At 50.1% G+C, this 70,414-nt stretch overlaps 4 long non-coding RNA genes across 9 annotated transcripts; 2 read left to right on the top strand and 2 right to left on the bottom strand.

Annotated features, from left to right (window-relative positions):
• The first annotated feature begins 4,889 nt into the window (after positions 1 to 4,889).
• LOC144281538 (uncharacterized) lies at positions 4,890 to 7,571 on the top strand. The gene is made up of 3 exons (XR_013350010.1): positions 4,890 to 5,155; positions 6,696 to 6,897; positions 7,174 to 7,571. It is a non-coding gene; the product is annotated as an uncharacterized LOC144281538 (long non-coding RNA).
• Positions 7,572 to 27,780: 20,209 nt separating this feature from the next.
• On the top strand, positions 27,781 to 42,574 carry LOC144281869 (uncharacterized). Of its 5 annotated transcripts, none has more exons than XR_013350278.1 (4): positions 30,895 to 31,721; positions 38,656 to 39,459; positions 39,793 to 39,917; positions 40,098 to 42,574. It is a non-coding gene; the product is annotated as an uncharacterized LOC144281869 (long non-coding RNA). The 5 variants fall into 5 exon arrangements; XR_013350277.1 differs by having other exon boundaries at positions 30,896 to 31,721; positions 38,656 to 39,917; positions 40,098 to 40,351; positions 42,266 to 42,574; XR_013350276.1 differs by lacking the exon at positions 30,895 to 31,721 and adding an exon at positions 27,781 to 27,862 and having other exon boundaries at positions 38,656 to 39,917.
• On the bottom strand, positions 28,177 to 38,126 carry LOC144281870 (uncharacterized). 2 transcript variants are annotated; one of them, XR_013350280.1, is made up of 5 exons: positions 37,831 to 38,126; positions 37,427 to 37,641; positions 35,419 to 35,603; positions 30,244 to 31,383; positions 28,177 to 28,514 (listed from the first exon to the last, which is right to left on the bottom strand). It is a non-coding gene; the product is annotated as an uncharacterized LOC144281870 (long non-coding RNA). The 2 variants fall into 2 exon arrangements; XR_013350279.1 differs by having other exon boundaries at positions 37,427 to 38,126.
• Positions 42,575 to 50,479: 7,905 nt separating the features above from the next.
• Positions 50,480 to 52,253, bottom strand: LOC144281539 (uncharacterized). Its single transcript, XR_013350011.1, has 3 exons — positions 52,113 to 52,253; positions 51,612 to 51,829; positions 50,480 to 50,776 (listed from the first exon to the last, which is right to left on the bottom strand). It is a non-coding gene; the product is annotated as an uncharacterized LOC144281539 (long non-coding RNA).
• Between the last annotated feature and the right edge of the window lie 18,161 nt (positions 52,254 to 70,414).

The raw sequence follows: 70,414 nt of genomic DNA on the forward strand, positions 1-70,414 counted from the left end.
TCGCGGCCTTTTGTCCCCCCAGGGGCCCTTCTGGCTGGGTTGGGACCCTGCTTGCCAGATGGGGCCAGGGCGGCTCAGGACAGGCAAGTCCTGAGGCTCCCCGTGAGGCCCAGAGCCTCTCTGAGCTCCGCACCCCCTTCCTCCAGGGCCCCTGCCAGCCTGCCCACCCCGTGCTGACAATCCTGGGGCCCCAGCTGTGCAAGGCACCTAGATCCTGCCCCTGAACTCGCCCCTCTGGCTTCTTCCCTCTAATGCCAGCGGCTGCCCCCCACTCTGTGCAAGGAGCTGGCGGGGTCTGAGGCTCCTGCCCTGCGTCTTTTTGGGGCCGGGGCTCCGGTGTCCCAGATCCGCGGGCTCCATCCCTGGACTCCTGCTCACGCTCCTTGGAGCCTGAGGGCCCCATGAGGGCCAAGTCTCCAGCACCACTGGGCATTTCCAGGATTACATCACTCACTTGTGACCCGTCCTGACCCTCGGGCCATGCTCACCACTGGTGGCATCAGGGAGGACCCCACTGACCCACTGTCACAGTGTCCCTGGAACTTGGTATCATGCGCCCATTTTTCAGATGAGGAAACTGAGGGTGCAGAGGGTGAGTGCCTTGCCTGCGGTCAGAAGCAGGGCTGACCTCCTGGGATCCAGGGTCAATACCCTAGAGAGAGGAAGCTGTGGGTGTCCCAGGGCCCCTCAGCCCCCCACCCCCCCTCAGTCCCAGAGGTTGGCTGAAAGCCCAGCACAGGGCATCTGCTTGGACGGAGGGGTCCTCCTGGTGAAGCTCATGTGGGGGGCACAGGGGAGCTCTGGTCTGGAGCCCGAGCCTGGGTGGCTGCTGCGGGGCAAGGTGAGGGAGGGGAGAGGGGATATTTCGGATAAACCGAGTCAGAGGCCAGGCACACGAGGCCCGGGCTGGGTCAGGACTATGAGTAGAGGCCAAAGGGCGGGGCGCTGGGGGTTGTCCAGCACGAGCAGTGGGGCTCGGACTCTGGTCCGTTTTGCCAGAGAGCCCTCCCCTCCCCGGTGGCAGGGCTGATGGGGTGGAGGGGACGGCCACAGCGGCTCCTGGCCTTGTCCTGTCTCCTCCCACTTGCACGTGGGAGCGGAAGGCAGGGGACAGAGGTAGCCCGTGAAGTGCCAGAGGCAGTGAGTCAAGAAGAGCAACCCGGGTGCCCCGGCCCCCCTGAAGCCCTAGAGGACATGCCGCCTCCCCAGAGGCAGCCGGGGCAGCCAGCCCAGCCCGGGGCCCGGAGGACTGCTGCTGCGGGTGGTGCTCGGCGGGGTGCTGCTCAGGACGGCTGGCCCTCCGCTACCCCCTACAGCGCCCCGTCCCCCCCCCATAACTCACACACACACACACACACACACACACACACACACACACACACGAGCACGGATGTCACAAGTCAGATGTGCACGATCACACAGGCGCATGCATTCGTGCCCCTGGCGCTCACCAGTCACCCCAGGTCCTCACGTGCCATCCTCTATACACAGCGCGCGCTCTCACACTCACGCACACGCACAGCACGCGCAGGTGAGCAGGGGCCAGGCACCTGGAGTTCTGTTCCTGTGTAGTCCTTGCTCTGTGACCTTGAGCAGCTCGCCCTTATTCCCATGATTTCAAAGCCTCTCCTGGTAGTCCCCCCAGCGCCCAGCGCCCCACAGGCCCCCACAGGCCCCCCACAGGCAGCAGGTCAGCACCCAGGCTCCTCCCCACGCCGCTCTGTGCAGGCCACAGGGGCCTTCCACTCTCGTCAGGCCTCGATTCCTCCTCCGACCCTCCCGCCCACTGCTGCTCACTGAGGCTCTTCTTAAAATGTACATTCTGAATTGCAGGTCTGGGGGCTGAGGGTCTCCATTTCCAACAAGCTCCTGGGCCATACGATGCGGGGACACGCTCTGTGCTGCAAAGCTCCTGCCTCCAGGCTGACCCTTAGCCATCTGCACCCTCCCGCCATGGTGTCACCCCATCCCCATCCCTCCCCCTAAGGATAAGATTGTCACCACCCAGAGGGCAAGATTCCTTCTCCGGGCAGACCCTGGAACTCAAACCCTCCTCCCCTCACCAAGGTGGGCTCTGTCTCCAGGCAGGCTTCAGGGATGACAAACAGAAGTCGAGGTCTTCTGGATTACTCCCCCCCTTAACAGCTTGGCCCTGGTTCCTCCAGCAGGCCTGGGGCTGTTTCCTTGGACATCCAAAAGTTGTAAGGTCTTCCTAATGTGTGGGTGTGCAAGGCTGCAGGGAGGCCCGGCCGGAGCAGGTGCGGGCAGCCAATCACCTCCCTTCACCTATAAATCATACTTCCATTGACGAAGCCAAAAGATTAATTAAATTTCTTCAACAGCTGCCTCATCCTGCAGGCTCCTGTGTGCCTTGTGGTCACCCAGGGACGCCAGAGCTTCGCCGTCACACCGGCTCCCATCATAGAACTGTCCTGCTGGGTGGCAGTTGTGCTACACGGCAGTCTTGAGGCTTGAGCGGGGACTGCTTCCTCCCTCCTGACCATCTCCCAACTCCGAGACCTGAGCAGTTGCCTTGTTGGCTGGCCCACTGGTGTGTTCTCTCCGGCGGGCTTGGCGCTCCCTCCGTAGTTTGGTCCCCCTCTTTCCCTCCACCCCGGCGCGGTTCCGGGACCCCCACTCCCCCTGCCCTCAAACCCACTTGCTTCCTTGTCTCTCTTGTATTTCGGGAACCAGCTACTGCAGGACACAGTCTACATCAGGGAGCCTGATGCGGATGCTGACCCACCTTTTCCCTGAGGAGCCACTTCAGCCCCTGGGCCTTGCAAACCCCGCATGTGCCATATGCAGGGGACGAGGTGCTCCTTGCGTGGATAATTTGTCTGACTCAAAGCCCTATAGGAAAAAGGGCAGGAGGAGGTGGAGTCAATCAGAACACTTCATTCATTCATGCATGCATGCATCATCCATCCATCCACCCAGGACGTCTGTATTGAGCACCTGCCCCGGCCAGGCACTGCTGTGAGCGCCGGGGACACGGGACAGAGTAAGATAGAAGAAGCTTCCATAGTCGGGAACTAATGACATTCAACTGGGGTGACAGACAAGATAACTGAATAAAGATAGAAGGGGGCAGCCGGCGGGGACAGGGAGGAAGGAAGCCACTTCGGTCAGGAACGGCGTCCCTGGGCTACCTGGGCTCGCACCCTCCCCCTCCCTGTGTGGTCCTTGATGAGCTCCATCCTCCACTTGCTGACCCTTAGGTGGTTATAAAGTGCCTGGTGTTGTGCCCGGTTCCTCGCCAGTGCCTCTCATTACATGGGGTGCTCGAAGAAGGTTTTTTTTTTTTTTTAAGATTTTATTTATTCATGAGAGACACACAGAGAGAGGCAGAGACCCAGGCAGAGGGAGAAGCAGGCTCTATGCAGGGAGCCCAATGCGGGACTTGATCCCGGGACCCCGGGGTCATCCCCTGAGCTGAAGACAGACGCTTACCCCCTGAGCCACCCAGGCGCCCCAGTAGGTTTCTCTGAAAACGTGATATTTAAGGTTGAATAGGAGCCAGGCACAGACAGGTCACGAGAACGAGGAACAGCAAGTGCAAAGGCCTTGAGGCAGGAACGAGTTTGGCTTGTTTGGGGGGCTTGACAGCGGGCCCACGTGCTTGGAGAGGATGAGCAAAGGGAGAGATCAGATTCAAGAGGTGCCAGGCAGGTGGTCTGGTGCGGAGGTCTCCGTGGCCGGTTGGGTTACAAACAAGGCCCACGGGGCATCAGTGAAGGATTCTGAATTTCTGGACCAGACTGAGTGTGCTGTGGCCTGGGGGATGTCTGCAGGGAGCTGGCGAGGGCGGGGGGCGGTGAGGGCCACAGGGCAGGGCTCTGAGCCAAGCCCATAAACCCAGCGGGGCGGGGGGGGGGGGGGGGGGGCTTGTTCCAATAAGGTTGGTGAGAGAAGTGCATCCCCACTGTTCCAGAATCTTCTTAATCCAGGAGGGCCTTGAAGGGAGAAGCAGAGAGGCCCGGAGGGGAGCTTTTGAGGGATGTTATTTTGCATCTTAATTGCATGCTAAGCAGGCCCGTGGGCAGGGCCAGCTGCAAAGCATTAGCTGCCACCAGACTCTGGGTGACTCAGGCCACAGAGCCTTAAAATATTTATTTTTTGCTGCATTTGGAATTCAGTGCCTGCAAGGGGGCCGCCGCTGGGGAGCAGGAAGTGGGAGCGGGTACCTGTTGGCAACCGCAATCTGGAAATGGTGCAGGGGTGCAGGGCTGCGTGGGGCCTGCCCCCCGGTGCAGGGGGCAGCACACGCGGGCACCCGGGGGTGCCCCTGGGCGTTGGTGGCAGGTGCCTGGCTTGCTCAGCTGGCTGGCCCTCCCAGGCCCCTCCGGGAGATCGCGGCTCCCTCCCTTACAAATTGATTTTCCGCTTTTATAGCCTGGGCGCCTGGTTCGCAGCCCATCTCACATTCCTTTTGGGACCATTTGAGGGAGAAAAAAAAAATCTAGCTTCGAGTCCTGGACACATGAGGGTGTGAGTGGGCGAATTCTGCAAATGTGTGTGGACAGCGGCCCTGACGCAGCGCCCTGACTGTCCCCAGGGATGCGTGGCGGGGGCGCAGGCGGCAGGGGAGCTGCGGTTCTTGGCTGCCGCTTGCGGGGGTCGCAACCTCGGCCACAGCACCTTAACCCACTGGCCTCCATCTGAAAAATGGGGCTAAGACCCCCACTCATTGGGCTGTCCTGAGGCTTCCGGGAGGTCACTAACTCCTGCAGAGCACTTGGCCCAAGGCCTGGCTTGGCTGCTCCTGATGTCTCTGCAAATGGTGGTTATTATTATTGGTGCCTTCTGCAGGGTGTGAGCTGGCTCAGGGAGGGGGGGCCCTCCAGGACCCGCGGGGAGGCTGCACACGGACTCTTGGACACACCCGGGTGTCCCAGGGAAGGGCCCAGGCTGGGGCGGACCTGGAGCCTCACTCCCTCCTCACAGGCCTGACTACTGGGGGGATGGGGCGGTGGGGGAGCTTCAATGTTTGATGACTCAGTTCCAGCTTTTTTATTTCGGAGAGTCTGCTGAGGCGGGGAGCGGGGCTGGATTACCATGAAGTGCTCCTAATTTGCACAGAGAGATAAGGAGCTCATCATCACGGAGAGAGGGGGACTGTTATTTCCAAGCAGCTGCTGCGAGCTGGTCCTAGGTGAGCCAGAGTCTCTGCGCAGCGGGTGGGGTGGCGGTGGGGGCGGGGTGCCTGGGCTCACTCTGCCTCAGTGGCTCTGCGCAGAGTGGTCTCATTCAGGCCACCACAGCAGGAGGTAGCCGGGGAGGGACAGACGCTCCGAAACAGGCACCTAGGAGACAGACCAGGATTCAGAGAAGCCTGAGCTCATATTTTGGAAAATTGGACAAGTTACTGAGTTTCGGAAGTGCTTGTCCTGCCCGAGGGATACAGGGCTGTATAGCCTGGGCTGCCAGGTATCTCTCCCCTCCCCCAGACCCCCTCCGGCCCCCCTGGCCCTGAGCGAGGGCCTGCCTGGAGGATGCTCCAGCGGCTTTTACTCACTAGGCTTGCTCAGCCTGCAGTCTGGGCTCCTGCTACTGATGGGCCAGAAGGCAGATTCTGGGAAGAACTTCCCAAGGAAGCAGCATCAAGAGGGGCCGGTGCCATTCTAGCCTCAGGTGGCCTTTTGGGCGAGACCTCTAGCTGATGCCCCCTTTCCTGGCTCGGAGCCCCAGCAGACACTGGCTTTGGGGGGGTGTCGTCTGGACCGGACAGGAGGGACAAGTTGCTGACCTTTCTCCGGCTTGGGAGGAGGTCGGGTGGGTAGCAGAGAGGTCTAGGGGACCTCGTTCTGGTAAGACAAGCCCCTCACATCGGAGCATGGACATCGTCTTGAGGGCTTCTCATGGTGGTCTCGAGAAGGAGGAGTCCTCAGCCCCATTCTCCATGGAATGAAACTGAGGCAAAGAGGGGCAATCTCAGGAGGCGTGCTCAGACCGCTGTGGAAGAGGAGGCACCCTGGGGTGGTCTTGGAGCCGAGTGATTGTGCAATGCGTAGGCTCATGGAGGGCCCCTCTGTGTCCGTCTGTCCTGCTACCCTGTGGGTGCTTTGGTGTGAGCTTCAGCGTGAGCAGCGTGGGCAGTGGCTGCCGCGTGGGAAGAGCACTGGACGGGAGTCCAGCCTCCATCCACTCCATAAACATTTATTGAGCGCCGTGGAGTTGCCCCATTCAATCCCACACCAGCTCTGCGAGGTGGACACTCGTTCTGTAGCGCATTGATTCATTGATTCTAAGATATAGACTTTTAAAAAAATTTTATTTATTTATTCATGAGAGACACACAGGCAGAGACACAGGCAGAGGGAGGAAAAGCAGGCTCCCTGCAGAGAGATTGATGTGGGACTCGATCCTGGGGCTCTGGGATCACACCCTGAGCAGAAGGCAGACACTCAACCACTGAGCCCCCCAGGCGTCGCTAAGATACAGTCTTAGACGTGGGAAACATGTTCGGGTTGGTGGGGTTACATCGGAGAGCGTGTGTCCCTCTCAGTGGTCTATGCAACAGGGGCACGTTTCACGCCGACGAGTAGTTAGTTCCATGAAATACAGAACTCTCCCAGTTTTACAAATAAGGAAATCATAATTATAATAGGGTTAGTACCCTTGTTGAGTGTTGAACCCATGCCAGGTCCTAGAGTAAGCACTTTATGATTGTTATTATTATTTCCATTTTGCAGATGAACAAACTGAGGCCCAAGAGGACTTGGGGGCACACAGAACAGGAATGGTTGAGCAGGGATTGGAAGCAAGTCTGGCTGACGGCGGCTCCCTGGCTCTGGACCACTGGGGATGCCCGTGGGTCTATCTGCTCTGGGGAAGAGCCGTGAGCAAGGGCAAATGTGCTGCTGGCCTGCTCAGACCTTCAGCAACCTGGGGCAGGTGAGGTGGCCCCGAGGGCTGAGGTGGCTTTGGGGGTTCCCGAGGAGCTGCCGATGAGGGTGGGGTCAGGAAGGAGGTGCGTCCAGTATTTTTGCTTTAAGTGTCTTTGCTGCTAGCGTTTTCGTCCCGTAACTAATTCGGCGTAAGGCAATTTTGCCCCGAAGGCTAAAAAACAAAATAACTGGTTGACAGTTTGGTTTCATTGACTGGTTGGCAGTTTGTTTTCATTTCTCCCACTGACACCATCCTCCCGTTTTTATATTATATAAATCTTAGTCCTCGTCACGGTCTGGACTGTGATGCCGAGTGTGAACTCATCACATCTCCCGGAGGACTTTGGAGAGACTCTCAACGGACAAGTGACAACGCCAAGAACCAACAACAGCAGAGGCGATTTTCATGTCACGACGCAAACATGCAGCCTAGATTCTGGAAACAGATACTCACGAAGGAAGAAATGTTAGTGAAGATTGAAGAAGTACGACGCTGGACAAGAAGGCGCATCCACGAGCAAAGAGAAATGTAGAATTCTATGGCCGAAGGACTCTGAAGACGAGTGCGAAGGTACAAGCCACAAGATAAAAACAGTTATTGGCACAGCATTGCTGTGAATCTGTATGTACCTTAAATGTGTTCAAATACTTTGCATTCTGCAATAAAGTCTTTTAAGAATTTTTATTTATTTATTTTAGGAAGAGAGAGAGAATGAGTGAGAGAGAGAGAGAGAGGGAGCAGTTGAGGGGGTGTTGTCAGAGGGAGATAGAGAATCGTAAGCAAAACAAAAAAAAAGAGAGAGAGAGAGAATCATAAGCAGACTCTGCACCCAGCACGGAGCCCCATTTGGGGCTCGTTCTCACCGCCCTGAGATCATGACCTGAGCTGAAATCAAGAGTCGGACGTCTAATTGAGTGGACCTTGCAAGCACCCCTACAAGAGTGTCTTAAATTATATTATTCATTATTCATGTTTCATTATGTCCTTCGTTAGGACACAATGTTCCTTATTTTTTTGTGGTGTTACACGTGATGGCAAGATTGCCTTAGGGCCGATTAGTTATGTGATGAAAAATACAGCAAAAATGTGTACAGCCAAGATGCTTCTGGCAAAGCTACCTAGACCCAGAAGGTGGGTGGTGTGAGTACAGTGCTCAGGAATGGGGGCTGGGGGTGCCGAGGAAAGTGACAGGGGCGCTTTACAAAGGACGTGGCCGTTGACTCTCCCACCTCCTTGCCATCACTTCCCTCCCCTCTGCTTCTTTGCCACTGTCTTGCACACCATCACCTTCTCCAAGCAGGGACAAAGTCAGTGCGCACATCCAAGGTGGCGCCAGAAGTCATGGGATCAAATGTGCCTCAACTGCTTCTCACCCAGAAGTGACTGAAACCTCAAAACCCAATAGAGCCACATCCCTGAATAGGAGGGCCAAGGACGGGTACATAAAGGCCGATGCAGAGCCTCATGACGTGTGACGGGAAGGCCAATTAGCTTTGGAGGGTCAGGCCCCAGAGAGGAGGCAGGGGTGCATGGTGGGCAAGAATGTGGACATCAAGGTCAGATAGACTTTGGTTCTAAGCTGGCCTCATCCACTGACTCCCTGTGTGGCCCCAGGCAAGCTTGGTGTTTGCTCTGAGCCTCAGTTTCCTCATCTATACCATAGGAATAATAGTGTTATTAGTTGCCTACGGCTGCATAACCCTACCCCCCAATTTAGCAGCTGAAAACCATTTACATTCATTATCTTGAGGTTTTTGTGCACCAGGAAGCCAGGCGAGGCTGAGCTGGGTCCTCCACTTGGGGTGTCTTACAGTCAGGTTGTCACCGGGCTGTGGTTTCATCTGAAGGCTGTGCTGGGGAAGGATCCACTTCCTAATGTATGCACGGGGTGTTGGCAGGGTTCAGTTCCACAAGGACTGTCAAACTGAGGGTTGCATTTCAGCACTGGTGTTTGGTTGGAAGCTGTCCTTTGTTTTCTTCCCATATGGGCCTTCCCAGCTTGCTTCATCACGGAAAGCCAGAGAGAGAGAGAGAGAGAGAGGGAGAGGGAGAGGGAGAGGGAGAGGGAGAGGGAGAGGGAGAGGGAGAGGGAGGGCAAATGAAGTCACAGTCCTGTATCACCTACTCTCAGAAGTGATGCACCATCACTTTTGCACTCTTCTATTATTATTCATGAGAAGCAAATCACCAGGGATGCCTGGGTGGCTCAGCGGTTGGGCGTCTGCCTTCGGCCCAGGGCATGATCCTGGAGTCTGGGGATGGAGTCCCACGTCGGGCTCCTTGCATGGAGCCTGCTTCTCCCTCTGCCTCTCTCTCTGTGTCTCTCATGAATAAATAAATAAAATCTTAAAAAAAAAAAGAGAAGCAAATCACCAGATCCAGCCTGCACTCAAGGCGGAGAGATTATTACACAAGATGCTATTATGTGAACGTCAAGAGACGGGGATCACTGGGCGTCATCTCAGAATACAATCACATCAGCTTTGTGGGAAAGTCATGAAGGTTAAATGCGGTTCGGCCTATCAGTAATTGGCACGGTACCTGGGATGTAGTATCTGCTCAATAAATTGACGATTGCTACTTGGTTGTTATTCTCAAAGCCAGGCTGGGCTGAGGCTGAGAGAGGATGGAACCCAACAACTAGCCCTAGTTCTCATCAGCCCAGCACCAAGGCCTACCTGCTAACCTACTCCATCTCCATGCAGTCAAATCCTGTGTTTGCCTGGACTTGTTCCACATGTTTCCGGAAGCTTTCCCCTGATCAGCTATGAACTGTACTTCCTTGGATGCCACCTCCTTGTTTGCAAAAAAGGGAGCACCCACCTCGGCTGGGCTGACGGTCATGAACACCCTCCTAGCATTGTGTATGTCCCAGACCTTAGGTGGCGGTGGAGGGTGGTGGTGGTGGTGGGGGGGTGTATGGCCACAATGTTTGAGGCTTACAGATTTCTTAGATATAACCGTGGAAGGGTTACTATTATTAATTTTTTTAATCTAGAAGTTAAAAATTGTGAGGTTTACATTATTGCCAAACAAAGAGAACTGTGACTTCTGTTTCACAATTGCTGTAGCTCCTTTATGTGCTTTTGGCAGTTCGAGCATATTACTGACAGCTACGAGATTTCCTCTCCCTCTGGAAAACTGGGGGAGGGGGTCCTGTGACCTCTTCCTGCTCTGAATGCCCTGCCCATTAAAGATGAGCGATTGGCCCAAGATCCCAACGAGGTAGAACCGGGATTTGAAGCCAGTGCTCTGGTTCCAAGCCCATGCGTGGTCTTTGGATTATATTCATTCATTCCCTTGTTCCGGAAACATTGCTTAGTCCCAGCTCTGTGCCAGGGTCTGTGCCAGGCATGGGGAACGAGATCTGAGCAATTTTTATTCCAACTCTAAAACGTTCTTAATGCTCCTCTTCTCCACTCCCCCAAATCACACTGGATTACAACTTTTCCAAATGGAGCCCCGCCCCCCCCCCCCCCCCCCCGGTTTCTCAGCACCTCTCCTCCCCCCCATCTATGACATGGTTTTGAATTTGGAGTGGGACTGTATTTAAGGGGGCTCTATCAGCCATTGGTGTGTGTGGCAATGTGGCAGGAGGTGGCTTCAGGGTCTCAAGAGAGAAGGATCTGAGCGGATATAGATTTGGATGGAAGGTCGTCAGAGGCCCCAGAGGGGAAAAAAACGAAGAATGAGGTCTACAGATTAGAGCAGCTGTTTGACTTCTAACAGCAGGCCCTTCTCTACGCCTTGATGGTCCCAGACCTCTCCCCTCTCCCGCCCGTGGCCCCTGAGGAGTTAAACCCAAGCCACTGCCTTCCTGCCCAGTGAGCCAGGTGATGGGATTGCAGTTAATGGCAATTTGAACAAGTCTGGTCAACTAGAAATACATAAGGAGATTGAAACATGAAAATGCCCTAGAAATTTATACAATTGATATATTGTCGCTCAGCCAGCTGTTAACTCCATGGTATGAAAGATGGCAGAAATAATTTGTAACCGGCCTCACATTTGTTTGCTGAACCTTTGCAAAGGAGGACATGGAGGAGTCAGCTGTGTCACCAGGAGCACCTCCCTCCACCCGCTCCCCGGGGGCCCCCATCAGGCCCCCAGGGCAGCCCCACCCAGGAGCACCTCCCTCCACCCCCACTTCCAGCCCCCATCAGGCCCCCAGAGCAGCCTCACCCAGGAGCACCTCCACCTCTTCCCCCAGCCCCCATGAGGCCCCCAGAGCAGCCCCACCCAGGAGCACCTCCACCTCCATCCCCAGCCCCCATCGGGCCCCATTTGGGGCCTGTAATTTTTCTTTCTTTCTTTTTCTTTTAAAGATTTTATTTATTCATGAGAGACACACAGAGAGAGGCAGAGACACAGAGACAGACAGAGAGAGGCAGAGACACAGGCGGAGGGAGAAGCAGGCTCCATGCAGGGAGCCCAACGTGGGACTCGTGGGACTCGATCAGGGCCTGTAATTCTCTAAACCTCATCCCCCATGGCAGGGGCAGCACAGGGCTGCCATTTCCATGTGGCAGGTGACGCTGAGGCTTCTTCAGCTCTCGGGCTTAGAGAAACCGGCACCGCACAGCACTGAGCTCCTGCTCCACCTCCATCCTACCCCCCACCCCCAGCATCCTGTGTACCCCGGTCCCCCGCCTCAAACCCACCAAGTCTGTCTCCTGTCTTCTGGCGGGGAGGGAAGGCCTGGCCTGGCAGCGGGTGGGTGTGGGTCTCTTTCCTGCCTCCCCACCGGCAGCCAGTGGACCTGCTGTTTCTGGCGTCAGTCCTGGGTGCGGGAGGCCGGCAGAGCAGCCCTTACTTGGGGCCCCAGAAGGAGCTTGGCAGTCAGAGCCCAGGTATGACCAGGCGGGGCTTTTAAGCTCTCTGGTCCTCAGTTTTCACATCTACACATGATATGTGTTCAAAACTTCCCCCCAACTAGTAGGGCTGTTGGTAGGAGTAAAGGGATGAGGGTGGGAAGCCCCTGCACAGGGCCTGGCCTGCACCAGGTGTTCACGGAATACTCACTCCATTCTCCCAAAATGCTGCCCCTGCTCCCAGCCAGAGGGGCTTGCGGTTCAGATCGAGTCTTCCAGGACCCACTTCTGTCCAGGAGAGTGGGCCCCGGGCTCCTCCTTCCTGGGGGCAGGCTCATGCTGCCTCTTGTGCCCCTGGAGCCGTGAATGTGCACAGCCAGGGCTGCCTCTGACCCTTGTGTACAGCTCTGGAGCATTGCTTCTGCCCCAAAACACCTGTCACACCACCTCCAACCCTGTGGGCCTCCCAGGGGTGTAGGAATCCCCGCCACGTGGGTGACCCTCCGTGTTCTTCTTTGAAGTTTCCGTCGACAAATGTGAGGTTGGTTGCAAATTATTTCCACCTCCCTGTGCCTCTCTCTGGTTGCTCTTCCTGGGTCTCCATTTCTAACACCGTCCACAGAGGGGCCAGAGCTCGGTCCAGACCCCGTCCCACCGGCTCACCCCATTCCCGATCTCGGCTGGCCCACCACCACAGGCCTCCAACGTGTGAGGACAAGCACTCCCCCCATCCACGTGTGTCCTGTCCTCTGCAGCAGCACGTGGTAAGTGCCATCCTGCACCACCTCCCCCCCCCCCAACCGCCCCGTGACATCTCTTACAGTGGTGGTTCTCGCACTTGGCTGTGCATTGGAATCACCTGGGAAGAGTCTAAAAACTACTGATGCCTGGATCCACCACAGGCCAACGGAATCCGAATTTCTGGGAAGGAGGCCTGGGCATTGGTATTTTCTAAAAGTTTCTCCTTAGGATTCTAAGAAGCAGCCAGCGCTGAGAACCAGGGCCTCTCCCCATCCACATTTCCCGGGAGCTACTTGCGATTTCCATAGGATTCAGTTTTCTGACCTCTCATTATTCTAGCCTCGGTCCACTTCTCGTCACTAGCCAATGTCCCTTGGGAAACACGACTTCCTATACTCAACTAGACCATCCAGGGCAAGGCCAAGACCTCCTTTGCTCATGATATTGTATCTCTATCAGTATGACCCTAAATCAAAGACGTCCTTTCTGTCTACCTCCCACTCTATGGCTTATTTAGGCTCACCCAGCCTCTTCCCTTTAACAGCTCTTCCACTTTTCTACTCTCCTTCTACCAACATAAGAATTCCTGTCCAAGTAGAGTGAAAAGTTGATGACACAAATACACACGATCAATTCCAGGGAAACCTTCCAGGACTTGACGCAACCTTCTGCAGGGTTCAGAGTGATTATTAGGTCTCCTGTTTCAACAGGTGCGTCCCGAGGTTAGCTCTATCCATCGCTTCTGATTTGGGATGCACAGAACAGGTATCTAACTCCCATACATTCGATATCTGCTCTTAAACTTAAATAACAGATTCCATTAAAAGAGCATTAGCATGGCAGTCCCGTAATTAATCTTCTCCGGAGAACTAATAGTTCAGAAGGCACGCAGTGGAGCAAGGGCATCATACATCACTAAGCTCATTTATCCTAATTGATTTATCTAAGAATTGCTGGGGCAGCCAACCTTGTGCCCGATGACCCGTGCTGGGGGCCCTGTGGGCGCCTGGGGTTGGGGGGAACGGAGGAGTGTGCATGCAGCTAAGGCTGGCAGGGGCTGGCTTTACCCTGATCACAAGGCGGCAAACAGCATAATGGGCCAGCCTCAGAGGCAGGCCGGCCCGGGAAGCTTTTAGAGTCTCTCAGCAGCCCTTGCCGTGCACCCAGATTACACACGGAGCTATTTCACATCATTAAACCCCCCAATTTTGTTCCTGAGTGCTGTACGCTCTCTGCATCAGGCTGGCTTCAAAGTAACTGCTTTGCCAAAGCAGGTGTAGCCACTGCGGCAGGCTGACCCCAGGGCACAGGGACACATTTGCTGGCTGTTTGTTTGCTCGCTGGCCTCCTGGCGCTGGAGCTGGGAATGATGTGCCGGGGACCTGTATCTGCTCAGCCTGCCTGTTTAGGTTCCTGCTGCCGTTGGTGCAGGGGGCTAGGGAGTGGGCATCGCTGAGGCTCCCAGAGCTGCCGGGGGCCACTGTAGTAATGATCTCCCTGCCCTCCTCATCCCCTCCAGCCTCAAACCCATAACTCCTCAGGCTGACCAACAGTAGGTGGGCAGTGGGAATGATCGCTTAGTACAGAACAAGCCTGAGCTCTGGATGATCCTGTATCTATTTTCCTTAAGAGGCAGGAAACAGGGATCCCTGGGTGGCGCAGCGGTTTGGCGCCTGCCTTTGGCTCAGGGCGTGGTCCTGGAGACCCGGGATCGAATCCCACATCGGGCTCCCGGTGCATGGAGCCTGCTTCTCCCTCTGCCTGTGTCTCTGCCTCTCTCTGTCTCTCTCTCTCTCTCTGTGACTATCATAAATAAATAAAATAAATAAATAAATAGATATTTAAAAAAAAAAAAAAGAGGCAGGAAACAGGGATACCTGGGTGGCTCAGTGGTTTGGCACCTGCCTTCGGCCCAAGGCGTGATCCTGAAGACCCGGGATCAGGTCCCATGTCGGGCTCCCTGTATGGAGCCTGCTTCTCTCTCTGCCTGTGTCTCTGCCTCTTTCTCTGTGTCTCTCATGAATAAATAAATAAACTCTTAAAACAAAAAAAAGAGGCAGGAAACAGGGCCTCAACAAGCAGAACAGAGCCTAAGGAGACCGCTGTGCCAGGTGACACTGTCTCTGGCCTCCTGGAGCTCTTCTGCATGGTGCTCCGTGCCAGTACCGACCCTTCCCCACATTCATCTGGTTTCCTCTCATAACCTTCTACCTGCAGCCCTTCTTGATGCCCAACCCACAGAGGGTATTTGCTTCTCCTTCTGTGTCCACTCCCCAGCTACCATCTGCATCCTGTTTTCCTTGCATCCAGGCTGCAGCCCATCCTGATCTCCATTCTTTGCAGGCTCCATCCTTCTCAGCTTCTCCCTCTGCAGGCACAAGCTGGACAGGCCCCCAGACTGCAGTCCTCATTGCCAGCCCCTGTGTTATTGCCTTGGTTTATGCCACCTTCTGCATTGATTTCCTGGTTGTGTCTCCCAGGTCCTAGCTGGAGACAGAGTCCTGCCCTGCATACCAGCCCATCTGTCTGGAGCACGAATGCACCTAGTCCCCATCCAGTTTTGTCCTCTCCCTGGGTCTGAATCCTGTTCTCTGTACCCCTGGACAAACTTGACAGGCCACAGGAACTCATGATGTTGCTATCCTCTGACCCATGTACCATTTTTGTATCATGCCCACTAGATACAACAGATTCTTGTATATTTGGCCAAAGTCACACCCTTGGAACCTGAAATTTCTGGGTTATGTTTTTGCCCCTTGCCCACTTTCCCTGCTACAGTCCTAACCTGCATGAAGGCTGCAGAAGGAGGGACATCTGTAGACTTAGTGGCTCATGCCTGTGTGATCTTGGGCAATTCCCTTTCTTTAAACTTTGGTTTCTTTATCTGTGAGATGAGAAGGTTGGAAATGGTGATTCCCAGGGGTTCTTTCACCTTTGAAATAAAATGGAAAACAAGAGACCCTGAAGACAAGGAGGGATTAATATGGTGGTCAAATCAAGCTGGGTCTACTCTCCCCTCTGCCTGGGGCTTCCAATCATGCAGAACCTGGCAGTGGATTTACAGAAGACTCTCAGCACAAGGGCCCTGGGCTCTCACCTTTGGAAAATGGTGCAATTTAATGGTAATGCAATTACAGATGTGCTGAGATTGAAACAGCCCATCTTATCTCAAACTCATCTTCCCCACCAAGTATCAGGGCAGGTGCTGATCCCTAATAGCTGCTGAAATGAATTCACCAGGCAGCTGGGGGCTCCTAGGGAGGAGATCTGTGTGCAGAGAAAGAGAGAATGGGAGGGGGATGAGAGATGGAGAGAGAGAGAGAGAGAGAGAGAGAGAAAAGAGGGAGGGAGCAAGGGAGTGAGGGAGAGAAACAACACACAAAGAAATGGGGAGATACAGAAGGGCGGACAGAGGCAAGGAAAGAGGGGGAAGAGGCAGGCAAAGGGAGAGCAAGAGACAAAGCAGGGAGAGAAGGGGGATCTTGGAAGAATCAGGGAGAGAAATAGAGAGGAAGGAAAAATAGTGAGAGAAGAAAAGAGAAGGAAAAAGAGAAAATGTAATGGAGAGAGACAAAGAGATGGAAAGGCTGGAAAAGACCATGAGAGAGACAGAAGCGGGAGAGGAGAAAGGGGAATAGAGAGATGGAACAGGCTGGGATTTCTGAGGAGAGAGGGAGGGAGATAAGAGAAGAGAGGGAGGCTGGAGGGAGGGAAAGAGAGATTGAGAGTGTCAAGGAGGAGGGAGGGGTGGAGTCAGGGGAAGAAGGAGAGAAACACAGGATGGGGAAGGAGCAAAGTGGGGGTGGTGATGATGAGACTAGAGAAATTGAGGGAGAGGAAGCTTGAGTAAAGGGCATAGAGATAGGCCTGTATTTCTAAAATATTAAGTTTCTCAGACCCACCAGAGGTTCCGTGTCATCCCAAAGAAGAACCCAGAGAAGAAAGGAAAGGAGAGAAAAACCACGAAATGACTAGTAGGGATGAGCTCCTCAGGACGGAGGCAGCCGCCGGAGAGAGCGAGCACGAGAGAAGGCACTCGAGGATTGGATCCAGAATTAGAGAGAGGATTGGGAGCTCTGGAAAGAAGGAAAATGTAATGATCCAAGACCCTGGAATAGGCACAGCTCCCCAGACGACCCGCCAGGCCCTCTAGCCGGGGCTCATTTCCACTTGGTGGCAATTCTGGGGCAGCTGAGCTTCAGCACCGCGGACAGCTCCAGCTGCCCTGGGTTGGGGGGGTCAGGATCCACACACTGGGGGAGTAGCCTGTACCCCCTCCCTCCTCGGCCCCTGGCTTCTCCTGGAAATGGCTCTTTGGGGTGGTTGGAATGCAGGCCTGTGAGCAGCTGAATAGATCAATTATTTTTCAGAACATGGTTTTGATCTCGATGTTACTTCGCTGGATCACTGAGTGGAAAGGGCTCGCAGAGAAAATGGCATTTTTTATAACCCTGGCAAAATGCGCCCGCGCTGATGAGATGAGCCACCCAGCGAGCGCGCGCGCGCACATATGATACATAACTAACCAGAAGCATAATCTTCTAAATTGAAAGCCATAATGTTTGCTGTTGGAGCTAAATATTAACAGGGCGTTGTCTCCCAATGACCCTCGGGAGGCAGCTGGCTTAGCGGGAGGCTGTCGTCATATTCAAGCAACTTGATTAAATTCCTTTCTGCCATCAGAATTAAGAAATGAATAGTTTTATGAGAGTCATGCCACAAAGGACAGGGAAATGGAATGCTCAGGAAAGAGGGTGGGGCCGGGTGCCCGACGGTACCTGCCTTCTACTTCTGGAGCCTTCCTGGGGCGGACTAAAGACTGCAGGCTGACTGCCTTCTGGGTGTGAGAGCTGCCCTGCCCTCCCCGCTGGCGTCTCTGCTGACCCAGCTTTGCAGTTTCCTCCACCCCTGCTCATCTGAGAGCGCAGTGGATACAAGCGACCTTCCCCCGGAGGCCTTTCCATTATTCATATTGGAGGCAGGGAAGTGTAGAGGCTTCAATCATGGCCTCTGGAGCTAAACGACCGGGGTCCAAATCCCAGCTCTGCCACTCACTAGCTGTGGGATCTAGGACAAATCATGTAACCTTTCTGTGTTGAACATTTTTAGCTATGAAATGAATTTATTGGGGGCGTCTGGGTGGTTCAGTCCATTGAGCTTCCGCCTCTTGATTTTGACTCAGGTTGTGATCTCAGGGTCATGGGATCGAGCCCCACACTGGGCTTCGAGGTCAGTGTGGAATCTGCTTCTCCCTCTTCCTCTCCCCCCACCCCATAAGTGAATAAATAAAATTTTGAAAGATGAATTTATTGTGCTACCTACCCTACAGGATTGTTGTAAGGATTTAATGAGTACTAAGATGCTTCAGAACAAGGCTTAGTACATAGTAAATACATACAAGCATTTGCTATTGTTATTTGATTTAGATTATTGAACTGCATAAAATTGTTATTTTGTAGATAAAATATCCAATATTGACAGCTAAATATGAAGTTTATACAGCAAGACTTTTTGTCTTCCATGGCCACTTGTTTTTGCCCCATGGCCCTGACAGCTTCTGCAACATTGCAAAGGTTCTATTACTTGAAGATATACTATCAAGGTGCTATTTTTGTACTCAGAAAAAGTACTTTTTTATTAGAAAAATACCAGTTAACCTCAGGCTCAGAAAATTTAATCTGTCTTTCTTCTGGGAGCAGGAATGTAAAGGGAATTACCTACCATTAACTGGCCACCTTACTAAGTAAGCATCGTGCACTGTGGTGACTGTATTGCATGTGTTACTTTTGTTTAATTGTCTCAATAATTCTGTGAGGTGGGCACTGGGACCTATTTTATAGATGAAGAAACTGAGGTTCAGGCAAGTCAAATGTTTTGTTGAAAACCACATGGCCAGGGGGGCAGAATGACAGTCCAGACCCATTGCATCACTCTGGATAGAGAGAGAGAGGGAGATGGAATGCATGTTTGATGAACCCTGGTTGACCTTATCCATCCTTTTCTTTGGATTTCTCCTTCTACTTTCCTCCCAGAAGATCCCTTATGTCTGTATCTCCAACACGGGCCTTTAACCTTTTCCCTTTTGTGAAGTGATGAAACTGTAAGATCAGTGAACATCCCCACTGCCTGTCTGGGAGAGCCCTTTAATCACCTGGTTTTAGGAAGAGCCATGTAGACATGGGTGGCCCAAAATTTCTGGGAGACCTGTTCCTGCAAATAAAGTCCTTTCCTTAGTAAATAGTTCAGAAAAAAAAGTGAGAGGGAGTGGGCATTAACAGAAATGGAATGAGTGGGCTGGTGAGAGGGGAACTTAGACACTATCCCCTGAAACATCATTTGTATTGGAAGACAGGTTCATGGGAGAACGGGAGGGAAGTAATGCAGGGAATCCTTTTTTTTTCTTACATTGAGTCCATTTTTTAGTCCCAGAGAAAAGCAGGGAGAGGGCATTCTGTTCTGACATTGCATAGATCAAATGAGCCTGACCTAGGGAACTATCTCTAGAGGTTCTTAGAAGGGTGAAGAAGGACAAGTGCCCTAGACAACCTTGTGTGTGTGTGTGTGTGTGTGTGTCTGTGTGGTGCCTAAGGGAGGGCTGGCTTCCAATTTAGAAGGAAGTTGAGCCCCACGTGTGCAGCTCCCAGCAGGAACTCAGCCCAGGAAGGCCTGACCCTAGCAAGGACTCTAGGGGCAGTTAGGGAATTAGATGTGTGAGGAGAGAGAGACAGGTGGTATCATTCATGTGCTCACATCATTAATGCTCATCACAACTCTGTAACATTGGTATTATTACCTCAACTATTCAGAAACAGCAAAAGTAGCAGTGAGGGTAGTCCTGGTGGCTGGAAAAGTAGCTATTGCAACTACTTACCATGCACCCAAGATGCTTCTGCAAGCACTTGTAGACCCGAGGGGACGTGGCCATAGACTCATGTTCCCTTCCGCTCCGGTCCTGTAGAGCTGTCGCTGGGAAGTGCCACCCAGCCAGAGACTGTTTCTACTTCGAGTCCTTCTTACATCTCAATGGGGCCCACGGCTTAGTCTCAATAATGGAATGGGAGGGGAGACGATGCATGTTCGTTCCGGGCCAACATGGATGAGAATCTGCTCTGTCTTCTCCAACCTCTCTTTCCTGTTGATTGGCTGGATGGGGAGGGCTCCATGGCTCTAGGTGAGGGCAAAGCCACCACATGGAAGTAGCCTGGACCCCCAAGTCTTCATATGAAGGAAAGGCCACCAACCAAACATGAACAATCTTATTCAACTATTATAGAAATGAAAACTACGCTTCTGTTGGGATAAACTTCTGAACTACCGGGGCCTATTTGTTACAGCAGCTACTGTTACTTTAACAAATATGTGTACATTACCTCGTTTAATCTTCAAAACCACCTACTGAAGGCAGGTATCAAGAACCCATCTTGAAGAAGACTTCTACGAGAAGTCTAAACTCGTAGGTTAAGTGATTTGTGCAAGGTTACCCAATTTCTAAGTGATTCAGCCAGGGTTCAAATCTAGATCTCCGTCCAGTTTTATAGTTTCTTCTTAAGGTGAGGAGAAAGTGCAGAAAGATCACGGGAACTGGGTAAGGAAGCCTGCCCGGGGCCAAAGAATTAGAACCAGTCTTGAGTGTGGATTTCGGAACAACTTTAGGACTAAGATAACGAATCAGAGAGAGAACCCTGTGGAGAACACACGTGTGCGTACGTCTAGGAAAAGGAGAAGCAGGGAAAAGAATGGCATTTTGGGGGACGCTGAACCCGAGCGTCCTGTGCTGGGCAAAGGGGCCTCCACGAGGCTAAGGTGAGGACTTGCAACCAAGAGCATGAGTGGGAGCTGTCCCCTCCAGGGTCCTTCTTCTGAGACGTGGAAAACAAGACAAGAACAACCATCCTAATAGTTACAATAGGAGAGGTATCGGTAGAAGTAGGGGGAACTGGTACTTACACAGCCTTTACTACATGCCGGGGACTCTTCCAAGCTTTACGTACATAAATTTAGTCCTGAAAGCAGCCTTACGAGGTAGGTGCTAAAACTATCCCCATTTACAGAGGAGGGAACTGAAACAGAGCTCTTCAGGCAGCTATTAGGAGAAGGAGCCGGGAGGTGAACCCAGGCAGTGACTCCACCCACAGTCCATGCTCTTCACCTCTGAGGACGGTGGAGCTGATGACTGCTTCCCGAGTGGGCCAGCGCCGTGGGAGATAGGAATCCACCTTGTCAGACCAACGAGAGGATGCCCAGTGCCTGTGCCCGGGCTTGGATAAAGCTGACCTCGGTGCCTGTGTAGACTTGCCTTTGAGCCTTCCAAGCTCTGGCTTAGTTTCCTTGAGCATTCATCTTGAAATTCTGGCTGAGTTCTTGTGGGGTCTCCATGGGGGCGAAGGCCATTTTTACTCTTCTTCCCCACCAGGAATGCAGGGAGGCCTTATGCGTTCCTCACCTGGGAATTACCCACTTTGTGGCAAAACCTGGCAAAACCAGCCTCCAGGATGACTTAGCCCAGCTCCTTGCCCACCTCTGGAGTCGCCTCACTGATCACCAGTGTGCTTGGGGAGTGCAAAATCACTTTAATATTGGCTAGAGACAAGCGTAATTAGGAAGGTAAATCTGCTGGGGAAAAAAAATCATATTATGCAAATGTGATTAGCAATGACTTTTGGGTTTTTGTTATCGGAGAGTTTCTCTTCCTTGGTGCAAATGTGGGGAGTTGGCTGCTGTGTTCGCTGGGATGATTCTTACCAGGTGCTCGGGAAATGAGAGCTCGAGAACACAGAAGTGGGGAGAGGGACCTGCAGCCCTGGGGCAATCGGAAGGGGGTTCCTGTGTCAATCACCCTTGGGGAGTCTGTGGGTCCCCAGTCAGAGCCAATGCCTGTGGAGGAGCCCCAGAGAGCAGACCCTCACTGGTGATAAGGCCCTGACCCCCCAGGAGGGAGGAGCTTTGCTCCAGGATGGAGAAGGATGAGCTAGAGGTGTGGTCCTGGGTCGGCTGGTTCCGACCAGCAGGGCTGCCCCTATTAAGGGTGCTGGGACCACGATGGTCTGAGGGTGCTACCTCAGCTCAGCCTGCGTGCACCCCCAGGAGGTGCTCAGAGCCTGGGGCGGCTTCACGCCTGCAAGGGCCATGCAAATAGACTTAGAGCAGAAGTGTTTCTTCCCAGGATTGGAACACACAACATTTCTTCTAGATTCAAGTGTTCTCTGGGAATAGTCGCAGATTGTCTAGCTTTTGGAGCTTCTTTTATAAAGGCAGTAATGTCAAAAAAAAGAAAAAAAAAAGGAGGTACCTGCTTAGTGAGTACTTACTAAACATCAAGACCTGTGCCCGCCTCGTTTAATTTTTCTAATGATTATATGAGATGGGCACCGTTACATCATCTCTCTCTTTAGGTTAAGAAATAATATGAGATGATGGATGTCAACTTGCCGTGGTCCTCACGTAACCATACGTGTAAGTCACATCATGTCGCCGCGCTCGTTTTGCGGTGCTATGTGTTAGCCACAGCTCAGTAAGACGGGGGGAAGTCACGGGAAACAAGGAAGAAGAACCTGAAGCACAGAATGGTTAAGCAGTTTTCTCCGGGTCACCTCAGCCAATAGCGGAGCAGGATTTGAACTCAGGCTTAGCTTGATTGTGAGGCCTCCGCCGCCGACCCCAAGGCCCGAGGCATCCCATGAGTGAGCGGTAAGTACCTCTTCCTTGCGCTCGCATTCCTGTCCTGCCCATGCACACCCCTGACCATGCCCGAATGACCCCAGCGAGACTTCCAAAAGTTTCTGGAAGCTGGCAGGCCCTGCTCTACCCTGGGAGAGTGGCCCTGTCTCTACTCCTGGGGTTCCTCTACTCTGATCACAGCCCACTTTGTCCCGACATTTGGGTCTGGAGTGGATTAAGGGCCCTTGTGGGTCCCCTTATTGCTCGCCCTCCAGCCCAACAGCTTCTAGATTTCTGGGAACTCACTATCTCTTTATGTACCCCCGTTTCTCTCCCATCCTTTTGGAGACCGGGGGTCCTCCCGTGGGACTCCCTCTCCCACCTCTGAAGGGACCACGAAGCCTCAGAGAAGTGCTCAGAGGACTGACTCCTGCACCAGGTGTGCTGCGGCTGGCCGGGCGTCTAGAAGCCGGCCTCTCAGGGCCTCTCGGGGCCAGGGCTGTTGCCCCGGGGTGCAGAAGGCCACTGCTCCACCCAGCCCAGGCTCCCAGGTCTGCGCAGCCTCCCTCGGTCCTCTCTGGCCAGTAAGCCAGGCACACACGCTTCTCAGACTTTCAGTTCCAACAACCACTGACTGGGTCATCCTTGTCCCCAGAGCATCTTCAGACCTGCCCCATGCAGAGTTGGCCTCCTCTTGCCCACAGACCTGGGCAGTGACAGCGCCGCAAACGGCATCCACGGCCCCTTTCTGTCCCTCACTGCCTCATCAAGCGGATGCCAAGTCTCTCCAATGCATGCGTGGCCTCCCCCTCCATCCGCGCTCCTTGCACTAGCTCTCCACCTCTCTCCTGTGTTCTTGCAAAGACCCCCAGTTATTGGTTTACATGCCTGTCTGCCAATTGGCCAACAGCCCCTGCGGGGCAGGAAGACAGGCTTGTTTATTGCTGAATCCACAGCCCAGCAGAGGGCCCAGCACATAGTAGGTGCTCGATTAGTGTTGGGTGAATTGAATTTCCCCAGAACTCATGGGATTGATTCAATTTGGAAACAACACTGCATCCGTAGAATTGATTCTTGCATCCCCGGGGGGGTGTGATGATACAATTCACCTCTTCATTGGCTGCTCCTTTTTTTTTTTTTTTTTTTTGCAGGAAACAAAACTCCCACTTCTGGACAGAGCTGAGCTTGCAGACTGTGTGGGAGGGGCAGGAAGCCTTGAAGGGGGGTGGACCTTGCTTTTCCCAGGGAAAGGTGTGTGGCTGCCAAGGTACCCCATCACGTCACGGAGATGAAAAAGTGGGGCATGCTATATCACTTTCCACAATTGAGCCAGAGGCTAAAAGTAGCCTTCCTTCCTCCTGGCTGACAAATGGGGGGAATAAATTACCCAGGCACTAAAAGTTGCATTAGGCAAATAAACATTTCGACAAGAATTATATGTGACATTCAAGAGAAAGCAAATAAACCCTAAGTTATGGGGACCTGTCAAAGCTCTAAGAAAATTAAGTAACTAAAAATCGTTAGAAGCTCTTAAACCTTCCCTGCTCCTGCCCCTGCTGCAGGGGCTCAGAGCGACACCATGAGTCCCCTGTCGGGCGCCTCCTGAGAAATTCCCGGGTTCCCGGGACCTCAGGTCTGGAGCAACCCCCGGGAGCCTGCGGACCAGGGTTTTTAAACACCGTTCCATGGAACAGTAGGGTCCTGCGGAAGCCCCACAGCCCAGCAGCCTGGGATCCCCCTCCTCCGCCTCCAGAAGCTTCTCTTCAATCTGGGTTATATTAAAGACAGATTCCAGGAAGCTCTCTTCTGGTAGAGGGTTCTGCTTCTGTGTGATTTGAAAGCCATTATGTGGGAGCAAACATACACCCGACACAGATATCTCCTTCAGAGCCCTTCGGTCTGTCATTGCTCAGCTGCTTCTGGGTGCCTCCGGTGACAGGGCGATGTGTTCCAAGATTTTTAGTCGGAGCCAGGTTTCCCCGCCTCCCTTGGCACGAAATTCCCATCCCAGGACTCTGGTGCTAGGGGCTTGAGTTCAGATCCAGGCTCTGCCACTCACTGGCTGCTGAATGCCAGGCGGCTACTGAAGTGCTCTGTGCCTCAGTTTCCCTATTTGGAAGAAGGAGATTGCGAGAGTTAGTTTCCTGCGGCTGCTGTAACAGATCACCTCCAACTCGGAGGCTTGACACGACACATGTTTGTTCTTTTATGTTTTGGAGGTCAGAAATTTAAAGGAGGTCTTAAGGAGTTAAATTGTTTTTTTTTTTTTTAAAGATTTTATTTATTTATTCATGAGAGATGCAGAGAGAGGCAGAGACACAGGCAGAGGGAGAAGCAGGCTCCATGCAGGGAGCCTGATGTGAGACTCGATCCCAGGACCCTGGATCCCAGGATCACACCCTGGGCCCAAAGCAGGCGCTCAACCACTGAGTCACCCAGATGCCCCTTAAGGAGTTAAATTAAATTAAAAGGTGTCAGGCCACGTCCCTTCAGGAGGCTCCAGGGAGAAGCCTTCCCTTTCTAGAGGCCACCTGTGTTCCTTGGCTCGTGGCCCCTCATTGTCACTGCACATCGCGCCAGTAGCCTCTTCCGTCACCCCATCTCCTCCTCTGCCTAGGCCCTCCTGCCTCCCTCTTATAAGGCCCATCCAGATAACAGGACAGCCTCCCCCGCTCAGGGCCCTTAACCTCATCACACCTGCAAAGTCCCTCATGCCATGGAAAGTGACAGATTCACAGGTTCCAGGGGGAGGACGTGGACCTCATGGGGGGGCTGCTATCCTGCCCACCTCAGAGGACCGTGGTGAAGGTGCAGTGAGGAAGCTCACTGGAGCCCGGCACACAGATGGAGCTCAGCAAGTGGAAGTCAAAGATCCATCCCCTACGTGACTCACCTCCTCCTCCACGCCCTCCTGCAGCTCAAGGACAGAATGTACCAGACCTTGGAGTTTAGGTGATGGGGATCTCGTAGCACCTGCTCAGGAGCTTGGACTTAGACCCGTGGCTGCAGGAAGCCCTGGGGGCTGTGAACCCTGGGGAGCGCCTCGTCGCATATGCTGTTTAGGAGGAACTTGCTGACCACAGTGTGGCTTGCAGGAGACAAAGCAGGTGCCAGCGGGTTGGGATGGAGGCTGCGGCTTAGTCCAGGTGAGATGAACAGGACGGGACATGGGCCGGGAAGCAGTGGCTGGATTCAAGAACCATTTCAGAGGTGGAGGTGGGAGAACTTGATTGGTTGGGGGCATGGGGTAGGCAAGGGAAGGATCCAGGATGACGCCCAGCTTCCGGCTTTGGCCCCTGGGGACATGTTAGCATCATGGACCGAAGATGGGGAGCAGGGAGGAGGAGAGATTCCAGGGGGCAGGGAATGGTGAGCTCAGCTCAGGGCCTGCTGTGTTGGAAACATGAGGCAGGCAGGCGAGTCACCCAGGGGAGTGCACCCAGGGCAGGCACCCGAAGGGGAGTCGGATAGATGAGTCTGCAGCTTGGGGGCAAGAATGGGTGCAGCTTTTGAGAGCCAAGGTGGGACCCAGCGGCTTGCCAGTGGGCCAGAGCCCCGCAGAGTGGGAAGGGGAGGCGTGGAGGATGGACACCAGGAATCCCCAGTGCTCACGGGCCCAAAGGAGAGTGGGCAAGGACAGAGGAGCCTCAGGCACGATGAGGGAGGCCCAAGGAAGCAGCCCCTATGTTCATCCTCATGTAGATGGGCCTGCTGGGGGACTGTCATCTACCCCCATCCACCTGGGGCCGCTTGGAGGTGACACTGGACATCCCTCCCATTTGCAGGGACCTTATGGGTTTAACCAACAATGTCACACGGTCTTGTTTAATCTGTAAAACCAACCGGCTCTTGGTTGGGGGGGAGGGCGTGGATTCTTTCCACTATAAAGATGAAGATGTTGAGGCTTCATGAGGCCCAGAGACTTGCCTGAGGCCCATAGCTAGTTGAGGCCACATCTCCTCGCTGCTATGAGATTCAAAGCCTTTGCACACACCCTGTGCACGTGGACACGACAGGCCTGCCCAGCGCCAGGCCTTCTTCAGCTACGTTTTGAGTGAGGCCAAGGCTTAGCTTTGTGCCCAGACTACAAACGCAGGTCCTGGTGTTGGGCATCCCTTGGGAATTTGGGTAACAGGTGGAAGTGTGCAGGGGTGGGGGGGCCCGGATATGTTGGGAACCTGGAGGGTTACAGGGATGGGGAAAGAACGGCAGATCTAAGACCCTTTCTTTCCCTTTTACCTTTCTTTTCTCAGAGGAAAGGAAAGCCCCAGCTCCTCAGGCTCAGACGTCTCCTCTAGGTCCCACCCAGGAGGGGCTGACAGTGAAGACCATCTTGGGAAGCTCAGGGTGGGATCTCAAGGCAGGGGACCTAGACAGGGTTGGCCTGCAGACAGCGAACGTCACAGCCACGTGTGCCAGGCTCTGTTCTGAGTGCTTACCTTAGAGCAGCTCATCCAATCCTCCTAACGGCCCCAGAAAGGAGGCACCACTGCTATATCCCAATATTACATGGGGTACAGGGGTACCAGTCGCCGGGCCACCTCTGCTCATCCCTACGCTGTCGGGGATACAGAGGCAGGAGGCAGGACCTCCCGGCTTAGCTTCTCCTCACCATTGTTGGATCCTTCTTGGTGTTTCATTCCCGTGAGGCAATGAGTGTGTGTTGCAGGGGCAGTTGGGTCACAGGTGGGTGGGCAGGGGCTGGGCAGAGTTCCCTCCAGCAGGGATCAGGGCCCTGGGCCACCTTCTGAGGCTGGGCAGCCCCCCATTGAACAAAAGAAAGAGCTCCTTCCTCCCCGGGGGTGGGGGTGGCTCCCCACCTTCATCACCATCACCCCAGCCAGCAGGTGCCATTACACGCAGAGGCCAGGACCTGTTCCCTGGTGCTTCTCATCACTGTCTCTTTCCCCCTCCCAGCAGCCCTGCCAAGTAGCTGTTAGGATTTCCAACCCCCCTGCCCACCCCGCCCTCCCAGCAGAGGAAGACAGTGGGGCCCAGAAAGGCCGAGTAACTTCCCTGAGGCCACCCAGCCTGTAGGTCACAGTCAGGCCTGGACACAGGGCCGGAGCTGTCCCATCACTCTGTCACCTGGGTATCCGGCCGGTCACGGTTTCCCGTCTCTTCTGCTCAATAGTCTCTTGGCAAAGGGCTCCCTTCTCGAATCCTCCCCGCCAAGAGCCAAGGGCTTTCCGCCGGAAGTTAAAGATCCCAGTAGGGCTGAAGATGGGGCAAGGGGCCCCATGGGCTCCCCCTCCACTTTCCTGCAGCCCCAGGGAGCATCCCCATCCCAGGGCCCTGCCTTCCCCCACCAGCATCTTTGCCAGCTCCTGGGGAATTTGGAGGCCCTCTTGCAGCGGGGAATCTAAATTTAGACCCTGTGCTCCGTTAACTCTCTGAATAATGCTAATTAGCATAACAATTCTTCCTGCAATTAAGTTGGGGAGGGGGTGAGGAGGTGGCGCTTGGTCCAAGAGGAAATTACACAGGGAGGCCTCTCTTATTGCTAGTTCTGGGAGGCCTCACTCGAGGTGTCTCCTTGGCGTGGCTCTCTTCTTGGATGGCTGGATCCAGAAAATGCCTATCTGGGGTGGAGGGAGGGAGTGTCTGTCTCTAACCCTATTGTGATGTCTCATCGGTGCATGTATTAAAGTGCAGCTCTGGTGTTGTAAGCAAGCTGTCACCTGCTCTGAAGGGTGTGAAAAAACTATGAACCGCATTGTCCTGGAAACCACAAAATAGCACTTCCTCCCTCAAGTAAACATGTAAGTTTGGCATAGAAAGTTGAAATGAAGCTACATTCAGAGTCTAGATTTTATTTGTTTAGGGAGGTTGGCCAACGCTCTTGCTCGACCCGGCGATGCCAAGTGGCCTACCTGTGGGTCGGGATAACCCTCTGGTCCAGAAGCTACCTGTTGAGCCCCCAGACTCCACCTGCTGCTTCTGTCCTTCTCTAGGGGATGTCAGGGAGCCTGGCACCTCCACCGGCTGGGCCAGGGTGAGGCGGATGAAGGCGGCTCTGGTGGCCCGTTAGGTATTTACTGATAGCGCTTGTGTGTGCTGAAGCTCCTCTCTTTGGTTTTCTAGAAGACTTCCATGGCGTTTTTTTTTTGTTTGTTTGTTTGTTTGTCTTTTTAAGACTCTACTTCTGTTCTCATCTCCCTCCCCTGGGCATTCATTCTCAGAGAAAGACTCTCTCTTCCATCGCTCTGGCTACTGTCCCCGTCGTGAAGGCCACACTTTTGTAAGTAGCCGTGTACCTCTCTTGGCTCACATGGAGCTTGTGGACGGTGAAGACGGCAGTGGAAGGATTTCCTCACTCATTCCCTATTTGTGTTAGCCACGTTCTGCTCTCTAAGAACGTGAGAGATGAATCACATCTAGTCTCAACCTCAGTGGAAGGCATGGACGGATGACCTGGGGAGAGGGAGATTGGGAATGGGATCCAGCGTGAAGGGCGCCAGGAGGGCGGCAGGCAAGTTGCGAAGGGGAGCTCTTGGGGAAGGCCGCATCTGGGGGTCAGAGATGAACTGGACCCATGAAGGGTGGAGAGGACTTTGACAGCTCGTGTTTGCAAGAACTCCTCCCCATTTGAGGCCCTCCACCTTTTGGGACTGGGACTCTGGTATTTGAAATTTGGGCCGGGTTGGTAGATTGATCTTAATTAGAAACTGTCTTGGTGCTGGGCCATCCGCCGTGAGCCTGGGATGTGCCACTCAAATAAATAAGCTCCCTGTTTTGTTTTGGGTCATTCACGGAATTGACCACTTGTGCCACTCGGGAACATTACGAAGAGAGGAGAGGGCCGGTCCGAGAATCTTCGGCAAGTTCTTTCAGCGGCTCCCCTGCACACATCTGCATCTCTGCCCCCGCTTGGCCCCCAAGGCTTCCTACCTGTTCCCTCACTGGGGTGGGGGGGGTCCCCTGAGCCCCGCTCTGGCCCGCTGGCCTCACCTTTCTCCTCCTGGGGATGCTTCCCTGGCTGTCCCGGGCGCCCAGGGCTTTGTCAATGCCACGTGTTGAGAGCGTTCTCCTGCCGAGGCCCTCTGCGAGGCGCCTGGGGACACGACGCCCTTGGAGGTCGGTATCCATTTGGTTTGGTCAGTTGGATAGTGGGAACGATAGAAGTTTCAATTGCTGACCCAGGGCTCCCGGGTAGGGAAGCGGGAGAGCTGGGATTTGGAACCACATCCCATACCCGCGTCCCTATTTGTAGGGCAGAGCCCTTGGATGGAGATTCAAGTTCTGTACTCGGTTTACCGACTCTAATTTCCAGAGGTCAGGTCGGGGCTCACGGCCGGACAAGGGGCTGCTAGGTGGTCCGACCCGCGCTCTCTCGCAGACGTCTGGCCCATGACCTGCAGCTGGGTCTACACTTGGTCTGATTTCTATTTTGCCACACGGTCTAACATGCAGACAAATGAGTACAAAAGCTGACATCCTGCCCACCTCAGAGCCTCGAACCGTATGATCGATTGCCCCGACCCTCTGGGGTCCGAGCCGGGGCAGAGGAGGGCAGTCCGGCCACCAGTGAGAGGCAAGATGCATCTTTCCTTGTGAGGGCGAGGCCCACCGAGCCCACTGGGCGGGTGGGATGATGCTTGGTACGAGCGCACACCCATCCACACACACACACACACACACGTGCGCGCACACGTGAGGCCTGGCACCCTCTGCACCGCCACGCAGAGCAAGCTGCTGGCGCTCTGCGATGATGGATGCCTCTCCACGTGTCGCTCAGCCCGGCCTCCCTCCTCGCTCTGCACGCACAGCTCGCCCAGCAAGCGGCTCCACCCGGCTGCCTGGCAGGGGTGGTCGATGGAGGGACCGAGGGAGGGAGGGAGGAGTGGAGCCATTTGTCTGGGGCACCGGGAGGGGAGCCGGCCACTTGCGGCTGTGATGGATGGCGACTCTGCTCTGCCATCTGTCGGGGCTGGCAGGCTGCTTAGCACAGCGCCACACACCTGGCCGGGGCGTCCCTGTGGAGCTGGGCCCGCCTCTGCTGGGGCCCGGGGAGCGGGCTCCTGATACCCTGGGGCAGGAGACCGGCGGGGAGGGCCACGCGGGGCTCCCTGGGGCCCGGTGGGGGAAAGATGACAGACACTCTGAGAAGGGGGTCTGGGGGCCAGTCCTTCCCCCAACGCACCTGCTCTCCTTGCCAGTAGCCCAGGGAAGGGGAGGCCACGCCCGGGCGCCCCTGGGCCAAGCAGAGCCCCTCGGCGCTCAGCTGTCTCCTTTCCCCACGAGGGAACGAGGCCACAGCCCCCGGCGCGGCATTGAGCACACATGTGCTGCGTAGAAACAAAGCAGGTAGGACCACGCTTCACATCAAGGCTCTGGGAGTGTGGGGGCCGAACGAGGCTTTCAGGGTCAGCTGGCTCCTTGGGCAGGAAGATGGGGGGGTGGGTGTCTTGGCCTCGCCGGGCACACCTTCCCTGTGCTGTGCCTATGCTCTGGGATTCCAGAATGTTCTCAGTGTTACGTGGCCCTGGAGGTCAGTGACTCAAGGTCATCTAATCTGCAGGTGGGAAACTGAGGCTCGAGGAGTGAGGGCCAGCCCGGGGGCCAGGGAAGCCTGTCCTCCCTGCTCTAAGCCTCCCTGTATCCCCAGCTGTCCTGGGCCTGGGGCCCAGAACTAGACGGTGGGGGCCAAGCCCTGCCTTAGTGCGCATGCGTCGGTGGTTGCCCGTCCGCGGGGCTCTGCTCAAACGCTCATCCGCTGGGCTTACCCTGTTCTCTCCTGCACAGACTAGAACACACTGTGGGTTCTAGACTCTTCCTGGGAGCTAGCTCCTTGTTATGTCACAGTCCAGACCCCATGACCCCGGGGTCCCCTCCTGGTTGGTCAGGGATACGCCAATCTTCAAGCTCAGCTCTGGGTCGAGTTTAGACCAAGCCAAAGAAACAACGTGGGACATTTTCTGCACGCCTGAGTCTGCAGGGGGCAAAGCCTCAGCTGGTCTGGGCATGCGGGTGGAGATAGGGACGCTTCGGATGGACGACGCTGTGGCAGGAAGGCCTGATAGCAGGGGAGTCAACGGAAACCGTGACAGTTTTTGTTTGGTTGAAACAGAAATTGCAAAGAGGCATCACCTTTTGTCTCTGCCTTCACGGAGCTCCTTCCTTGTGGAGAGGGGAGAAATAACACCGGGGAGAGAACAAAATTCTCATAATTCAGAGGGAATTAAGAAAGGAGGAGACGATGTAGCTGCATCTGGCAGGGCTTCTTGGAGGAAGTGGCGTTTTAACTTGCAGGTCTTGCTGGGCCCTCCTTTCCTGTAGGAACCTGGGGACAAGACAAAAAACACTCTCAGGGACCTGGGATAACAAAGAGGGGTCTCACCCACTTTCCCTCTGGGCTCTGACACTGGCCCAATGTGAGCCAGCTGCTGGGAGGCACCTTCCTCCAGATGACAGTCTGGGGACAGCCTTGGGAGAGGCATTATTATGGTTTCCAACTGCAGCCAAAGAAAGCGAGGCGCAGAGAGGTCGAGTGATCTGCCCAAGGTCACAGAGCCAGGAGACAAGCAGAGTCGGGGCGGCGCAGCTGGGTCTCTGACTCCAGAGACGGCGGGTGCTTTTCTGGGACCGTTAACAGCCGGTGGGAGGCTCAGCTCCTGGCAGGTGAGGGGAGCTGCCAGCGGCTGGCGGCGAGGGGTTGGATCGGCGGGTGGCATCGGCCACCGGAGGTGAGCGCGGAAATGCCAAGCCTGCTTCTCGACGTGACAGCTGTGCTTTGTTTGCCAGGCAGCTGTGGGCTGCGGTGTTCCTCACTCCTTGGAAGACTGGCTCCCCGCAAAAAAAAAAAAAAAAAAAGCAGGAGCATAATTTGGCTCCCCTCTTAATTGATTTGGAAATGTACCAAAGGATTGTGGTAATTCCTTTAAATTTTACTCTCATTCGAATTTTGGAGGTAAACATAATGAGAAAGGAGAGTCGGCCCCACATGTTGGAGGAATAGAAAGGTCTAGCGCTTTATTTTATTTTTACCCTGGGCCTAAGCAAAGCAAATTCGCCATGAATACCTCATTATTTGAATTTCAAATATTTCTCTCGAGTTGAGCACAAAAGGAAACTGAACAACAAAAATATATATATATTAACACACACACACATGCATCCCCTGAACCGTTTTTTCTCTTTCTTGAGTATGTGACTCAGAATGTCCTAGTTTAGGTTATAACCGCACAATTGCGAGGATCAATCAGCGCGAGATAGATGTGTTTACTCAGAAGGGCTTAGAAAGGAGGCCAGTCAAGGGGACATTAGTATCTTAAAACATTGAAATGATCTTTACCGAAGAGCATTAGGTATGAGCATTAATATGCGGGGCTTCTCTTCTGCTGGCAAAGCGTCTACATTTGGAAGAGCCCAGAGGTCAGGGTGTAGAGGAAAGCGAGGAGGCGCTCATTGGACGGAAGGCACGGCAGGCCAGAAGGAGCTCAGGAACTGGGTTCCTCCGTTTGTCCCCTCGCGTGCTCATGCACAGTTACTCGGCAGTGTAGACAGACACAGTTACCCAGCAGTGTAGACGGCAGAGCGAACCCGGGGGCCCTGCCGTCAAGCCCTGCCCCGCCGCGTTGTTAACCATGCCGCCCGAGTGTGCTATTAAACTGCCCCAGACCTCAGTTCCTACGCCCCTGAAATGGGATTAATAATAGTGTTAGGCCAGGAGTGAGCTCTGAACACACTCAGCGCGGTAAGTCCTCAATGAATGGCAGTGGTTTCGTTGTCTTTTCCACCCAGTGTTCTGCGCACCAGGCAGTGCTGAGTGAGGACAAAGGATAAACCAGATTGCCACGGGCCCTCTCCTCCTGGAGCTTATCACCTAGACAGGGGGAAAGGGGCAATTATGATCGTGGTGCTCCACCGACTGGGTCTGGAGCTCTCAGCTGTGTGCCTGGAGAAAGCCCCTTAGCCACTCTGGTCCCGAGTCCTCCTCTGGGAAGTGGTGACGGAGCTCTCTCCACCTCCTACCCAGGGAGGTGTGAAAACCCACCAGATAAAGCACCAGGAATCTTGGAAACCAGAGGTCCTGGCTGGGGAAGGTCGTGTTCTCATGTGTTTAACCCCTTTTGAGCCCAGGACCCAAGTGGCATCAGGAATGGAGACACCAGAGAACTCTCTTCCTTCTGGGTCAGGTTTTCCAGGACTCCCTGGGTCCAGCTGACTGCCCTTGTGTGGCCCATTGTCCTAGGAGCCTGTGTGTTATCCTCAGGACAGGGGTTGAGGCGTGACGGGGGCATTGAAGCCGGGAAGGAATGGGATCGAGCTGGGTTGAGGAAGACAGTGTGGCTGTGGATGGAGGGCAGCCTGGAGACAGAGGGCTCCGGAGAGGTGACGGGGACCCCGCTCCCAGGCCAGCTTTGGTCCGGCTCCTTGGAGCCCTCCTCTGGACTGGCCTCGACCTCGGTTTGCTCTCTTTGGTCTCAGAGCCTCATTTTCCAGAGCATCCTGCCAAGCCCCTTTAGCAAGAATCCCCCCACCTTCGCTATGCAACCAAATTCCTCTTAATAATTTCCCACCGGCCCTGACACTCTCGCCCTGCCCTTTGCCTAGAAATCCCCAGTTGCTCCTGCAGGTTTGGGTGTTGAACTCAGCCTCGTACTGACATAAAATCTGTCTTGCCGTTTTTAGCAAGTGGTCGGTGCAAAGTGACTTTGGTGCGGGGCAAAGGCTGACCCGAGCAGAAGGTGGTGAGAGCAGGAAAGAATGGGGGGAGAGGGCATGCTTTAAAGCTAGAATAGCAAAACTGGGGGAGGGCAAGGCCAGGAAGGCACTGGGGACCCCCTGCAGGCTTCTGGGGGGGGCAGCAGGGGTGTGGGATCCCCGAGGCAGTGTGGCTTTTGGGTGAGAAGACCACGTTTGGTTTTGGGTTGTTGGATTTGGCCCTTGGTACAGCCCTTTTGGTGTCTTCTGTGCAGATGCCACCCTTTTGTGCTTCTCCGCCCCATTCCCAAGACAACCGCCGAGTTCCATCAGGGCCTGCGCCTCTTTAGCAGCTTCCCCTTCCCCTTCCCAAAACTCTCAAGAAGCTACTCTCCCTGGTGTCAGGTGCCTAATTTAAACAGCAAATCTGGGCTAACGTGCACAGCTCCTCTCGCTCTGCTGAGGTTTTTGCATTTTAACAGGGACACTTAGGAGGTAATGCCTTTACCCCAAGACAATGAAATGACGTTTCAGAGGACACAGACTAATGGTGGAGGGAAGATTTCCAAAGCAGTGCCAAGAGCTTGGGCTTGGAGATGGGACGAAGCAAGGTTGGCGTGCAAGCTCAAGGGGGGGCCTTTCTGTAGGGCTGGCTGGGTCAGTGGGGGGTGCCGGGCCTCCTTGGAGGAGCTGACCTGTCCTACCTGGGCGTGTCCCTCACCTTTCTGGGCCTCCTGAGGCCTCATTCCTCATTTGCAAGAGGGATGAAGCATGCCTGACCTGGCAAACATAGCTTCCCCATCCTGGTAAGTGCACGCTCACTCCCACCCCACTCCCCGACACCTGACACACACACACACACACACACACACACACACACACACAGGTCCTCTCCTCATGACCGGGCACCTGCTCGCTCAGTCTACCCCTTTCTCTCCCTTGACCTTTGTGCATACCGGCTGTTTGTGTTTGGTCTGGATTCCGAGTGAAGCAGGATTCCAGCTGGAAAGCTTGTTGTTTCCAAAGAGGGGTGATGGTGGCGATGGTGGGGGGACGCTCACCCTTGTGGCACTGGGAGGTGGGAGCAGCGGAAGCCGGGGCTCACAGAAGGCGGCCCTATAATTAATCCCCCAGCCCTCGCCACCATTGTCTCTTCCCTATTGAGATCGGCCAATTAGCGGTTCTGCACTCCTCTGCGTGGCAGCCACTTATTAGTGAAGACAAAGGCAGCATTGATTCCAATTTGTCCTGCATTTGGCTGTCTCTGAAGTTAAAGATTGCATTTGGGTATCACTGCTGGGGAAGGGAGGCAGGGGCAATGTAGTGAGAGGGCCTAAAATTAGCCGAAATAATTTTAGCTCTATTGTGAATGGCTAAACTAAATATAAACAGAAGGGAGAAGAAAAATCTTTGTAATGTTAATTACCGTAAGCATTGAGGACCCAAAAATGAGGCGTACGATTTGTTTGGTGACACTCTGATAATTAAATCATTTTCTCCCATTGAGGCTCCTCGCAGGTTTACGCAGAGCCTGGCTCCTCCGGAGTGGTTTTCTCTGGCCCCGAGGGATGCTCGAAATTCTGTTTCCCACATTTCTGAGTCCACAGTACGTCCCCAGTCCAGGCGAGCTGTGCTTGGTACCACTCCCGTGAGTCATCACTCAAGTAATTACCGGGTTTTGGATGAGCCTGGGCCGGCAGAGGATGAGCAGAGTTGAGATCTGGGCTGAGGTGGACAGGAAGGCTGCTCACTGCGTCTCCGTCCATCCATCGGTTGGTCCGTCCATCCATCCGACCGTCCATGTTCCTGCACCTTTTCATCAATTCACTCCACTGCCGTCGTCTTTTGTGCAAGGCACTGAGGGTACAGAGAGAAAAAAGGTGCCATTCTTGTCCTCAAGGACAAGAGGGTGACATGGCCACAGAGAACCACGTATGACACGCTGTCCAAAGCCCCGTGACGGAGGTATAAAGAGAATATTTGGAACGCATCGTAGCGAGACACATTCACTTTGCCCGAGGAGTCATGGAAGACTTCTCAGAGGAGGTGGCATTAGAGTTGGCACCAAAAGGATGAGTAGGTGTTTGCTGAGCGAGGAAGTGGGAAAAGGGGTAACCCCTCAAGAGGGGAATGGGCAGGGACAAAGGTTTGGTGGACTTTAGTGAGGGTGAGAGGAGGCTGCTTTAGGAGGAGAAGGGGGTGCGCGAGGGGGGCGGTTGTAAGGGAAGCTGCAAAGACATCCACGATGACAGTACAGTTACTGGGCTCTTGCTCCAGACTCAGCACTGAGCCAAATGTCTTGCCCACATGGCCCCACTTGGTTGTCACCCCGAGGTGATTGTCCCCTCCTTATGTAAGGAATTCCGGGGCTCAGGATCCATAGGGCTCGGAAAACTTGTCCGGAGACTCACCACCATGCTGACTCTATCCTGCCGGACTGTGGCCCGGACAGAGGAGAGCTTAGAAGCCCCGGAGCCAGGCTTCCTTCTGCAGTTGCTGCGGACACAGGTCCAGGAGAAGCCCGTGGCCCGGAGCTGCCCACCTGGCCCATTAAGGAGAGAGGGGTTCATCCACTGTGGGGCTAGGCGGGGAGTTTCGCTGCCTGCCGAGTCCTCCTCTTGGCCCTGGGATGTCTTTGGTGCCCTATAGTTGCCCCTGGAGTCCATGACCCCAACAGAGGTCCTGAGACAGTCAGGGAGACAGAGACTGCGGACCCAAGCGCACATGACTCGCCGTGAAGCCCTTTCTATGCAATCTCTTTTTTATTTTATTTTATTTTTATTTTTATAAATTTATTTTTTATTGGTGTTCAATTTGCCAACATATAGAATAACACCCAGTGCTCATCCCGTCAAGTGCCCCCCTCAGTGCCCGTCACCCAGTCACCCCCATCCCCCGCCCACCTCCCCTTCCACCACCCCTCGTTCGTTTCCCAGAGTTAGGAGTCTCTCAGTGTTCTGTCTCCCTTTCTGATATTTCCCACTCATTTTTCTCCTTTCCCCTTTATTCCCTTTCACTATTTTTTATATTCCCCAAATGAATGAGACCATATAATGTTTATCCTTCTCCAATTGACTTATTATGCTGAGTGACATAAGTGAAATAAGTCTACGCAATCTCTTCTTGCAAAATGGGTCTTACTACCGAGAAGGCTCCACTCTTAGAGACATCATGTGACCCGGCCAGACTGTCACGGTCCTGACGCTTACCCAGCTAGAAAGCAGAAGTGACTCACTCTTCCAGTATCATCTTCCTTCCTGTTCCACGGTAAAACTCACCCCTCCTCTATCCTTGCAGAGATGACATGGTTTGGGGGAGACGGGGTTAGAGGGTTCTCCCTAATTTCTCAATGTCGCCAGGGGATGTGGGGGTCGGAACCAAAAGGAACACGCTCCGAAGGTGGCCTGACCAGGACCGAGCCACGTCAGGGTTGGCAGGGCGGTCAGTGACTGCCTCTCCAGTGGCACCACGCCTCTGCTGGCCACCACCCCATTTGCTTTGCCCTCTTGCAGGTCAAAACTTCTACCCTTTACCTCCCACGCTCTGCTTCACCCTCCCCAGTGAGGCTCTGGCCCCATCACTCCATGGTAATCACTTCCGTAGGCTCATTAGCGACCTCACAGCCATGGGTCCCACTGTCACCCCTCCTCTCGGGGGCCCCTGCTGTGGTGTTGTCATACCCTGTGTGCTCTGGCTTCACCGCCTGGTGCTCAGACCCCTCCTTTTGGGCTGCATCTTCTCCTGTTTCATACTTTGCCCCTTGGCCCACCGTGCTCCCGACAATGGTTCTTCCGTTCTTCAGCTCTCCTCTCACGGTGGGTTCCTTTTTTCTTTTTTTCTAAACCACAGTTCACAGTAAGAAATTCATTTTGTGTTCCATCCCATTAACCACTCCCTGAAACGAAGTGTTACAAAACCGCACATTAATCCTTACTCGGGGCTCAGCTCGCTGGTATTTGCATTCTCTTCTCTTCTCTTTTAGTTTATTTCACTGGAGAAATGCTGGATCCTGACCCACTGCACCAATTTTGCGACCTACCAATGGGTTTTAGCCCATCATTTGAAAAACACGGCTCCAACTTACCAAACTTGTTGTACCTGACGGCCTTTACACTTGCTGTTCCTACCACCTAGAATGTTCTTTCTCCAGAGGCTTTCATTGCTGCCTCCTTCTTTTCTTTTGAGTTTCAGTTCAAACATCTTCCCCAGAAAGTCCTGCCCTGACTACCCCATCCGGGGTAACTCCCTTACCTCCCCTTTCTCTCTCCCATTCTCTGCTCATCTGCACAATTTGAAATTACTGCTATAATTTTTTTGATATGTATCCTATCTATGTGACTTCCCTGGAGGAGACAACTTGCCTAGTTTGTTCCCTGATGTGGCCTCGGTCGCTCAACATGGGCTTGTTCATTGGGTGGTAAACTCCGGCTCTCTTTGAGCAGCTGCCAACCACATTATCTCCTTGAACTGTTATGCCAAGTCACTGAGTCATATCTATGGGACATCCAGGTCTTTTGCAGTGACCTGCAAAAACACTTATAATTTAGAAATATAGACAATGAGCTGAGACCAAGTTCAAAGGTAAGATGAGGTCAGTAAACGAGAGGGAGCCGGTGTGCTCAGTTAGTCTGGCTTTGGCTACAGGTATTAAACAACGAGCCTGTTTATCTGCTATACCAGCAGGTCCAGAGGGGGTGACCTAGGACCCACATTCCTTCTGCCTCTGTCCCGGTATCATTTGAAGTGTGTGTGCACACATGTGTGTGAGCGCTTTGTCCCTGGGCTGGTAGCACTTTAAGGGATTATTATATCCAGACATCATGATGCTCCAAAGACAAAAGATGACCACTTCTTCTTAAGAGAGTAGAAGCTTTTTAAAATTTTTTATATTTTATTTTATTTTTTTTAGATTCCACCTCCCAAGCAGACCTTCACTTGCTACTTCTTATTGGCTGGAATTACATCCCGTATCCATCCCAAGCCAACCATGGATAGGAGGAATGGAATTTCAAGGCAGTTTTTGACTAATCACACAAGCTGGAATGAATATTGGGGCATTGACTGTAATGCTCATGACACACTGAGTGAGGTGACATGCGTACCATGAAATACCCACAAGTATACATCACATGGCTCTGTCCAGCTGCCAGAGCTGGGCTCTGAATTGACCTCTGAGTTTCCCAGCAGCCAAGGCAAAACAGGAAAGCCAAACTCTTTAAACATTGTACAGTTCCCTTACGTTCTAAAGGAAGCAGGTGCTCTGGAGAGCCCCAACACTTTCTAAAACTGGAATCCAAAAACTGCAGTCGTTCTTCCCGAGTAATGCATTGTGGAAGGTCATTTGCAGGCCGTACTCCCGGGCCGAGCGCAGTAGCAGGCTTTGTACGGCTATTTCGTACAACGCCTCAATCAATGCAAGCTAACGGAAAAGTTTGAGAGCCTTAGCACCAAGTTCAATTTAAAAAGTGATTCAGGGGTAGGAGAGAGAGAGAGAGAGAGAGAGAGTAGGAGAGGCAGGCTAGAGCAAATAGCACGCGGTACATACCCAGCCTCTGATGGATGACACTGAATTGTGTCCACAGGTAGAATTTAGGCTAGCTGAAGGAACGGATGGATAATTTGTCTTTCAGGCAGCCCACCACGAACATCATTTTTTCCCAGCAAAGTTTTTGATAAAGAAGGGGCAGCAGAGAGTTCGAGGTTGCGTTCTCTGGTAAGGACCTACATGAAGATTTTCTCAGATATTCATACGTTTTGACAGTTGGCAGAGTAGATGGGACAGATTTTGAATAAGAATAGAGGAGCCTGACCAGGAGACATGCACCTGAATGGATGTCACAGATGTGGGTGTTATTATATCCAGCCCCCTCCCCCACCCCGCTTACGAGATTGGTATTTTTTAAACCCATATTCAGGGCTTTATACTTAACTAGGGCGACCAGGTCCCAGCATTCCCTTTTTGGTTGGTGTCGTTTGTACTCTTTAAACGTGATCCATTTTGCAGAGAAATTACATGGCCTCTCTCTACCCACCCCAACTGGCGTAGATCTTGTTAGCTCCCCAACCCAGTGGAGCCTCTGAATCTTGAGTCCGCTACAAAATATGTTTCCTCCTCCACCTGCAAATCTGATCATAGAAGGGGTCATCCTTGTCTTAAATGAAGGCCCACAGGTGAGAGGTTGAATAAGGGTACAGAACTATGGGATGCTGCTCTGTGTGAGTGTGTGAGAATGTATGGCTGTATCAGTGTGCAAGTGAGAGTGTGTGAGTGTGAGTTCACAGAGTCTGGGCTGGCCTGTGGCTCAACAAACAGAGAGAGTGCAGAGAGGGTTCCTCTTCTGTGCCTTTTAGAGTCTGAGCTGGGAGCCGCGTTGGAGAGACCACATAGAGAAGACAGCCCGGGACAACCCCGGAGAAGAGCCCCAGCCTGCTTGTCACTCCCTTCAAGAACAAGACCAGGCAATGGGCCACCCTGCAAATTTCAGCCTGGCCAAGTCCCCGGATGACTACATGCATACCTGTCTGACCTCACGTGAGCAGAACCACCCAGCTGAGCCCAGTCAAGTCTCAGACTCAACCCTCTACGAAACCGGTTTGGGGAGGGGGTATGTTAGCCACAGTAGAGTCATGGGTCAGGGTATCTCTCCCTGTCTCTAGCCCCACACAGGGAAGGGCTGCTGAGCTGGGGCGGCCGATGAGGGGTTGGGGGCAGGCAAGGTCTTGGAGAAGGCAGTTTGCTCCTTCCCTTCTCTCCTTCTGTCTCACTTTTGGTTTATTTGTTTTTTTCTTGTGTCCTCTGACCTGGGCTCGGGCCTGCCTCAGTCTAAGCGGACGGCGGCGATAGGCACCTGTGCCTTGCCTGGCGGTGCCCTCGGAGCGGGGTCATAGGCGTGTTGGAATTCCACGAGCATGCCACCGGGCAGACAGGCATCTGCTTAAGTGGGTAATTTCTTCAAGGGGGAGAGGCAGTCTGCGCTGTGCCTGGAATCCTAATGGGGGAGGCCTCTCAGAGTGCACATTTAAGCTTGGGAGCACTGTAGCTGGACCCCAGCTAGTGCCTGAGCTGTGGTCCCCAACTTGAGACTCAGACCCATCTGAGGACTGCAAACAGAGGAAAGCAGGAGAGAAAAGAAAGGAGATTTGGGATCATTGGCCACAAAGGTCCAAGAGCCCCCTGGAAAAACTTACCCTAAATGAAGAGGGGACGATTGGGTACAGTCAGTTCAGCTTGCGGGCCTGCCTGTGTGCCTGGAGAAGCAGTTTCCGGAGCAGGCTGGGGCAACCCCTGGCTTCCAGCGTCCTGAGTTAGCCCCTGTGCCCAACGAGCATTCAGGGCACAGGCTGCGTGGACAGGCCCGGGATCACAGTGACACAGGCAAGTGGCCTGCAGAGTGAGACCGAGAAAGCCTTTACCCTGAGAGCTGCAGGAGGGAGCACCAGCTGAAGGGTTGTACCCCGGGGGGGGGCTCGTTTGCCCCCCGAGAGTCCCAGCCTTGGTGAGGGGCACCTGCACCCCTCGCCGCATGCAGCACTGGTGCCCTGGACGCTGGCATGTTCCGAGCAGACGGCAGAGGCCCACAGGGTAGCACGTTGCCCTGGGAGGGTGGGGGCACCTCTGGTATGTGGGGTCTGCAATGAGAAAGTAGCAGAAGCCCCACAGTGGCCTGCATGTCCACGACGTGCTCCTGGGAGGTGCTGGAGGATTGTGGGAGCTGGCCGCAGGGTGAGGGTGCAGTTCCCCTCACGGGGGCGGAGGGCAGAGCCTGCGAAATGCCAGCTTGTGGCCGTTACTGTGAGCTTGTTCTTACATGTGGAGCTGTGGTGGCTTAGAAAACAGGTCACATTGCTGTGATGCGCGGTGTCACCTTCCTGTGCCCAGCACCACCGGGTCAGGCCAACCGTCCTGGGCACGGACAGGTATTATCATCTTGTGTGCATATGTGAGCAAAGTGAGGCTCTCGGGTGGCCACGCTGCGGACCCCCCAGGTCACTTCACTGACATTTTGGACTGGAAAGGTCTGCAGAGAGCTCTGTGCCACCTGCTCCGTGTGCACGCAGGGAAACGAGGGCTGGGAAGCTGAAGCATGTGCTCACCGTCACCCCGCGAGTCAAGCAATGGAGTGACCCCCACTGGATCTTCTTCTTTTAAAAAATATTTTATTTATTTAAGATAGAAAGAGAGAGAGAAAGAGAGAGAGAAGGAGCAGATGGAGAGTGAGAAACTCCTGCTGAGCAGAGAGCCTGATGCAGGTCTCGATCCCAGGACCCAGGATCAAGACCTCAGCTGAAGGCAGATGCCCAACCGCTGAGCCACCCGGGTGCTCCTGAATCTTCTTTAATTTCCACGGTTCTCTATCTTGCATCTCCCAATTGAGGCTTGACCGTCCACCCTGGATTTCTAACCTGAGGACAAATCCCACCCCAACCTGCTGTGTTGACAAGCCCAGTGGACTGGGCACGGACAGGTTTTGGGGTGCACGTGGGTCTTCTCTGCCTGAGTCCCCTCCCTCCCCTTCCAGGTTCGTCTGTGAGTTTAACCCATGTGGGGGAGCTCAAGTAGGACTCGCCGCAGATCCTCCTCAGCTGGAAGATTCCAGTTCTGTCCCCGGCTGTGCCCCCCTCCACCCGGGGGCTCCCCTGACCCCCAAGGAAAAGCAGAAGGACGAAGTCCAGCCCGGCGGCAGCGTGAGGGTCACCCCCTGCAGGCCAGACGCTCTTTGCCTCGCCCCGGGTCCCCTGCCAGGCAGCCACTGCGTCTTCGAAGCTTGAGCCTGTGTTAACTGCTCTTAAAAAAAAAAAATAAGTTTTAAAGCAATAAAATCTGTACATTAAACACTTCATTCCTTCTGCAGCGGCACTGGTTCCAACCACCCGGCAGCTCGCTGCAGGGATTGGGGGTGGGGGGGCCCATTCCCTCCCTGCTCTGTGGAGCTTTACTCTGCTACGCATTTGCAAGGGATATACTGCGGGTTTGGAGGAGATGCAAAGCAATACTGTTCTCAATAACCCTCGGGTGAAAGAGGACATCACGATGGAAATAGGAAAATATTTTGAATTGAACAGAAATGAAAATGGGAGCAAATCAAAACTTGTGGGGATGCAGTTAAAAGAGTTCTCAGAGGACGTGTTCTCAACCCGGGGTGAGGATTCAGGGATCCTGTGTGCCTGGCTGGGGAAAAAAAAAGATATATGTATTTGAAATAACCTGGAGCAGGAATTTAGCATCTCCTTCGAACAGGAGCACAAGCCAAGGATCACGAGCGCGGTGTGGCCGGTAGGTAGCCCGGACTGTGAGTCCACGCTGCCCGCCAGTTTAAGGATCCAGTTGACTCAGTTTCCCTGCCTCCATCTGCAACGAGCACCCAGGCTTGCCCAGACACAGAGGCACACATGACAATGCTTTATGTTTTTTCTTGCTCTGTGAGCTCTGTCAGCATAAGCACCGAGGAAAGGTGTGTCGAGTTTTGTCAAAGAGGTGGCGTGGGCAAGATTTTCAGGTTTCCATACATAGAAACATCCACGGGCGGACCTTGCAAAGAGGACAATTTGCTCGATTCTTAGGGCAGGTCTGAAAAGGCCTTGGATCTGCTATCAGCCTCATTTGCTTTTTAAAACCCTTTTTAAAAATCTATTTATTGGGCAGCCCGGGTGGCTCAGTGGTTTAGCGCCACCTTCGGCCCAGGGCCTGATCCTAGAGACCCGGGATCAAGTCCCACGTCAGGCTCCCTGCATGGAGCCTGCTTCTCCCTCTGTGTCTCAGCCTCTCTGTCTCTCATGAATAAATAAATAAAAAAATTTTTAAAAAAATCTATTTATTTTTAAAGATTTTATTTATTTATTCATGAGAGACACAGGCAGAGGGAGAAGCAGGCTCCCTGTGGGGAGCCCGATGTGGGGACTTGATCCCAGGACCTCAGGATCATGACCTGAGCCGAGACAGATGCTCAACTGCTGAGCCACCCGGGTGCCCCTAACACCCTCTTTATCTTGAATAGATAGAGATTCACAGGCAGTTGCAAAGATGGTAGAAAGAGAAACCAGACCCTTGGCCCAGTTTCCCCCACCGGTTACATCCCCCATAAATATATCAAAATCAGGATATTGGCACTGATAGAAAGTGTGTATGTAGTTCTATGTAACTTTTGTCACACGTGTCGCTTTGTGTAACCACGGCCACAATCAAGATACAGAACGATCCCATCTCCACGAAGGTCTTGCTCATGTTGGCCTTCACCAGTCACGCTCCGCTGTGACCATCTCTACCCTCTGACAACCACTGATCCATTCCCCATCTTTATAATTTTGTCATCTCAAGCCTATCACATAAATGAGGGGCACCTGGGTGGCTCAGTGGGTTAAGCCTCCGACTCTTGATTTTGGCTCAAGTCATGATCTCAGGGTCTTGAGATTGAGCCCCGAGTTGGGCTTCACACGGGGCATGAGCCTGCTTAAGATTCTCTCTCTCCTTCTCCTTCTTCCCCACCACTAAAAAAATTGCATAAATGGGGTGAGTATGAGGCTTTGGAGATTGGCTTTTTTCACTTAATGTCCTGGAAATCCATTCAAGTTGTTGCATGTATCGATAATCTATCCCTTGTTAGAGCTACGAGGTTGTAGCATGGACAGACCACAGTTTGTTTAGCCATTCAACGATTGGACGTAGGACATTTTGGTTCTTTCCAGTTTGGGGCTACGAACAATTATGTACACGGCTTTGTGTGGACACGTTCCATTTCTTTGGGATAAGTGCTATCGAGTACAAATGCTGGATTGTATGGTGATATGTTAAGCTTTTTTTTTTTTTTTTTAACAAAACTTCCAAATTATTTTCAAGATCGCGGCACCTTCTTACCTTCCCACCAGAGACGTTTGAGGAAACCCCAATCTCTGTCGGCATTTGACACCGTCACCTTTTAAAGTTTTCACTGTTGTCACAGGTGTGTAGTGTGACATTCTGTTGTGGTTTTCGTCTGCTGCCCCCATGGCTAGTGAGGTGGAAGCCCGTGCGCTTATTTACCATCCTATTGTCTCTTTAGTGAAATGTCTCCTCATGCCTTTTGCCCAGTTTCTAATTGGACTGTTTGTTTTCTGTGCTGCTGAGCTTTTAAAAATTGTGCTAAAATCCACATAACACAAAACTTATCATTTTCACCACTTCTAAGTGTTATGTATATTTACATTATTGTTGAACCAATCTCCACAACGTCTTCATCTTGCAAGACTGAAACTCTGCATCCATGAAACAACTCCTGCCTCCCCCTCCCCTCCGTCACTGGCAGCCACCATCACCTTTATTAATTAGACTACTCAAGATAACTCACATGGAATGGAAGGCAATCATATAGCATTTGTTCTTTTGTGACTGGTTTATGTCATCCAGCATAATGTCCTCAAGGGTTACCTGTGTCATGGCCTTGTGCCAGAATGTCCTTCCTTTTTTTTTTTTAAGATTTTATTTATTCATTCATGAGACACACAGAGAGAGAGAGAGAGAGAGAGAGAGACAGAGACACAGGCAGAGGGAGAAGCAGGCTCCATGCAGGGAGCCCAACGTGGGACTCGATCCTGGGTCTCCAGGATCATGCCCTGGGCTGAAGGCGGCGCTAAACCACTGAGCCACCCGGGCTGCCCATGTCCTTCCTTTTTTATGGCTGAATAATATTCCATTGTATGGCTGCCCATTTTTCTTATCCATTCATTCGCTGATGATCACTTGGATTCCTTCCATCTCTTCTTTATTATAAATAATGCTGTTACGAGCAAGGATGTACAAATATCTCTTTGAGATCCTGCTTTCAGTTCTTTTGGAGATATACCCAGAAGTGGAATTGCTGGATCAAATGACAATTCTGTTTTTAATGTTTTTAAGGGAACATTATACTATTTTCCAGAGTGTTCCATCTCCACCAACAGTGCATAAGGGTTCCAATTTCTCCACATCGTTGCCAACACTCATCAGTTTCTGTTTTTTTTTTTTTTTAAATAGTAGCCATGCTAATGGGTATGAGGTGACATACTGTTGAATTTGAGAATTCTTTATTCTAGATACTAGTTCTTTATCGGATACGTGGTTTGCAAATATTTTCTCCTCATCTGTCGCTTATCTTTTTTTTAATCCTTTTAGCTCGATTTTTTTCAGAGCAAATTTTATGACTTCAACAAAGTTGAATTTACTAATTTTATTTCTTATATGGGTTGTGCTTTTGGTGTTCTAAGAACTCTTCACCAAGCTCTTGGTCCAGAATATTTTCTCCTAAAACTTTTCATAGGTTCATGTTTTAGATTTAAGTCTATGATACATGTGAGTAATTTTTTATATAAAGTGTTCAGTTTAGGTCAAGGTTATTTTTTTTCCCATGGGTGGATATTCAATTGCTCCAAAATCATTTGTTCAAGACTATTGTATTAATTTCAGCCTGTTAATATGGCAAATTACATTGACTGATTTTCAAATATCGAATCAATCTTGCTTTCCTGGAATAAACTCCATTTGACTGTGGTATACAATTCCTTTTATACATTGCTTCACTTTTGTATGGTGCAGCTCTTTTGTTGGTGCATGCACATTTAGGATTACTATGTTTTCTTGGTAGATTGACTCTTTTATCATTATATAATGTCTATTTCTGCCTGGTCATTTTCCTTACTGTGAGTGCACTTTATTTGATATTAATGTAGCCATTCCTGCTTTCTTTCTTTTTTTTTTCATTCCTGCTTTCTTTTGATTAAAGTTCGCCCAATGTATCTTTTCCATTCTTTCACTTTGAATCTGCCTCAAAAATATCAGTAATATTTTTGAGGTCAATTTCCTGTTGCCATCATATAGTTGGGTCATTTAAAAAAATTCATTCTGCCAAATATCCATCTTTTATTTGGTATATTTAGATAATTTACATTTAATGTAATTTTTTACATTTAATGTAATTGTTAATGTTAGGGATTAAATCTGCCCTTTTTGTTTGTTTTCTCATTTTTAAAAAAAAATTTACCTGTTTTTCCTGCCTTTCTGTGGATTATCTGAACATTTTAAAGCATTCATTTTGAATTATCTATGATATTTCGAGCATGTCTTAGTATAGATAGTTTTAAATGTTTGCTGTAAGCATTACATTATATATACACATCCCTATCCCAGTCTACTGGTGTCAACATTTGTCAGTTTGAGTGATGTATCGGAAACCTTATTTCTCTTTGTATCCCTTTACTTCCCACATTTATAATGTAATTGTCTTAAATGTGTCCTCTACATACACTGAGAACCACGTCAGTGTGATAATTTTTGCTTCGCTATCAAACATAATTTAGAAAACTCAAGAGAAGGAAAATCTGTTTTATTTGCCCATATTTTTAGTCTTCCCATTGTTCTTCTTTCCTGATGTTCAAAATTATCTAATTTTATCATCTCCTTTCTGTATTCCCTTATTGTTCTATCTTCAAGTTAAATTCTTCTAGCCATTATTTTAGGGTACATCTATTGGATACAAATTCTCTTAGTTTTCTTTCACCTAGTATCTTGATTTTTCTTCATTCCCAAAGGATATTTTTGCTGGATATAGATTTTTAGTTTGACAGCTCTTTTCAGCACTTTAAAAATGTCATGCCACTTTCTTCTGGCATCCGTGGTTTCTGATGTGAAATCAGCCATTCAAATTGCTTTTCCTCTGTAGAAAAATTATTTTTTTCCTTTGCTTTCAATATTTTTTTTTTGTCTTTAGTTTGCAGAAATTTATCTATAAGGTATCTTGGTGTGAATTTCTTTGGGTTTATCCTCTTTGAGGTTGCAGTTTTTAAAATTCATTGGTTTGTGTCTTTTGCCAAATTCAGGAAATTTTCAGCCATTACTTGTTTGAATATTTTTTCAGCCCACTCTCTTTTTCCTCTCCTTCTTGGACTCTGATGACATGAAAGTTCTTTTATTAAAGTTCCACGGTTCCCTGAGTTTCTGTTCATTTGTTTTTCAGTGAATTTTCTCTGTTGTTCAGATCTGTTTATTTCTATTCTGCAAGGTCACTGGCTTTTCTCTGTCTTATCCATTTCACTATTGAACCAACCTATTGAATTTTAAATTTTTAGTTATTATATTTTTCAGTTCTAAAATTTCCATTTTGGTCTTCTTTATATATTCTATTTCTTTTTTTTTATTTTTTATTTTTTTTTTTAATTTTTTTTTAATTTTTATTTATTTATGATAGCCACAGAGAGAGAGAGAGAGGCAGAGACATAGGCAGAGGGAGAAGCAGGCTCCATGCACCGGGAGCCCGATGTGGGATTCGATCCCCGGTCTCCAGGATCGCGCCCTGGGCCAAAGGCAGGCGCCAAACCGCTGCGCCACCCAGGGATCCCCTATATTCTATTTCTTTGTTGAGATTCTTCTTCTTCTTCTTCTTCTTTTTTACAAATTTTGTTTAAATGAGTTTATAATTTTTTGTTAAATCATTTTTATGATGGCTGCTACAAAATTCTTGTCAGATAACCTTAATATCTGTGTCATCTCAGTGTTGGTATCTGTTGGTTATCTTTCTCATTCAAGGTAAGATCTACCTGGCTCTGGTATGATAAGTGACTTGACTGAAACTGGGACATTTTGGGCATATTCTTATGAGACGTAGGATATTATTTCAATCAGCTTTTTTAGCAGGGCTCATCTGACATACCTCTGGGGTGGAAAGGGGAAGAGCTGAATTGTTATTTCGGGTGGAGATGGAAATCCAGGTTTCCCATCCAACCTCCATTGACACCATAGTTGGGGAAGGACTACTTATTACCACAGTGTGGGAGCAGGGGTGCAGTCTCCCCACTAGGCCTCCACGGATGCCACCTTGGCTGGAAGAGGCAGAAGTGTATTGTTTCTGCTCTCCACATGGCCTCTACTAACACGATGTGGGTGGTGGTGGTGGTGGTGGTGGTGGTGGAGGAGAGGCCTCATTAACTCTGGGTGGTGGTGAAAGTCCTAGCTCTTCACTAGGCCTCCTCTGATGGGAAGGGGGAGGGCACTTTGACACAGCTGGATGGGGGTAGAAGTCCAGGCTGCCATGTTATCACTACTGACACCATAGAGAAGCCTCATTGCCACTTAGTGGGTGTGAAGGTCCTAATTCTCCACTTGGTCTTTTTTGACACCACCTGGAGGAAGATGAGTATCCGTCATCATTTCAGCCTGATGAGGATGGAAGTCTAGACTCCCCGTTCAGCCTTTGCTGGTGGGAGTGGGGATGGGGGCCAAAGGTTTTCTTTGATATTTGGTAGGATAGGGTACTTATTATTTAGAAATTTTCTGCCTTCCTAAGATGCCGTTTTCTTGGTCCCTTGTCTAAAGAAAGCAGACTTTATTTACTCAGCTTGCCTTTTGTTTGCACCCATTGACATTTCCAAGTCGCTGGCTTCTCCAGCACCCAGTGGGGTATATAAGGCAAAAAAAAAAAAAAAAAAAAAAATCCAGGGGGCTCACTTGAAACATTCCTTGGTTCTTGAAATCCTTAGCCAGTTTGTCTTCTTTTGTCTACTTTTCAGAGCCTTATGTTTGTTTTGAATATAATGTCCATGGTTTTAACTTTACCTAGCAGGAGGAATAGGGAAAAGTACATCTACAATTTTTTTCTAGAAGCAGAAATCCAGTCTCACTTACAAAGACAACAATGAAAGAAAGAAAGAAAGAAAGAAAGAAAGAAAGAAAGAAACCAGACCATTGTTTTTTTTTTTTGCAAATGTCAGGCAATTTGATTATTTTGTTCTAAGGCTATGTCAGCAAATTCGAGAGCTGATCTGCCTACAGTTTGAGGTGGTCGCCATAATTAAGACCAGGACTTGGTGTGATTATTAATAGTGTACCTTCACAGATTGGCCTTAAAGATTTTGATGGAGTGTGTGCAACCTTGAAAAAAGAAACTTGCTAAATAAGTTGGTTTTGTGAGTCACTTTGTCATTAAGATGAACAACAAATTCATTCCACCCACCAACATTTTCACCCTGGGTTTTGATGTCTCAAAAACACTGGCTGGGTGTTCTCCTGGTAAAACCAGTGTATAGTTGTGAGGTAGAACAGGCTTTTCAAGACACTTTCCACAAGATGAGTATTCAAACAACCCCTAATAACAAAATTTACCCATTTTACTCCTCCACTAAGAACACCAATGCAATCAAGGGGTAGAACTTTGAAGTGAAGCATGAAGACAATTGAGGCGATGCTTCTGGCTCATACAATGTGTGCCTGAGCCTGCTCCTGCCACTCCTGCAGTTGTGCTTGTCAGAATTTTACCTCCATCTGTTCACTTTCAACAGCCAATACCATGGTTTGCTCAGGAACTCATATTATCTTGTTGAAATTTTCTTAAACAGTTATTTTGCCACCAAGAAATTTGCATTTAATGTCTTACAGGCATCATCATTATAAACATAGTGAACAAAGACCAATAAAATGCCCTAAACCTCAACATCTGTTCAGTCACACGACTGTAAGGTAAAGAACCAACTTAACCCCCATCTCCTGACTAGTTGTTCAAACATGCCTTTTCGAACACATTAAAATGCGGTATTTTATGGTTCAGCCTATAAGGGCATGTTTTTCTAGCTTGGCTGCCCCCTTTAGACCCCAAACCTTCAGCCATATCTGTGGTTTGATTATTCATCTTCTCTCCCTCTCCCCCAGTAGGTGGACTTTTTCATTCCAAGGTGATTAGAAAAATGTAATAGGACATACCTAACATAACATTTACCATTTTAGTCATTCTTAAGTGTACATTGATGGGAAATGTGCTTTTATTTCTCGAGTTAGTTTTCTCTCACAGAGTCTTCATCTGACTTTTGTTTGCTTTGTCAGGATAGTTAATATTTTGACACCATCTTTGTCTTCTCTTCTACTTTCCTTTTTTTCTGCCCTCTGTTCCTCTCTCTCTTTCTCTTGCTTCTTTTTTGTAGCATCTTTGGTGACTGTTCCATGTATAGGCGGGCTCTTGTTTAACATGGGAAACGGATCTTCTATTTTCTCTAACTCAGTAAGTATAAATTCTGTTCAGTGTCTTTCTGAGACAGACCTGGCAAAGTGAATTGCACACTAATGAGCAAGCTCCTAGTGGTATCACCATTTTACAGTCTACTATGCTAACACGGTTATATGCTCAGCACAGGTGCACAGTTAGCTCAGGCAAGAGTGGCACTGTCTCCCAGATTTTTTAGCTCAGATAGGAGAGTGAGGCGATGTGAAGGAGACCTCCTTAGTGGGGCGCCTAAATTCTAGTAAATATTTTCAGAGAGCAACATCTCTAAAACAATGAGATACTATAAAGATCTCATGGACATAAAAAATGATAGTTCACATTTCAAAAATGAGTGGAAGACAAAGTCAAAGAAATAGGACATAAAGCAGGACAAAAAGATAAAGATCTGAACAATAAGAGAACAGTGGGAGAAGACATAGACAATATGCCTTAGAAATCCCACACCTGACTAAGGAGTCCCCAGAAAGAAAGAAGAGAGGAGAGGGAAAGACACAGGAACGAATCCAAGAAAAAATTTCCAAAATGAAAGACATCAGGCTTCCGATTGAAGAGACTCGCATCATAAAGGGGATGCATGAGAACGAGAGAGAGAAAAAAGATCCATGTCAAGACACTTGATAGAAAGGTTTTAGAACCTGGGGTTAGGAGATCCCTTAAAAGCTCCCGAAAAGCGAAATAATGCAAAAGAAGTCACCCACACAGGACTAGAATCAGAATGACATCAGACTTCTCAGTAGCAACATTGGATACCAGAAAGCCACAGAACAATGGCTTCAAACACTTTATGGAATGTAATTTTGTACCCTGCCAGGCTATTCGTCAATTGTGAGAGCAGAATTAAGACATCTTCAGCCCTCCCTGGGCAACTTACCTGATTGAAACTCAGAAAACATCGAGAAAATGTTCCATCAAATCTTAAGTAATCCAAGAGAGAGGAAGTCATGGGATTCAAGCAATTCAGGATTCAACTCAGGAGAACGCTGAGGAGAAGGCACAGGTTGACAGCTTTAGAGGGACTCCAGCCCGGAGTGGAAGAAGAAGTTGGAGACACACATGAGGAAAGAACTGAAGATATGCATATGGAAAATTCTGCAAGTAGAAATAATAATTTTCAAAACCACTAAAAAGAACCTACACGAAAAATGTAATCATATACTGCTCAGCTCTGCAGTGAAACTGTAATTAATTTGCTGCGTATCATAATGAAGTAAATCCTTATGTCGGTGAGCAATCTTCCCTTTGCAAGTAACTCAAAATGGCTTAAGCCATAATGAGAATTATCACAGGTAGTGCACATGATGGGCAACTTTGAAGGCAGTCTAAGCTCCAGATGAACTTGATCCAGGAGCTCCCTAAAATCTTTACTACTCACCCCTCCTCTGCCTTCTACTATATCTATTCAAAGGCTGTCTTTCCTCATGGTTCCAAGGTGGTTTCCAGCACCTTCTAGGGGCTTCATGCTCCCTTCTTTACATCTATCAGGAGGAGAGTATTTCTCCAGGGGCTGCTACAAAAAAAAAAAAAAAAAAGCCAGGCAATTTTGTCCCAGTTTCCATCACGAAACCTCTCACTGGTTGGTACTGGATTGCATACATTTTCTTGACCAATCACTATAGCTTGGGGCATGGAGAGGGTGGTGAGGCGTAGGGCGGAGCTGCGGGTTCCCAAATGAAACTCAAAGCACAAATAGAAGGGGAAGGAGCATGGATGCTCCGTGGCCACCAAACAGCAAATGTCTCCTTTGCAGCACCAACTCTGTGAACAGTGAGCTTAGCTGTATGGGGCAATGCAGATTGGGGAAATGAGAGAGTCAGACCCACAGTCATAATTCAGAATCAATAGAGAATGTGTGAAATGCCTGGATCAATAAATAGCAGTTTAAACAGTATTATTTAGAAATATGGAGGTAGCTAGTAGGAAAAGGAAAAAAAAAAACAGTTGCAAGAGTTACGAAGACTTATAAATCGTTACCTCTGGGGAGCCCAGGCTGGGGGATAGAGTAGGGTAGGGTAGGGCATTGTGGTTTTTCATGAGAAGTTCTTTGTATGATTTGACTTTAAAACTGTAACTTTGGGGATCCCTGGGTGGCTCAGAGGTTTAACACCTGCCAAAGCCCAGCATGTGATCCTGGAGTCCCGGGATCAAGTCCTGCATTGGGCTCCCTGCAGGGAGCCTGCTTCTCCCTCTGCCTGTGTCTCTGCCTCTCTCTCTCTGTGTCTCTCATGAATAAATAAATAAAATCTTCAAAATAAATAAATAAAATACAACTGTAACTTTGGGGGTGTCTGGGTGGCTCCGTCAGTTAAGTGTCTGCCTTAGGCTCTGGTGGTCATCATAGGATTCCTGGGCTGGAGCCCATAGTAGAGCTCCCTGCTCAGCGGGGACCCTGCTTCTCCTTCTTCCTCTCCCCCTGCTTGTGCCCCCCCTTCAAATAAATAAAATACTTAAGAACACACACACACACACACACACACACACAAAGCTGTAACTTTGTTTAAAAAATACAACTGTAACTTAGTGTTATTTTGATTAGAAATTAAAAAAAAAAAGCAACACCTCTCAGCTTTCATGAAAAAATGTGAAATTACACAAAATGGAAAAGCCAGAGGGCTTTTGCCTTGTGACAAAGCTGTGTAAGAGGGCAAAGATTCAAAACAGTCCCCCACCCCGCCTCCTGCCAGCCACTTTTCAGTTAACTCCAAATGCCACGGGAGTGTGCAGGGCTCTGTGGCTTCACATACCCTCTAGCCCGATGCTGCACATCCCTGTGGGAAGGGGAAAATGTGCCCTAGTGTGAGGAGTATAGATTAAGACATGTCAGGACAAAGAGTTTGAAATGTTTTAAAAAGGGAAAACCTGGACTTTACCCCGGGGGAACCCCAAGGCCGAGGCCCCTGGTGAGCACAGCACATGGATCATTCAAAGAGGGGTCTTAAAGGATGCTGGCTTTGGTATGCCATCGAGTTCTGCTCTCCTCCCTTCTTTTCATGGGGCCCGATCAGTACTGCACTGTCCTTCCTTTGTCACCAGCAGCGTGGCTGCTCATGTTGCTGCTCACAAAGGCCTTTTCTTTAGTTTGTACCACTGGCTTCATCCAAAACGGTTCCTTCCTCCAGGGACCCTGGACTCAGCCGGGAAGCATCCTGGAAAGAGCAATTTCTAGGACAGAAATGTAGGATGTCCCCCCCTCCCCTTTGGGGGAGGCTTAGGGAGTGAAAGGAATGAGCATGGTTTAGGAACCATAGGTCAGCACCCAGCTGCTGTATTTGGAGATGACCTCCAAAATACAAAGGCGGACCCCAAATTCATGATGACAAGTGGCAGGAAAAAGTCCTGGTTTTAAAAACCGGTGACTTCCTGTTTCACCAAAGGGGAGATTTGTATATGACTTTGAGGGCAAATTACGTCCTAATTTAAGACAAATCCTTTGATGGGACTTCTGTTTCCACAACTATGAGGCAAAACATTCTTTTCTGAAATGGAGTTTCGGGGCAGCGAGGAAGGAAACTGCTTTTCACAATGGTGTTGAAGCTCTGTCTTCACTGAGAGTGGGTCTGCAGGTCATGGGAAGCAGAGACTGCAGGTCCTTTTTTTTTTTTTTTCCTCTTGCTGGACCACAGAGGAGATGGGGGGGGGGTTGGGGGGCAAGATGCTGAAATAATGTGGGGATGATAGAGACAAAGCCCTGGTGTCTTAGATAGGGAGCTGGTGGGCTGGGTGGTACGGCATCCGGCTGGAACTCAGTGAGGGAGATAACCCTCTGCACCAAAATTCCTTTTTGCTCCCCACAAGGCTTCAGTAAAATTTTGTGAACTGTTACAATCTGGTCTTAGCTATGTTCTGGGGGAATTAAGGATGCGTTTTTTAAGAGAACAGAAAATTATGACAGGTAGTTTTCATTGACTCCTGGGAATACCTTGGAGTTTTTTTTGTTTTGTTTTGTTTTTTGTTTTTTTAAGTGGGGGAAATAAAACAGAAGCAGAAAACCACAGAGAATTCTAGGTTAGCAATCCTTGATTTCTAAATCATTTCATTTGGGAGGTCTGATTTATTTGCATGAACTACATTTGTTTGTTTTTTAAGATTTTATTTATTTATTTGAGGGAGGGAGAGGACAGAGCATCTCATGCAGAGTCCCTGCTGAGCCTGACCTGCAGCTCTGTCTCACGACCCTGAGATAGTGACCTGAGCCAAAATCCAGAGTCGGACTCTTTTCTGACTAATCCACCCAGGTGCCCAGTATGAACTGTACCCTTAATCCTGACATTGGAATTTTGCGTTTTGTGTTGATGACACACCCCTCCCACAGCACACTGGGTAAGATAGTTACTGATAAAAATTTAAATTACATGGAAATAACCAAACGCATATAAAAATTTTGATTCCAATTATCATCATGAAACAAGCAAAAGCCCTGAACCGAAGATTGCACCCAATTTGAATTATATTAACGGGGTCCCACGTTTGTAGCCCTGATTTCACCAATCGAATCCCCTAATTTTCTCATCATTTTGCTGATGAACACAATGCTGGCCTCAAAGTGGGCTGAATTTTCAGGGAAGTGGCCCCAGCCACCAGCAAGCGTCACAATGGGGAGCCCCTCCCTGGTGGCTTCTGAGCAGCTGCTTTGCCTGGATGGGAGGGGTCCCTCTGAGGGCTGGGGAGCCCCTCACCCATGGGGTTTCCTCTTCCCCTTTCTTGCCCAGAGCAGAGATTCCCCTGGGGTTATGGGCTCTCAAGCAGCTTTCCTTTGGAAGCCAACCTCCCCTCTTCTCTCTGGCCCTCCAGCCCACAAAGTCCCCGCTCTTGGTTGTTGCTGAAAAGTTGACAAGTGGGAGATAAGAGAGGGAAACAGTAGAGCACTGCCGTTGGCATCAGAGAGCCTGACTCAACTACTTACCCTCTTGTACGACCCGGTGTGAATGATTTCACCTCGGGTCTGAACTAGGGGTTCGTACAGTCCTACCTCACGAGGTTGCTGGGCTGGTCCCTGAGATGTGTGTGTGTGTGTGTTGTGCTCCGTACAGTGCCTGGCACGTGATAGGAACCCAATAAATGCCAGTTGCTTCTATCACTTCCTGCTGGAAAGGGGATCTCGTTTAGTTGAGTCTAGAATATAAAAAGCAGTACTTCCATATAAACTACAATCGATAATAGCAACTGTTAGGCCAAGGCCTTGATAGTTCTCATTTTTGGCTTGTCCTAGAGCAGAAAACAGATTAAATAAACAAGACTGAATTGTTGAAGAACGTATTAACTCCTAGTTAATCAATATGTGATCAAGGTATTCTTTGAAGCGAGCCTGAAAGGCAAAGTAGACATTTGTCTGGCCGACAAGGGGCCAGGCAGGATGGTGGACACCTGGCTGGTGGCCTGTACTCTGCGCCCCCCGCCCGCCCTTGCTGGGTCTCCCCTGCCTCGGGCAGCATCATGAATCAATCACAGCGTCTCGTCTTGCGGAGCCTGGATTCCGCCTAAGGATAGTTTTCTCTTTTCATTTTTCTGTCCTAAAGTATTTTAAAGCAAAGCTCGGCTCCTGTGCCATTTACAGCCCCACGGGATATAGTTCTTAAAAAGGTAGATGTTTTCTTACATAACAACAAGCCATTGTCACATTTAACAATTAACAAGAGCAACAAAAAAAATCCTTTGCATTGTCTAATAACTGAGTTCCTAATCAAATTTCTCCCACTGTCTCCAGATATTTAGGATTATGGTTAACCCGGCTGCGTGGCAGTGGTCAGAGTTGTAAGCAGGAGAAGTGACGTCGTCAGGCGCATGAGTCAGAAGCATCCGCAGGCTGCTGTTTGAAGAAAGGGAAGGAGGGGCGTCTTCCTACCTCAGGATAGCTTTGTGTCTTTAGGGTTTTTTTTTTTTTTCCTGGGGTGTGGGAGCATCTGTTGTCTCCCTTCCTTGCAGAGGATTGCCAGTTCCCTGAATCCTTTGTGCTGCCAGGAAGCAAGGGAGCCTTCCTGTAAACAGAGTTCCAGGACCCCCAGGGTCCCCAGGCTTTCCAGGGGCAACCCTAGTTCACCAGATCCTCATCTACCCTGAGTGGGTGGGTGAGACAAGTACAGCGGTCCTGGGGACCCTGGGTCCTCAGGAAGTTGCTGATTCTACCCTGGAAGTCTGGCTGTGGGGGTTTGACTTTCCCCTGCCCGGGCTGTCCCAGGTCATCAGGCCCCTCTACACCCCAGGGAGAGGTGCCCTGTGTGCTTTGGAATCAGCTGCCGGAGTGCCAGCAGGGACTGGCATGGATTTTCCATTTCCTGTGCATGTCCGTGAGGAGATTGGAGACTCAATTTCAGGATGCCTGGGCTTGCACAAAGGCGGTGATGATGTCTATTGTCTGGGAAATGGTCCATTGTGGAGATGGGATGGGGGGGCAGCAAATTACGGAGAGAGTCTCCGATCGAAGATGACTGTCGATTCCTTCCTGGGGAAGCTGAGACTGTGCGCCCGCAGACAAGAGTCTGATTGAGAGCAGGGCACACTGGAGTTGCAGAGAATGTCTCAGGGGCGCTGCAGAGGATTTCAGCTCGGATCCACAGTCCTCGGGGGCTTGCTAAGGTCAGGGGCTCAGGCGGCAGGGCAAGAAGCAAGGGAGTGTAGGGGCCACCGGGAAACTGTGATGTAAAAAGAGAGCGGAGGGTTTGTATGTTGACTTCGTGTTCTTTATGACACTGCCTTAGGCCTCCCAGGGAGAGCAGGACAGTGATCTTTCCTGCGTCTCTCTCCTTTTTGTTTATTTCTCTTTCTCCCTCTCCTCGTCTCTCCCCCCTTCCTTCTCTCTCCCCTACCTCCCTTTTCTTTTATTTCTTCATTCATTCACTCCTTTGTCCAATTTATTTCTTCATTCATTCATTTATTCACTCCTTTGTCCAGTTATCAAGGGCCTTCCTGTATGCCAGTCACTGTGCCCGGAACTTAAATTACGAACGACAGAGAGGCAGACACAGTCCCTGCCCACGTGGGATTTGCAGGCTCAAGGAGAGACACACATCAACCAAGTGACACAGAGGCAACTGCAATGGACGTTGGAGGAAGTGTTGTGAGGGAACCAAGTGCTGAGATAGAACACCACCTCGCCTCTGGCTTCCTCCTGTGTGCCATGTGCTAGCCTTCTGCAGAGGTGCCGTGCTGACCCATTCTCCGCCCTTGTCCCTCTTTTGCCCCACAGCCGACACTTCTTGTCCCTCCTGTGATTTCTGCTCCTCCTTGAGCCAACCGCCTGTGGGGAGAATTTGAGAGCTCTGGTCTGACATCCTGGGACTCTTGTGTCCAGACTCCTTGGCTGCTGGTTAGGCCTTGACCTTGAGCCTCAGACCTATTTCTGTGCCAGAGATCCTGTCTTTTGTTTTTAAATTTCCACACATATGGGACGCCTGGGTGGCTCAGTGGTTGAGCATCTGCCTTCGGCTCAGGGCGTGATCCTGGAATCCCAGGATCGAGTCCCACATCGGGCTCCTTGCATGCCTGCTTCTCCCTCTGCCTGTGTCTCTGCCTCTCTCATGAATAAACAAATAAAATCTTAAAAATAAATAAATTTTCACAAATATGTGTGTGTTTTTTAATGGAGGTAATGATTTTTCACATAGTAAAACACACAGGTTTTTAGTTTCGTCAGTGTTTCCTTCATGTGTTTTGAGGTTGGTATTAGATGCATACACATTTGTGATTGTTTTGTCTTCTTGGTTATTTGATTCTTTTAAATATGAAATGTCCTTCTTTACCTCTAGTGGTATTCCTTGTCTTGAATCCGTTTTATGTGGTATACAGTATACCCACCTTGGCTTTCTTTTAATTAGTGTTTCCATGGTGTATCTTTTCCCCATCTTTTTACTTTTCATCTTTCTGTGTTTTAATACTTAATGTGAGTATCTTATAAAAGCATAGAGTTGAGGCTTGCTTTTTAATTGTCAATTTCTACCTTCTAATGGGAGTTTTAGTTCATTTACATTTAATGTAATTATTGATTTGGTTGGATTGAGAATTACTGTGTTGCTATTTGATATCTGTTTTCCCCTTTTGTTATTTAAAAATTTTTTCTTCCCTCTTTTCCTGCCTTCTTTGTATTCTTCATAGTTGTTTGTATTACATATATATACTTTTTTTGCCTCTACTAGTTTTTTTAAAAATTGACATACTTTTTAAATGGCTGTTCTAGGAATTGTCACGTACTTTCTTTTTTTCGTCACATACATTTTTAAATTATCCAAGCCTACCTTGAATTTATATTATTCCACTGCACACAGTATAGAAGGATCTTACAATAGTAGATTTCCATTTCCTCCCTCTTTTGTTCTATTTTTGGCATTTTTAAATTTCTCCATATGCTAACTCTCATAATACATTATCATTATTTTTCTTCAAATAGCAATTTTTCTATTAAATAATTAAGAAAAGTCTTCCACATTGACTCATATGTATTACTATTTCTTGTGCTTTTTATTCTCAGATAGGGATCTTAGCTTCCTTCTGGTACTATTCAGGGGGAGAGGAGCAGGAGCCAATATGGGAAGGGAGCCTGGAGAAGGCAGTTGGGGTATCACTTGCCGTATTTTGTTTATAGCTTCCCGGTGGGGCCCCAAGGAAGGAGGCAGCTGTGTGTTATTGAGCTTGTTGAAGAGGCAGGGAGAGGGGGCTGCTGGAGAGTGCAATTAGCCAACCGTTTGAGACTGATGAAGTGGATAATGAGAGGTGCTAACACAGATTTTTGTGCTAAAAAAAGGAGATGGAGGAGAGACTGTTGCACGTTAACCTGCTCAAGTCTAAACTGTCAAGAACTAACTGCTTGCCTAAAGGCCAAGGGCCAGAGGACTCCTAGGCTGGGCCAGCACCTCCTTCTTAGGCAGCTTCTTTGGGGATTCCTATCATCATTATCCTCATCATTAATACCTGAGATCATATGGGTCGGGTCTCATGCTGAGCAAGTCTTAATGTTTTAGCTCACTCGGCGTCCAAATCAGCTCTGTGAAGTTGGTTTTATTATAACCCATTTTACAGATGAGCATGCTGGAATGAAAGGAAATAAAGGAATTTTCCATTGTCACTGTGGTCTGATACCAGTGCTTGGTAGATACAGTCTTGGTCTCGGTCTTACGGTAAAGTTATACTTGGCTCCAGTGAGTGTCCTCAAAAAATCAGGGACACTTCCTCCAGCACCTGCTGTGCATGAGGCTCTGTGCCAGACTTTGAGCCAAGTATGTTATGTTACTTCTATTTTGTTTTCAATTATTTCTTTTTTTATAACATTTTATTTATTTATTCGTGAGAGACAGAGAGGCAGAGACATAGGCAGAGAGAGAAGCAAGCTCACTGAGGAACCCAATGCAGGGCTTGATCCCAGGACCTCGGGATCACAATCTGAGCCAAAGGCAGATTGCTCAACTACTGAGCCACCCAGGCGTCCCTGTTTTTCAATTATTCCTAACAACATCCAATGAAAAAGGTACTGTTTCACCCCAGCTTTACAGAGGAGAAAACTGAGTATTAGAGAACTGAATACTTTGTCCAAAGAACCAATCTAGCAAAGTGTGGAATGATATTAGAATGTATTAAACTTCTAGCCAACAAGTATATATTGAATGCCTACTATATGCTAAGCTTTATTCTAGGTATTAGAGGTATAGCACTAAATAGAGCAGATGAAATTCTTGCCCTCGTGGACTCATGTTCCAGTGTGTGTGTTTGTGTGTGTATGGAGGACCATTGGTGGACAATAAATAAGCCAGATGGAGGTAAATGATATAGAGGAAAATAAGGCAGGAAGGTGGGAAGGGAAGATGTGGTATGGAGGGCATCATTTTGGGTGCAAAATGTTAGGAAGGTATCACCCAAAATGTGACTTTTGAGCAAAAATTTGAAGAAGCTGAAGCATTCAGACCATGCATACATATGAAAGAATGTTTCAAGCTAAGGGAACAGAAAGTGAAAAGATCCAGAGGCGCAGAGTTACCAAGTTGCCCAGCTGCATGCACAGCCTTCACAGAGCAAAGGACAATGTAAAGGGTATCCTTGGAGTTGTGCAGTGAGTGGACCCAGGGTGAGGCAGAGAGGGTGTGTGGCTGGATCAAGTGATGGAGGGGGAAAGCAGTGGTCATGGTCAGAAGAATAACTGCAGCCAAGTGCATGTGGAGGGACATCTTGCTCATTATTACAGAGCTTATCCCCTCACTTCCCAAAAAGAGGAGAAAGAAGCCCAGAGTCTTCTCTGATGTGAATAGAGATTGAGCGCAGGAAGGGCAGGCAGCCACTTAGATCACTCCCAAGGTGACCTCGAGTTTTGCCTTCCTCTGCCACCCTGCTGCCTCTTGCCCTCAGGCTGAAGTGATCCCACTTTAAATCCACTAGCATTTTCCCTTAGCCCAGGTGAGACAGTCTGATGCTGTGAAAAGGACTTGCCCAACACCTGAGTGACAAGGGAATGCCACTGGCCCACTGGGTGACCTGGGCAAGCACCTGCTTCTGGGGCTTGTCCTCCGCAACCTGTTGAGTGGCTGTAAGGCTTGACTTAAGTATGGCTGTAAGGCTTTACTGAGGCAATGCCCATCCTGGGACGGTGGGTGGAAGGTCATTCTCTCTCTCCTGTGATACATAACCACTTCCTCTTCTTCTCCCAGTTCCCAGCACTGGGAGTTCTGCCTCCCTTTTTCTCCACTCATCAAAATCCTACATGCCTGATTTAGGGTCTTCAAAGAGGTTCCCCCCATTCTCACTGATTAACATCTCCATGATTCCCAGGCATCAAGTTCACTGGAGAGGCAAGGTCAAGAGTTTTGGCTCCTGACTTTCCTCCATCTGTGAGTGACTTTAGGAAAGTCCCCAAACCTCTTGAAGCCTCAGTTTCCTTTTTTTTTTTTCCAGTTTCCTCATCTATAGAATAGAATCTGGTCATGGAGGCATTTTGAGGAAGAAATGAGATGATGCAAGGAAAACACTTGGCACGGACAGCTCAATTCAATGTTGCCAGGAGCACTTCAGTAGGATCCCACAACTTGGCCCTCGGATTGACCACTTAGAGTTTACCTAGATCAGAGGTCTGCAGACTTTTTCTGTAAGGGGCCAGAGAGTAAATATTTTAGGCTTTGTAGGCCATTTGCTCAGCTCCTCAATTTTGCCATTATAGCTCAAATCAGCCATAGATGATGTGTAAGTGAATGGATGTGACTGTGTTCCAGTACAACTACATTCACTAAACAGGTGATGGGCTGGATTTGGCCCTAGGGGCCATGGTTTGCCATCCTTGATTTAGCTCTATCCCCTCACTTAACAAAAAGAGGTGAAGAAGCCCAGAGCCAATAGGCCACCCATCTCAGGATGGTTGAGCCACTCAAGCACAGAAGGACAGCAGGCAGACAGGAAGCCTGGCTCGGGATGCTGTCCTAATTTGTTCTCTTATTGGTCCATGTGGGCTGGCTTTCTCTCCCCCATTGGTCTGTCAGTTGTACGCATGCTAGTTATTCATTCAATGTTCATTTGACTGGTTTAATATAACAATACATCTTGGAAATGTGTCAATTTGTCCTTTGGAGACAGCTGTGAAAACAGAGGTGAGGAAGGAATCCTAGGCTGGCCCAACATCCCTCAGTGAGTCAGGAGCTCCCACTTCCCAGTCCCAGAGAGCATTGTCAGCAATGACAAGGACAGTCATACAGCACCAGCGTGGCAAGGCTCTGCGGCCGTGAAATTCTTCCTTTGGTTTCTCCAAGAAAACAATCCTCTAAAAAAGAATCTCATCTATTAATGTGATTATTAATCTGGAAAAAAACCCCACTTCTCAATAAAATGAATCTATGACAAGACAGATGTAATAAACCTGGTTAGGATTTATGATGTGCCCAGGCAGCGTTTTGCAAAAGATAATGTTCCCCTGTAATGTTGATTTGCCGGATGAGAACCATGTAATTTATTCTGTCAATGTACATAAGAAATGTTATCTGTGTGGGGAATGACTGATGGCCTCATGAAAGCTGGCAGGGAAACAAATAAAACAATTTGGGCCTTAAAAATATAATCACCTAATGATCACGTCCCAGCATTTGCATTGGGGAGAACAGGACGGGGGAGCTGTGTCTGCCATGAGTTTGTTGTCCAGATTTGGGGCCATTTGCCCTTGGACTTGGCACCAGAGGGCAGCAGGGAGTCCTGAGAATCTCTCTGGACTCCAGATTCCAACCTGTGGGGCCTTCCTTGCTCAGGTTGTTTCCTCTTCCTGGCTGTTCTTCCACTTTTCCTTCAAGGTCGAGTCTCTCCTCCACGGTGACCTTCTATGCCTGGAGCTCCTCAGAGCTCTGGGGACAACAGGGATTTCTCCTTCTTAGGGCTCTTGCACTTACCTTCTGTGCCTCTTATGTGCAGCTCAGCACTTGTTCCCTTGGAATTGAGTGACTGATGTCATCTCCACTTTGAGACTGGTTATCTCATCTTGGTTCAGCATTCTCCAAAGGAAGCATGTTTCATCAGTGTTCATGAGTGTTTGCTGAGCGAACTAATGCTCAGAGGTAGAGCTAATGTTTGTTAAATACTTCAGATGTGTCAGGTGCTATGCTGGGTGCTTTATGACAAAGTCACATTAATGGAACCACCCTGGGAGATAGGCACCATTGTTGTTCCTTTTTGAACTGGAGCTCAGAGGCCACCCAACTTGTCAAAGATCACGTATCTAGCAAGAAGAGGAGCCAGTTTTCAAATCCAGGCTACAGAGTCAACTGAGATTGGATAATGAGTGGACTCCTCACCCTGTTTGCCTACTTCATGGTGACCGCTCCTTCCTTGAGACCCTTTCTTCTCAATGTTTCCATACTCTATGCTCTCCCAGTTTCCCCCCCACTTTTCTGACCACTCCTCATTCTTCTTTCCAAAATCTTCTTCCTTAAATCTTAGTGTCCATAAGGCTTTGTGCTCAGACTTTCTTCCTCATGCAGCAGTGTCTTATTCACCCTTTAACTTTTTTTTAACGATTTTATTTATTTATTCATGAGAGACACACAGAGAGAGGCAGAGAGAGAAGCAGGCTCCATGCAGGGAGCTGGATGTGGAACTCGATCCCGGGACTCCAGGATCACGCCCTGGGCTGAAGGCAGACCCTCAACCGCTGAGCCACCCAGGTGTCCCACCCTTTAACTTTCAATGCAGGGTCTTCTCTCTCAGTTTTCCACCCATGTCCCAATCTCTCTACTTACTGTGCATCTCCAAACACATATTCCTAAAGCATTTTAACCCCAATGTGTCTAAAATTGAATTTACCACCACTGGCCCCATGCCTGGCTATTCTCAAAATCTGCTCCAACTTCTATGTTCCCATTCTCAGAGATTGGCAGCACTTCCATCCACCTAAAACAAAACATGGAGTTCTGAGGAGAGGTCAGAGTACAGGACTGAGGACCAGACAGGACCTCTCACGAGGGCAAGGCTGGCTGGGAAATGGCTGTGCAGCAAAGGGCAGTTTGGAGGAGGATGTGATGGTCAAGGTGCCAGACATGGGGCAGGAAAACCTGTATCTCAAAGATACCCAAGCCTAAGGCCAATAGAGGAACCTGGATCTGAGAGCTATCATGGGGCCTATGTAGGCAGGCTTAAGGCCATCCACGATGACTGAGCCATTGGACCTTGAGCCTGGGGGATATGACTCTATCATTTGAGGTTTGGTGAGAAACAGAATTCATCCAGGATGATATGAATGAAGAGATCCTGATGGATGGACAACTTATAGAGGTAAGGGCAGAATTGAAGAAATTAGTAAGGGACCACCCAGAAAGGCACAGCAGCAGAGAGTCAGCACCACGGCTAGGGTTGAAGAGACAAAGGGAGTCAATAATGTTCCCAGGCTCCAGTAGATAAGAACTGTTAGTCACAGAGGGAGGTAGCCACTGCCAGAGACATGGGGACAACACAGATAGTAGAAAAGAAAGAATCTGACCTCTTTCTCTTCCCATCTTGCTAGGGACACCAGCTGATTGAACCCAGCACAGCAGCAAGATCAGATTCCCGGGTCACGGAGCAGATGAGAAAAGGAAACAGAGTGGATCTGAGGGTAAGGAGAGACCATCCAACACAGTGACTCATTATTGAGTCTCCTAGTGCGGAACTGACTCACATACAGCCTGGTTTATAGGCTGGACCATAAGGGGACCTAGATTTGAGTCTGGGAGGCAGAGGCAGAGGAGAAGATGGGGAGCCCCTCATAGAGAAGGAGGCCTTCCTAGTTAACCCTCTGTCCTTACCTCGCATGCACTTCAAGCAGGGATTGAACAAGGAGTCTGGGCTTTGATGAGGCTGAAACCATGACCCCGGGATTTCGTTTTCTTCAGGGTATGATAGGGTATTAGATCAAAGCAGCAATTCTCACATGGCATTTCAAGGAGCTCCAGAGCTTAGCAGAGATGCTTCAAGGGTTGGTGGGTACATAGAGGAGGAAGCAAGGAGAGCCGGGCTGGAGGGACCCTGACAAATGCTAATCAGCCAGTTGGTTAGTGCAGAAAATCTTCCTTGCATTTGACTTCAGGAGAGCAAACTCAGATGAACTGAATTTGGAACATTTCAGCCTGGATCTGCCTAATGCCAGAGAAAGAGGTATGGTAATAATAAAAGCTTTTGGCAAGCTTGGATTGTGGTTCATGATCCAGGAGGCAAGATGTTGGGAGGCAGTCAGGGTGGGTGCCAGGCATGGCCTGAAAGGTGCTATGGACCAAGGTGGGGAGCTGGAAGGAAAGAGAGGAAATCCAAAAATCAGTCAATGGGGAGAAAAGATAGAAACATGTCCAACTAAGTGTATTTCTCTGAGGAACTCCTGGCCAAACCCTAAGTTTGTTTGCCAGATTGGTTGTTTCTTCAGACAGAAATGGAAATGTTTCCAAGGTGGGTGGAGAGGGACAAATTTTAATCAAATTTTTTGATACTTAGAAATGCTGACCTTCGGGGACAGCACCTGCCAGCCCCCTGTAGAGCTTCCCAGGCCCCATTAGCATTCTCTCTGGTTCTGAATATGGCCTGTTTGGATCTTCCCCAATGGGTGGCATCGCCTGCTCTGTGTTTGTATGTATTGGAGTCGTGGGCAGCCCAGCTCAGCGACTGTGGCTTTTGCCAGCCTGTCCCGGGCTTCTACGTCTTGGGTCCTCTTTTCTTCCTTATTCTGTTGATGTCACCATGTCAGTCTTTCCCAAGGCTGACACCTTCCCTGGGGTTCTGTCCTGAGCAACACTTGTCCAGCTTAGAAAATCTCCCTCTGACTCCAGGTCTTAGGGGCCCCCACCTTTGCATATAAGTCTCTCCACCAATCCTGCCAGGACCCATGGGGTTTCTAGCATAATCTTTCAGTCACAACCACAAGGGGATCTGCTCTTTGTTGCAATGTGCATGGAAAAAAAAAAAAAAAAGGAAGAAAAGTTAACCAACACTTTTGCATGTACACGATAGTTTAATTAGTTTGAATGTAGCTTCCAATTATAGTAGTGGCTAACAGTTATTGAGCAATTACAACATGCCAGATACTGTGTGCCAGGTTCTTCATACACGTTACTTCAGCCTTCTAAGGGTGTGCTCTTATTATCCTAAATTATACAAATGAGGAGACTAAGACTCAGAGAGGAAGTGCCTTGCCCAAGGTCACACAGCTAAGGGCATGGAGCCTGGGTATTTCTTTTGGAACCTGTGTGCTCAATACTATTCAGCATTATTTTGGGCTTGGGGAGGGAAGTGGAAAGTCCCTCCACCACCCCTGAAAGGGCCCTTCTTAGCCACAAATTGAGCAAATGGTACAAAAACGCAGAAGAGTGACCCAGAAAGGCTGATCAATAAGGCATCATCTTCAAGAAGCAGAACAATTAGCTGAGGGAATGGAATAGCTTTCCTGTCTCTAAAATAATGGGCTCATATTAATTTAAAAATATTTTCACCTCATTGTCCATGATAAGAAATCCAAGTTTGATTCCTTCTGCTTGGATCACTCCTCCCTGTCTCCTCACTGGCTGGCCTTTTGTCATCCTTCAGGTCTTGGCTTGAATGTCACCTCCTTAGAGAAGCCTTCTGTGACCTTCCAAACAAAGCAGATCTTTCCCATGGTTCTGTGCTATCCCTTGGTTCCTTTCTTTCATTGCAGTTATCTGCATTTCATGATTTGTAACTGTGTGTGTGTGTGTGTGTGATTGTTCTGTCTCCCTTGCTAGACTGTAAGCTTGGTGAGGCTATGGACCACCTCTCGTGCAGTCACCCCTGTAGACCCCCCACCCAGCACCGTGTCTGATACATAGCAGGCCCCTAGCAAGCATTTGTCAGGAAAATAGATGAATGAGTATGATGTATTCTTATTTACGAGAGTTCAGAAATCCATTTTTATGTTCTCTGATCTTATTTAATAACATATCACTTAAGAACAATTTGATATCCATTGCAATATGTAAACTGGGAAATCATGTAAATGTGGTTATTACTTTTAGCTCTCAACGATGCCTTTGTGTTCTTAGAAGGGAGAGAAACAGAATAAGGGGAAGAGTATTGCACCGGCAGTCGCATATCTGGATATGAGCCCTGGCTTTGCTGCTTACTAGCTGTGTGACCTTGGACGTGACCTTTTCCCTCTCTGGTCCTGAGTTTCCTCAGCTGTAAAATGAGCTTGGACCAGAGGCTCCCTAAGGGCCCTTTGAGCTGTAAAAGTTTAAACTCTGAGGATTACATAAACTGAACTTATATGTGGCTGAAATGATTGGATTGAGGGCATCAAAGCGTGTTTTGGGCTGTGCTGGACCTGCAATGGCATTTTGTTGGGATCCAGTCCCAACCTAAAGCCTGGATGGCTTCTTGTGTTGTCTGCAGTGTGATAGGAGCATCCCAGGCAACTCTGTGCAGTGTTGTGAGCACAGTGGAAGGCAGAGCTACTCCCGTCCTCCCTGATTGGGCTTGTCTTTGTCTGTCCCATCCCACCCCGAGAAGCCCTGCAAACAGACACATGGTAAGGAAGAAGCTGTAGAAGAGCAATAATTTCCCTTTTTTATCCCCCACTGCTACCTCCTTGTCCTCAGACCACAAAGCAGCCGACTGCTACTTGATGACTGGACTGGAATGAGAGTCAGGCAAGATGTACAGTGAGTTTCCAGGCGCCATGGACCAAGGAGCCCGGAGGAGCCTGGAGGAGCCTGGGGTCACAGGGTCTGTCTGGGCCAGTGCTGCAATGCCTATTAATCGGTATTTAAGTAGCGTGGAGTGGCTGCCGCTGCTGCTGAGCTCAACCCGGGCCCAAGGAGCCGGGAGCTGGGTTAATAACACCTTATTTAGCAGAAAATTCCACTCCACTGGAGCATGTTTCAGAGGAGTTTGATTTGAATGAGGATTGATGTCAATCCTGCAAGGCAAAGGCGCCTGAAGATGCTGCCACAGCCCCCACTATAAAATGAGCCATTTGCGGTGACCACAGGGATGCATGCAGAACATTGCAGTGCCTCATGTCCTTCCACCCCCACCCAGCCATGCAGGCTCAGGGCTTGTCCATCCTGGATGAATAGAATGGTCAGTCTTTAGAGGACTGGCCAGTGGGAACCCTGGTGCATTGGGAGGTTCCTATGCATGTTTTTGGCTTTGGATCCAACAGACCCGAGTTCAAATCTGAAGCTGCCAGTTCTTAGTTGTGTGTTCCCAGGCAAGTTGTGTAACCTCTCATGGTCTTGGTTGACTCATGTCAGCCATGGAGATACTGATGCCTACCTTGCCGAGCTGATGGCATGACTAAAAGAGCTGGGGTGCAGTGAGTTAGAGAACTAATGCACTGCTGCCATGGAGTTGGCCCTCAAGTCACTGAGGTCCCATCTCATTCCTGTTGCAGGCCACCAAGGTGGAGACACAGCAGGTGGGGGAAGTACTATGGATCCAGGAGAGAATTTAGAAGAGCTCTTCCACCCTCCCCAGGTATGGGCAGTGGGTTTCACTATGACTTGCTTCCAAGGCTTTTACTCCAACCTGTGGTTTATGTGATCCCTTGAACTTAGTGCTAGTGAAGAATCAGAACTCATCTGCCCTCAGTCCCCAAAAGTGGGGCTGGCAGGACCTGGTGGCTTCAGATCAAGGGATATCCTCAGAGGTCCATATTAGAGGTAGTATGGTTATTTGGCTGGTCTCCATAGATCTGTCTAGTAAAGCTGATGAATAAAATCTCTCCCCCCCGCCCCGCTCTTGCTGTGATTCTCAACTTGCATTTTACAGCTCTGCATAGGCAGTGTGCCATTGGAGAAAGCAGTCTAGGGGGAGCCAGGAGGCCTGTATCTTACCCTTTTCTGAGTATGTGGCTCACTCTGGGGCCTTGGACCTTCCTCTCCTGGTTGGACTCAGGGGTCCCAATGAAGACCCATAGCTATAGTCTCCAACAGCTGTAATGTTCCCAGATTTTGAATCCAAGCAGGGGAGAAGTTCTGTGTCATTGTCTTCACAGCTGGGCTGGAAGCCATAGTCCCCTTTTCAAGCCAGGAATCAAGGGCCAAAGCTGCATGATTTGTAGCTGCAGAGGGACAGGGCTCTGAGAGTGGGTCCATTGTATCTCCATTGAAGGGTTTTGCAAGTGCTTCTGACCTGGGACCAAAGCAGTTTTCATGTTTATTTTTAAATTTCTTTGGGGTTGTTGTTCTTGGTGGTACTGGTTTTAATTCCTCTCCTTCTCTGGCCCTTTCATATGGGTGCTGGATGACAAGGCAGGGGCATGACTGTGTTTGCCCAAGTGCAGATAAGATCAGTCTTGGCAGATCTGCTGAGCCCCAGCTCCCAAAGAGAAATGGAACACAATAAACAGGTACCATGGGAGATAAATAGGGAGGATTAAATCTGAACAAAGACAGGAACATCTGGGACATACAAAAGCTTGTTCAGAGAATTTCTTGGGAGAGAAAGAAATGAAGAAGAAAGGAGTCCACTTCACTCTTACCTGGCTTCTTTCCTAGGCTTCAGGAAACAATGCACTCAGGGACAGCCTCTTGAAAGAAGTGGATGAGGCTAGAGCAGAGAAGAATCTGTGGTCCTCAAGGATTCAGGTAGTAAAGCTCTGGTTAGCCCCCTGCCTGTTCCTGCAGGCCCCCCATCCTCTGATGTTAGCCCTTGTTGCCTTTCCCCAAGACTTACTTCACCTCTTGCTGGGGATCCCCTGAGTCTCCTCTCTCACAAAGCATCCTTGGGCTGCCCAGATATAAGCAAGCAGCCTTTACTCTTCCTTGCATTGTATTTGGTCTGATTTCCTTCAAGTTTGCTTGTCTGGTAGAGTGTGAGCCCTATTTCAGCTCCTGGTTGACTAAGTAGACCAGGAGAAAGAAAAAATATCCTATGTGAGTCTCTTGGACTGATCTACTTCTTCACAGTCGTGCTGCCCCTACTGCTTTGGTTCTGGCAACCATAGTTTCTCCTCTGTAAGATTCTCTTAACTGTCCTCTTGCTGCCTGTTCCATCCCTCAAATCTATTTTCAATGCAGAGGCCAGACAGATCCTAACAAAATGATCTGGTCATGTTAGGCCCCAGTCAAACTTCATGAAAGGGAAGAACTTTTATAATGGAAGAGTAAGAACCCTCACAACTCTGCTTTTCCATAAAATGAAAACACTGGAAAAATTGTCAAAACAAATATTTTCAGAATACTGGAAATTAATAAAGGCTTGTAACAATCCAAAGAGTGTTTACTCAGGAAAAATGGCTTAATCTCAGCA

This window comes from Canis aureus, chromosome 13 (assembly GCF_053574225.1).
Source record: "Canis aureus isolate CA01 chromosome 13, VMU_Caureus_v.1.0, whole genome shotgun sequence".
Taxonomy (NCBI): Eukaryota; Metazoa; Chordata; class Mammalia; order Carnivora; family Canidae; genus Canis; species Canis aureus.